This window comes from Protopterus annectens, chromosome 7.part1, assembly GCF_019279795.1.
Source record: "Protopterus annectens isolate FY-2018-M chromosome 7.part1, PAN1.0, whole genome shotgun sequence".
NCBI lineage: Eukaryota > Metazoa > Chordata > Ceratodontiformes > Protopteridae > Protopterus > Protopterus annectens.
Window position 1 is genome coordinate 505,798,376 of NC_056740.1, and position 72,089 is coordinate 505,870,464.

Here is a 72,089-nt window from a genome sequence, read left to right on the forward strand (position 1 = left end):
GACTGTGTGTGGGGGTGGAGTGGCTAAAAGGGGGATGTCAAATGTTGGCTCAGTGTCTGCTCCTGACAATCCCACCTGTGCCTCAACATTAATATCATCATCTTTGGTGTCTGTATGGACATCAACATCAGATTGCATGCAGGAGGGACCCTGACCCACCTCGCCACCTGTGGGGGAAAACAATAAACACACTTTAAAACCTGTACAGCATTGCCTAATGGTACACACACACACACACACACACACACACACACACACACACACACACACACACACACACACACACACACCTGTGCACGCATCTCCATAATACCTAACTGTCAATGGCTTTACAGACAGTCCCACATATCTCTCCATGTTACCCCATTCTGCATCATACTTGTTAACATACACACATCAATACCACCCATTAACATCTCAGTCCTCTAAATGCCCACACAAGTGGCCACAACACAAGGCCTGTTACTACTTTACCTGCCTGACCTGTGTGTAGTGGTTTTACATGGCTTCACTACTGTCATTCAGTATGCATCCTCTGTATGTCCAGACATGATGTGCATGGTCCCTATATGTGTGGGCTAGTATATTGTATCCATATCTCACACTGGTGTGTCATGTGTATGTAATGCTCAGTACATGCTAGATATTCTGCTCCTTCAGCCTATTATGTGACAACTGTAATATTTGGATACACTCCCTGGTGTTGACTAGTACTTCCCCAATGCATCTGTAGAGCTGCATACGTGGGTTGTAGGTGACCTCTCTGCTGACTGCAATATTAAGGATGTACCTGGTGTCTACCTTCCCTCTGGATGCCTGTTCCATGCTACAGACCATATTATACTATTTGCTGTCCTGTGATTACGCACATGACAGGTGTTCCTGGTGTGTAATGTGGCAGTCTATGTCCATGTACTGCATGGTCCCAAAGGGAGGTACAGCCATATGAACACCCCACAATCACACATGTACATACATGGCCACCCACACAAACACACACATGCACACATGCATCCTACATGCATCTACTTCCCTCCACTTCAGCAGAGTGACCCTGCAGGCAAACTAACTAACCACCAGGGCACGCACACACACACATACAGGTGAGGTTGCGCAACGATAGTACACACAGTCCTCCTACTACCCATCTGCCAACATGCAGAACATAAGGTACAAATCAGCATGCAGTTCAGCTTTAGACAATCCATGCTAGCAACAGTATTTGTGTGTGTGTGATGCATGTGCTGTGTCAATAGGTGATGCCCCTTCCCCTGGATACCACTGCACCCATGTACACAGTATTGCTGTGCACTTGTTCTGCACCCTGCCATGTAGTGTGCACCACAACTCACAGGTGTACAACCCATTGTGGAATGTGTAGTACTGTGTCAGTTATGTCAGCTTTACTTCTCACAGCTCCTGTGTTTTTCAGCAAGACATACCTGGGATGATGTGTGTACAGTTGTCACTGGTGAATGCCTGATGCCCGATTTACAGTGTCTACATCAACAGACCATGTATGACCACTCCAATACTCTTACACTGACAATCATCAGAGCATACCATGGCTGTGAGGGTGTACACACCTTTATTGATTTGACACACATATTCTTGATCTGTCATGGGACCACATCACCACATATCTTAGCAGTACACGAGCCTGGTATGTGACATATGCCCTGTAATGTCATATGCAGTGTCTACAGATTGTATTAGGTGTGTGGCTGCTGACCACAATGCATACACACTGTGTGGGCATATGTGTGCACACCCTTATCATGACGGTTTATCGCACCTCTTGTTGTGTGTACTACAGCAGTCACTGCTCCTTGCAGGGGTATACCAGCGTGGGCCATCTGCATTTGCCAGTGTATGTTCAGTCTGCTCTACACACGTCCCCCTATTCTGCATGATTGCAAGGTCTACTCATGTGCACATCCCATGGTGTTCACGCACTGCCTTCACTATTGCTGTGTGGGTAGGGTTATGGCTGCCACACGTCCTGAACCTGACTATGTGCAGATAGAGCCATTCCTAGCATCCTTAGGATCTCTGCTGTAGTGCAGTGATGTGTTATGCTGAAACACCCCTTTCAGCCTTTATGCAGATGCATGACAAGTAAGTCCTACACGTGTGTCACTTTGCAGTGTCCCATACACTGAACACTACATGCTGCAGCCTAGACCTTGGTGATAATGTGGACTACTATAATGCCTTATCCCATAGTGTATCTCTGCAGCAGTTGCCATTGTCCTACAGGTATATACGCTGGTGCTGCACTGTATATGGGTGTTGTTCCAAACATGTCCCTACTGTAGGCCATGTCTACCATCAGTATGTTACTCCCTGTGGACACATTCCACAATGACAGGATGTTAGTTATCATGCAGGTGTCTGACATACCTTTCCAATACCACACCATGGTCACGCCTGCGAGACCGTGCATTTCACAGCAACAATACATGCACATGTACAGCATGCATTCAGGGTAGGTGTGTTAAATGTGTGCATGGAATATACCATCACTATTACATGCCTGGTGTGTTGCCAAGCATCTACATAAAACATACTCACCAGCTACAGGCTGCTGCCTTGGTTGTTTCACAGAGGGACCTACATAAGAGAGTGAGAGATGCAATGTCAGTGGCCACACCTGTGGCAGTGCTACAGGGTGGGTGCAGTATTACAATACATCAACAGTACATTCCCACTTTACTACCACATCTGGTCATCTGTTTATCACTACAATGCAGCAACACAATATATCTATGACATGTCAGATATGCATGATCTACCTGTACCAATGCAGATGTATACACAACAGTGGTCTACTGATGTGCCTTGTGTCCTTACCTGCACACTCCTTGACCGGTGTGTGGGTGATACCCACCTCCATGAAGAAGTCCAGTGGTTGATGGCTGCCTGGATGGGCAGGTGCCACGAGGCTGGCCATGAGCTCCTCCACACTTGTCAAGGGGGGATGGATGACATGCCCCCCCCGTGGTGAGATGATTCCCCTGGCCTGCAGCAGCACACTGATGGGCATTATGAAGCAGGTCAGTACAATGATGCCGGACCTGCTCATAACTGCGGTTGTGCAGTCTAACATCATTGACCCTGTGGACTAGGCCATTCCACAGGGTGGTCCACTCCTGCTGCTCATGTGCAGCCCTGCCAAACAGCACTGGATGATGCTGGATCAAGTGTGATATCAACACATCATTCTTCACTTGGGAATAGGTGGGTAAACATGCATGTGCCATCTTGGCTGAAAGACATAAAAATGGAAACAGGTCTGAGCAACTCATACAGCAAGGTTGCCACAGTTCATAATACACATCTCTGTCACCCCCCCACCATATCATCTTAAACAAACTGTACACACAACTCATTAGGTATAGCTACAGTGTACCTACCAGTGGGAGAGATATTATATTGTGCCACACTTTCTGCTATGTGATTGTAGCCATGTCCCCTGTGTGGACACTATCAGTGCTGGCCTGTTACATATTATTCACCTGCATACCATTGTCAGGAACACCATGGTTCCATATATGCCAGTGGTATGACTGCTCTGGGATTGCTGCACATCTGACATTCTGTGTTATTGGGGATATCTATGCATGCTGTTGGACATGTACCGGGATTGTGTAGACTATTACTACCGATTTATGTTCTATAACAGTGACACAATAACATGTATATGTTCTATTGGCCAGCTGATCCACCTCTCCAAACCCATCTGCCCATGATACCTGGCCACATCACATGTGTATCCCAACCTGGTACCTCCTTATCTACTAGTCCAGCAATACTATCAGGTGGAACCACCCAGGGGATGTTGTCCCCCATTCAGGGCACACATAGATATGTTCCTGTCCCCTGAGGTCAGGTCTAGAGTCTGTTCCATACTGGGCTCTGCAGACACATGTGGGATGTGCTACCTCAGTCCGAGGCACCTAGTATGCATTCACAAGGCTGACATGCTCCTCTGCTCAGCCTCCAGACCAGAAACCTTCAGGACATGGACTGCTGTTATGAGTAGCAGTGGGTGGGAGGCTTTGTCCCATTGTGTCCATATTGGGGCCAATGGGGCATCCACATCACAGACCACACACATCGTCCAGGGTGTTTACCCACCACATGTGTCACATACCACCCCTGTAGACTGTCTTCTATATCTACCAATCCTGACCACCTCCACAACTGTACCTGCCATACTTCCCCATATTCCCATTGCATACTTCACAGATGGGGGGCAATGTGGTACCAACAAGGGACAAACATGTGACATACCTGTCCATGTTGCACACACTGCCAGCTGTAGATATCTGTGTGTATTGTTATGTGTGCTGGTGCCTCACACATAGCACACATCACTGTACTACAGCAGAGATCCTAAGTAATATAGGGGACATGTCTTTACATACAAATATGTTTGTGTGTGTGTTTGCATATATGTAGACATGTGCATATAGGTTTATATCTATATATGTGTAGATATATGTGATGTTATATATATATGCGCACATATATATGTCTACACATGGATATCTGTATATTTGTGCACATAAATGCTGATATACATATATATATCTTTATATATTATATATGTGACATATGTACACATATGCATACCTATAGTGGGGTACATTCAGACATCAGCTCCACAATCTCACAACACCTTCCTGCACAGCTGCACTACTCTGCCTTGCTAAAACACAGACAGGTGCCACATATGGACATGGCCTGACATTAGGGGGGTATATATAAGACCCAATTGCACATAACCCTATTACACACCTATGGCATTCCGGCATGCTACATTACAGATTAACCTGAGTATCCTGCCAGTGGTGGGCCATGGGTCCCATGTGTCCATCATAACGGCATTACTTCCACCACCAGCTATTTGCCACATAATATACATACTTCCCATTACACAACACACACTATGATGGCTTACATATTGTCAGTCAGTGCTGACCTGCACAGTTGATGGCTATGGCCCACTACCCACAGGGACAGACAGTACTGTCCATAGTAGTTGTTCAGTTGAACATCATCACAACAACAGCTGATGGCACATATAGATCATTCCACATCATGGATATATGTTGCAGGCAATGGTTGCCATTTGTATGGGTGGCTCAAACAGTGTTCAGTTGTTAAGGTGTTAACTGTAGGCATAGTGGCTGTTCCATATTGTATGCACCTTCTACATATATATCTTGCATTACATATCTCTGTGTGTGTATGTGTAATCACACACACACACACATATATATATATATATATATATATATATATATATATAGATATATAGATAGATAGATATATATGTATGTATATATGTGTTTGTGTATATGTATCCTGGGGATGTTGATAGCTTTCACATTGTAAATTTCCTATGGGAGCCAGACTGTACTGCATGATATGTTACCAATACCAGCCTGACATCATACAGGTGGGATATAGTACTGTTAACATCTTGTGCCCATGTCATGTCAGGTCCTGGTTATGGGATCTGCAACACTTGGTAGTGTATTGCAGGGCGGACGTGTTTGGCTGTGGGGGGGGTATACCTATTTGTACAAGACATATATTGCTTGGGGCCTCTCAACCCCATTAACGGTGCATGTGGACATATATGTATTAGTTATTTTCTCATTGTTATCTTCAGATGTATGTCCATATATACCTATATAGATATATATATCTGCTTACATATATATAACTATGTCCGTATATACCTACATATGTATATATATATATATATATATATATATATATATATATATATATATATATATATATGCTTACATATATGTAACTTGCTATGTATATTTAGACATATAGATGTAGACATATATATCTATAGATGTAGGCATTTGCATGTATATATGTTCATATATATTTATATATATATATATATATATATATATATATATATGTTGTATCTGTTTAGATATTAATATATTTACACACACACATACATCTAACTGTTGGAATACATTCTCTGTACTGTTGAATAACTGGGCTGGGTGATATGTTTGTGGATACATCAGGGTTATGTATGTTTGATATTGCTTAGTGGCAAATCGCTTTGTCTATGGTGTGCAGGGTCCTGGGTTCAAGACTTGCAGAGGCTGTTTATTTTTTTGCTGGGCAGAACACGGACCGTGTGATACAGAATTATTAAGGCACTTTAAAGCGGTTGTAAGCGGGTTTGCATGGGTTTGTGCAGAGGTAAGCACTGCTAACTTCCGGTTACAGTTTCTTATACTCAGTTAGCGCCTAAATTGCTTAACCTGTGTAGGCATTGCTTACCCCTGCACAATCAGGCTTAAACCCACTTACTGCTGCTTAAATGTGCTTACTCTCACTTACCCCTGCACTAATTTCTTTAAAAGAAAAGAAAAAGGGGTTGATAGGAAAGTGATGAAAAAAGGAGCACAAAGAGAGAAAGACAGTAGGGAAAATAGCCAGAGATGTGCAGGAAGGGTTTAGGGAAGGTCCACAGCTGCCCATTTATTCTACAGCAACAGCTGTGCATATACACTATATTTGGAGGTAGATTTGGACACTCAAACCCCTGGGAGGGGGTGAGGACAACAATAATACATTGTGATGCCAATTAGACCAGATTACATGTGTCCAGTGGATGGACAGCTATGTATGGGGCGAGATTTTTTTGAGGGAACAGATTGCCCCTTTTTTCAGGTGAGAGTGGGATGTTGGGGAGGGGTAGTAGGTATATTTGGGGAGGTAGGTGGGGTAGATTAACAGACAAGACAAACAAGATGCATAGAGGGGCTGTATATGACACATGTGGGGGGTAAATACCTTGATGGTGAGGGTTGTTGGGAAATTGGAAGCCCACAAGCCCCCTAGTGGTAACAGTGGGACTGAGGTCCCCAACCATGGGCAGTCACCACTGCACCTTCTCAGCCCCGAAGATGGCTGTGCTGGGGGCTGAGTCACAGAGCCAGCCTGACTCTCTAATCATGACACGTGGCCCTTGATCTGGCATAGGAGATCACCAAACTGCTGGTTGATCTCTCTACGCACCACGACCCTGACCTGGCGAAGTGTGACAGGTGCCTGCCACGCCCACTCCCTGGGGCCAAGCCCCATCCCCTGAGGCGGTTCCACCCAAAGGTGGTGCAGGACCAATGGAGGTCCCGGGTTGGGCCCCAGACATGCTGGTGCCCAGTGCCACGGCCAGCTGAGATGAAACAGGTGGTTCTGCTGGGACAGGCCTTCCCAAGTGTGCTATAGTGTTTAGATTTCATCATCATATGTGGGTTAGTAATAGTCAACACATTCCTGGGTTAGGTATAACAGTATGCATAGATATTCCATTTAACCCAGACACCAGATACAAAACAGTTGCATATCAAATAGAACACTTGCATATATGGGACCACAGTGGTAATAAGAACAGCATGCAGGTACATTGATGACACCATGCCACCAATGATGGAATAATTCAATATAGCACATGCATGGGAACCATTAAAATATTTATCAAACAATTGGACATTAACAGGACATAGGTGCCATTACATACCAGTTGGGGTGGGTATGTTGATTATTGTTGGCGATATGGTGGAGGGAGAGAAAGATGTCAATTAACAACTAGAATATTCCTGTAGTCCACATTACTTTCCTAGTCAGTGCTGTTATCTGCACCTTACAAGTCTTACTACACTACTCTATAGCCTTAGTTTGGACAGTGATATGGCTGTCATCATCATTACACATGAACCGTTTTTACCTGCAGTATACACCTCTTACCTGGTATACCTGTGGAGGGAATGTTTGTTAACACTAACTAACTATTTCTACACATACTACCAGATTCCAGGTTGATGTTGTGCACATAACTATCCAACTCTTTCTACACAGACTCTGACCATGTGTTGACCACATGCTGGTGTGCTGGGACATATCTAGAATATTTCCCTCTTCCATCTTTTGTGACCTGACACACACATATACATGCTTTCCTACACAGTTATATTATGTAGCACAGTGTGGGTGACAGTGATCAGTGATAGTTTATTATTCAGAGAAACTGCAACACTCACAATTCCCTACAATACCAGAGTGAACAGTACCAGTACAGGTTATAATGGTCTGTATTTCTCAGCACAGTGTTCGTATCCGACGTACCTGTGGGAGCAAACTTTGTTAGCACTACCTGACTGTTGCCACACAACATTCCGGATTACACATTAGTATTATGCACATACATCTCACTCTGTTACTGTACACACTCTGGTCACAGCTTGACAGCATGGGAGTGTAAATAGGACATACTTGACATATTACTCTCCTAACAGTTTCAGGGGGTGCTACAGTGACAGGTGTGTTCTCATAGATGTTTGACAATCACTTGTATTCCCTTTTTGCTGGCTAAACATCTGGGATCATCCCACAGACTTACCAGGGGGACAAGGGGACAGGCAGCAGATATGGGCCCATATACTGGACATTCTGTCCTCATTTGTACAGTTGTGGGGTATGATTCTGTATGCAGCCTAATTCCACTTCCAGGATTCAGACCATGGCTATGTCTGCTACAACTTAAACACTGTCCATCACAGTTGTGTCTGCTATATAGATATTGCTGTATATCTCCTATCTGCTTTCTGTCTTATTAATCCCCTTGTGTTTGCATTCTGACCTTGTATTACAACACTCTTATACAGATTTCCTAGACAGTTATATGTTGTAGGACAGTGTGGGTGACAGTGATGTGTAATACCTCATTATTCAGAGCAACTGCATCAGTTGCAATGCCATACAATACCACTGTGAACAGTACCAGTACTGGGTATCATTCTTGTATTTCTGGGCACAGTGTTAGTATCTGACAGACCTGTGGGAGGAATGTTTATTAGCACTACTTGAATGTTTACACACACAGTACTAGAGTCCACATTACTATTATGCACATACATCTCACTCTGTTACTGTACACACTCTGACCACAGCTTGACAAGTTGGGGTATAAATGGGACATATGTGGCTTCTTAGTCACATAAGCTATTGGGGAGTTGCTAGTGTGCCAGCTTTGTTCTCATAGATGTGTGTCAATCAGTTGTATTTCCTGTTTGCTGCCTATATGTGTGGGATCATCCCACTGATTTCCCAGGGGGACAGGTTTATAGGCAACAGATATGGGCCACTTTAATAGACATTCTGGACATATCTGTACAGTTGTGGGGTATGATTCTGTATGCAGACTACTACCACTGGCAGGATTTGAACCGTGGCTGTCTGTGCTAATAAAACAACAATTCACATCTCAGTTGCATGTGCTATTCGATTTTTGTTGTCTGCATTTTCCCTGTTTACTGTCTATGTGTCTCTCAGTTGTACTAAATGGCCTCTGGGGATTATACCTGTCATATACAGGCATTCCTACACATTCAATGTATGGTGCACGGTGTGGGTAACAGTGCTTAATATAACAGTACTATTACATGATTGCAAATCTACATTACTATACGATACCAGAATATACACATGCAGTCCAGCAGTTAGACCTGTTTTGTCAGGTTATTAGACTTTAATTGACATACAAACAATATGAGACTCTTCCTGCCATATTCTGTAGTGTATGCAGTACTTGCCTTGAACAATACAGGTTTTATACAGGCAATTAATTTACTAATACTTTTATTTTTATTTCCTGTGACAGTAAATGCATGAGTATTACTTACCTGCCTCGCATCGCAACCTCGGCAGGTGACTGATGTGGGCCTCCTGGTTCATGGCCTGCTCCATTGCAGCTGTGGGGGACATAAGAGGAATATTTAGCCATACCTATCCATGATATACCTAAGCTGGCAATTATTATACACATACTGGGATGATACTTACACAAGACTGGAACATCCCCTGCCACTCTAGCCTCTTGGATCCACTCCTCCAAGAGGTCCCCCTTACACTACTTCAGGTCGACATAGTGGTGCCTGACGTGTTCACCAGTTCAGGGTATGCCAGTGGCTCTGGTGAGGTCATGGCGAGATGGTCCCAGGCCTCCTCCTTATATTGGGAGCCCTGGTACTGTCCCTGCAGCAGTCACTGATCATGGTCTTTGACAAGAACTTCTGCCATGACCTTGGACTCCTGGATGCACCAGCACTGCGCCTGAAAGTGCACAACTTCTCCCCTTACTGCCATAGTGCCTGCATGGGGAAGCTACAACCAGTTATGAGATGTATTCCCACCTCTTGGGTTTAAGTAGGGAAGATTTCCTGCACTTTTCCATGATTGGCCAGTTTTGAAAAGGCTAAGCTATGGGCAAACCTGCTTACCTAAGGTTGGCATTGTTTAAAGGGGTATACCACTGGGCACAATGAGTTAGCTAGTGTACACATTGCATACACCTCTTATGCTGGCCTGTGCAATCCTTAGTGTTGCTTACATTAGACTTTGCATTATATTTCCTTTTTGGCATTGATTTCTTATTAATTACATCTTGTATATCTGCATGGTATCCAAGATTAATGTGTATGTACACCCTATGTGGTCCTTGTGTTTTATTGGGGACTTCAACACTCTTTTACAATTACACCTCACTTCTGGTGCTTACTGCTGTACTCCAGTTCACATATTTATGTTATGTAGTGGGTTATGGAGCATATGACTGTATACTGATTCCTTTCACAGGTTCAGTTTGGTTTTAATATGGGGAAGACGTATTTGCTGATGCCTCATTCTTCAATACTTCTGTGATGGCTTGGTGATTAACTAATGTGACTATGGTGTATAGGATCCTGGGATTGAGACCTGCATGGCTGTTTATTTTGTTGATGGGCAGAATAAGGGCCATGGGATATAGTGATTAAGGCATTTTTGAGCATTTGTAAGTGGGTTTGCGTGGGTTTGCATGACAGTAAGCAATGCTAACCTGCCGTTACATCTGCTTACAGAGAGTTAGCTTTAGAACTGCTTAACCAGTGGAGGCATTGCTTACCTCCAGGCAAATGGGCTTAAGACCACTTACTAGTGCTTAAATATGCTTACTACTGCTTATTTGTGCTTAAAACTGCTTACTAGTGCCTTATTCATTATAACACTGACACCTCATATGTGCATTTACTGCAGTACTCCAGTTCATAAAAATATGTTATTTAGTGGGTTATGCAACATAAATATTACTCATAATGTGCTTTGCCATGGAAAATGGAGTCTGCTGCAGTGGGACTCAAACCAGGAATACCTGCTCATAAGGTGAATACTCTGCCCACTACACTATTGCTATGCTGCTTCATTTGCATATATCTTCCTTGTTATCCTCTTCAGCCATGTAAGCTGCATTAACCGTAGCTAAGCGATGGGCACACCCGCACACCTACAGTTAGCTTTCATTGGATTTTTTTTTAAATAAAAGTTTTGTTCATTTTATTTATGTATACTGTTGCTGTTGTATACAAGGGGGACTGTTGGTGGGGATATGTGGACACCTATGAGCAGTCTCTCTCATTTCTTAGCCCTTTCTGCTGTTCTTCATTGCGGGGGTGTATATATTCTGAGAGCTCTGCTCTCAGACATGCCCCCTGCACTCTTACACACTCCGTGTAAGCCTAGGAGCTCAGGCAGCATGCCTTATTATTATGCATAGCGTGCTACAGTCCTGCTTCTAGACGGCCACCTCCGTGCAGGACTAAGCTAGTCCTGCACAGAGAAATAGTAAATCTGGGGGTATGTTTGTTCATCATTTGCTCATAATGGTCCTGTAAAAGACAATATCTCCTTAATGCATTTGGATTTCTACACTCCATCAATGCCTTAACTTCATTTTGCAGAGCTATGGAATGTAGATAGAGTGTTTATTCATGTTCCCTTTTTCTGGATAATCTCTTTATTGGATAAGCAGATTTACTGAAATGATCTTGATAGCTTTTCTAAACATTCTGATTTCTTAGAAATGATCTCTAATTTAAAAGCCTAGCTCTTCTGTTCAGCATTGTTTACTCCAGTTATCTTAGAAAAATTATAGTCAGAGTCATCTATCTAAAAAAATGCTTCACTTTACATAGTTGTAACATTAGACTGCAAAACATCCATTTTTTTCTGCTGTCGGAGATATTCTGATACAAAGCACTTTCATTCTGCTGTACCACAGCATTTTTCTGACCAGTGAGTTGTGTCAAACCATTTTCTTTTGTGAACCTAAACCATGTTGCTGTGATTTCCTTCCATGACAACAGCACATACATTGTTTGACTTATGTGTTTTGCTTATACTTTTTCAGTAGATGCAATACACAATCAGTTTATTCACCCTGTTTGCACACATTTTTGTATCAGTGAACATCCTTTTACTTGTCAGAGGGTTTGATTTGTTTTAAGTGCAGCACCTTACATATATTTTAGTTTCACAAAATGCCACAAGAATTTTGGTAAAGTGATTTTACTAAACTGACCCCAATTTTGTTGGAAGATGGCAATATAACACCAACAAAAAAATGTTATTTTCCAAGATACGTACACTTCAATTGCCCCAAATCTTTGTACGGATACAGGGTAAGTTTGCTTTGTATCTATACCAGTTCCTTAGTATTAATGGTTCATTAATCAGAAAGATTTGCTTATTATATATGCTTCTTATACAGTTTGGCATAAATTTAATTTTGTGCAATTTTCACTTACTTTTTGTTCAGAGCATCCACTAAGATAAATGCTGCATAAAGTCCCACCATTTGTAAGTACTTTGTACACAATGCACATATTCTCATTCTTTTGTTATTACTTCCAAACAACCTTGGCTTACACAATCACAGAGGATTTTGTTAAATACATTTGCTATGAAAATAGTGTATTTCAGAAGCAGTATAGTTCTCATAAGAAAATCTTTAGCAGACAGCATTTTTTCACTTGCTTTAATCTTGAAAGACTTCATACTTGCAAAAAATGCCTGGTTTATGTAAGCAGTACTGCTGTTCACCATTGCAACACCTTACATTAAACAATTTGCTAAGACTACTCAATTCGTTATAAAGTTACATGTTTTACACTCAAAAATTCTTGTCCAATATACAGAGGATGACATTTGTTTACATTCCCCTTTTACCTACACACATTCATTGACATGCCGTGAAACTTCTCTAATAGATCTTTCGGTACTTACGTATTATCGAAACCAGATTTAAAGGACTCATGTCTGGCACACTTTTTGTCATACGAGTGCTTTTCATACTGAAAAGGAGTGCTCAAACTCCAGACTACTTTCGAAGCACAGTGGTTAAACAGCAGGAATAGGAATAACCTCCAAATTCCTCTTCATGTTTAGACTCAACTGCGGTCCCTGTTTAGCAACTTCAACAGTCACACTCACGGCTTTCAAACATTCTGAAATGCGTGCAATACTTTCTATTAAGGCTTCATTACTGGTTGACACTGACATTGATTTGCAAAGTCCTTGTAGTCTTAGTGATCTGCCTACGTTTTAAAATATTTATAGCAATTCCACATCCAATAATTTGAAGCTCTGTGTTGTCATGTAACTTGGTGTCATTTAACAAGAATGTGTACTTAAGAAAGTCAGTGTGGGACTTGACTATGCACCAAATCAGTTAGATCCAAAGTGGTTTCAGCAGAAAACAAATATTTGGTTGTAACTGGAGGGGGGGGGCATAAACAACAAACAAAGGAGAGGTATCAGAGAAAGGTAACATAATTTGGAAGTTTTACCAGCTTAACCTCTGCCACAGTCTGCATTTGAAAACAGCAGAAATGAGATTGCAGGGTCCTGGGAGAATGCATCTTTTGCAGAACCATGGAAATCCCAGAGATGCAGCTTCTCCAGACTAAATCAACCTGTGTGTGACCCACAAGTAAAAGCACACACTTCTGTGACATACACACACTTCAGTACACAGTCTGACCACATTTCTTGCCCCGACAAACGAGCATAAAGCTCCACTGTGGAACCGAACAATCTGGTTGCGATAATATGTAATTACCGATCTTTCTTATTAATATGCCCATCACAATCTCACTAGGATGTTATCTCAGCATGATTTTGAAATATTTCGGAGGCACCATAGCCCCGAACCTCTTCAATCTTCATCAGTACTTGACACATTGCTTAAGTTGCAGTTTAGAATACACAGTGCAGTCACAATTTTCTAAACCTCAAAATTTCCTGACTTATTTTCTTATAAAGTCAGTACAGGTATTATCCTGAAACAAGTTATCCACTTTATTTCTGAGCACAGATTGTGTTGCCACAAAACTTTACCAAAACATATGCCTCAGTTAGTTTCACTTTTCATAAGCACACCACTTTTCATACTTGCATATACTATTAACATTTTCTGCCTTTGGAGAATTTCCAACATAATAAGTAATTTGAAACAATAACACTTCAGAGTTCATTGAATTCTTCTTTATTTGCATTGCAGTGAGGTACTTTTTTTGCAAGTTGAGAATTTAGAACACTTTTTTATACTCACTACTTGCATATTCTCACCTTTATCAATTTGTTCAGTAAACCCATTGAACACATACTTCATGCTGTAAGAATATTTTCTCTAATATATTTATTTTGGCAGCTTAGTAAATTTACTATCTGTCTGTCTATCTATCTGTCTGTCTAACTATTTGTCTGTATATCTATCAATCTATATGTTTGTTTTTATTTGTTATCCCATGTAGATCACTGATCTAAATGGACAATGTATGCACATATGCATAATCTTTGGCTGTTGCCTTTCCACAGAATCCAAAAATTCTCATTGATAATAATAAATATTATTATTGACTATGGCACAGATGGAGCTGCATGTAGATGGCCAAGGATTAGCAATATCAAGACAATAAGAGAGGCATATAACACCTAACTGTAGTGGAAAATATTTTTTTTTTTACATTGCATTCTGGGTCAGGTACATTCTTGGCAACTTAATATAAATGACAAGCATAAAGTTCTTCACTTCACACAGACAATGTGAGTGCTTGATAACAATTCCTAGTCAATCAGGTTGATTGTCCAACACCATGTATTCAGCAAAATGTCATCTGTAAAGCAGTTCTTAAAATCACCAGCTCAACACAAAGTATCTGTGGGTTCTACAAGGGCCTTATGGACTCAGAGTGGTACATGGTCAGAAGTCCAACAGGCAAAATTTCTTTATTGGCCTTTGAGGTGATTTCTATAAACATGAAATTCCCATCTGCTATGTTTATCACGTAGTGAAGATTTTTATCTAAAATACAAAAAGTGAGAGATTTTTCATGTTATAGTAAATAACACCAATTCCTTGCCATTATCTTTTAGATATCAGATATCCATGGTTCTGTGGTCTGGTTCAACAGGGTACATAGGTGAAGTCCACCAGGTCTACTGGATTATAAAACTAACAAGAGTGATTCTTGTAAATGTAGAATAGAATGCAAGAGTATTTAACTCACTACAGTTAAGTGACGATGCCAGATGTTTCTGTAGTTACATCCTACTGATGCCTCTAGATGTCAAATATTGCTTAGTCATATTTGCATTAATAATTCCAAAAACCATGCTACATGCAAAGTATTAAAAGAGTTAGTTAATCTTAAAGGTTACATAATGGCAAGCAAACTGTATTGATATTTGACCTATGTCTAGTTAAGCAAAGAGATATTAGTTGTTGTTCATATAATATTTGTTTAGATTGCATAAATGTCATGTTTTTTTTAAAATATCTCAACAACCAAGTCGCGCAGGCAGAACTGCTTAGCCTTATATAAAAGCTCACAGCTAGAAAAACAATACGTAGCATACAATGTGTGTAACTTGAGAGGTTGCAGGGATATTGTAAACTGTTTACAAAATATTACAAACTAAATTGTTTCCGTGTTTACTGTGACTTATAAAATCCAGTTTAAGACCTAGAACCTAAAAAATGCTACCACTATAAAAATAGTTTGTGCTGAAGAGTTTGCTATTTGAACTTATTTAGTAACCCTATGGTTCCAGGGATAGGAATATTTGTTTGAAATGTGAGGATATAATTTCATTTTATCAAAGAGCTTAGGCTCTGCCCATTGGAAGTTACAGTGGAAAGTTCCAGAACACCATTGGAGGGATTGAGTTAACAGTAATTTCGATATTTGCTTGCTTTAGTTGATGCATGTATGGAATCTGATATTTCTACTTCTGATACTGTAATAAGAAGTAATCCGCATAATCTTGAATAATTTGTTCTTGTCAGTGGGGAATTGATATCAGTCCAACACTGAGCACAGCAGGTATCCTTGTCTAAATAGTTCATAAATTAGAGGATAAAAGTGTCTGAGCTTATTGCCTGTAGCAGATTGTTAGGTTATAATGCAGTAAACAGTGTCACTTTTCCACGTGGAATCTGTTACACTTGTTTTTGTATTCAAAGAGATTTTTGAGACAATAAATGGTAAAAGGGCACAAATAAATCTCAAATTTGATTGCAATTTTAATGTAGTGATTTACTCCTTAGGACATCCATGCAGTGCAGTTTATATTGGTCAAACATGAAGGATTTTTATAAAAGAGATCACAGGAATATGTTACAGACATAAAATATATGAAAAAAGGTAGTCCTGATGTGTTTTTTCCCCACCTGAAGGCATGATAGTAATAGCAATATTTCACAGTCTACTATTTTGGAACAAATTGTGTTGGGTGGAAAGTAAAGGCCTGAATATAAAGAACTGTTTATTATATAAAGAAACTTGAAATGTAATAATCATCAACTAAAGGGATTAAACAATGAATGTTCATGGAAAAGTACTTTCTATTAATTATTTGTCTAACTTCTTGATTGTTTCTGTTTTGTCACTGGATTTTTTTTTATTTGGATGCCTTCTTAATTTTTTTTTTATATATGTATGCAAACTTTGGTCAGGATCACATTTTCTTTGAAGGCATTAACCCAGGTGCTAAGATGATGTTATTGTTACAGTTTTTTTTTTTTGTTTTGTTTTTTTACTCAAGCTATTGACCATATTTTTCAGTATATTTAATTAGCTGTAGTTATTAGAATGGAGTACGTCCTTTTAGATTTAACTGAAAAGATTTTAGACAAGTTGATAGCAGCATTCCATCCACACATTTGCTACAGCCAACTAACATGCACATATATAATAAGGGTGCATTTACCATATTGTGGAGACAGTTTGAGATATTCACAACATACTGCCAAGGCATTTTATTTTGGACATAACACAATGCTGCCACAATGCATAATAGAATCCTTAAAAACTGTCCTTTCTTGTTTGTCCTGTATACCAGATTTTTACACATCATCATCATCATCATCTTTCGGCTGTTCCCATTAGGGGTCGCCACAGCAGGTCATCTGTTTCCATTTCTTCCTGTCCTCTGCATCTTGCTCTGTCACACCAACCACCTGCATGTCCTCTCTCATCACATCCATAAACCTTATCTTAGGCCTTCTTCTTTTCCTTTTACCTGGTAACTTCATTCTTAGCATCTTTTTCCCTATATACTCAGCATCCCCTCTCAGTACATGTCCAAACCAATGTAATCTTTCCTCTCTGGCTTTGTCTCCAAACCTTCCAACCTGGGCTGACTCTCTAATATACTTATTCCTAATCCTGTCCACCCTCGTCACACCCAGTGCAAATCTTAACATATTTAACTCTACCGCATCCAGCTCTAACACCTGCCTTTTTGTCAATGCCACTGTCTCCAACCCATATAACATAGCTGGTCTCACTACCCTCTTGTAGACCTTCCCTTTCACTTTTACTGGTACTCGTCTGTCACAAATCACTCCTGACACTCTTCTCCACCCACTCCATCCTGACTGTACTCTCTTCTTCACCTCTGTTCCACACTCACCATTACTCTGAACTATTGATTCCAAGTATTTAAACTCATTCACCTTCGCCACCTCTACTCCTTACATCCTCACTATTCCTCTATCCTCCCTCTCATTCATACACATATATTCTGTCTTAGTCCTGCTGACCTTCATTCCTCTTCTCTCTAGAGCATATCTGCATCTCTCCAGGGTCTCCTCCACCTGTTCCTTACTCTCACTACAGATCACAATGTCATCTGCAAACATCATAGTCCACAGGGACTCCTGCCTGATCTCGTCTGTCAACCTGTCCATCACCATTGCAAATAAGAAAGGGTTCAGAGCTGATTCTTGATGTAACCCCACCTCCACCTTAAACGCATCCGTCACTCCCACCGCAGACCTCACCACTGTCACGCTACCCTCGTACATATCCTGTACCACTCTTACATACTTCTCTGACACTCCCAACTTCCTCACACAATACCACAACTCCTCTAGGAACCCTGTCATATGCTTTCTCTAAGTCTACAAAAACACAATGCAACTCTTTCTGACGTTCTCTGTACTTCTCCATCAACACTGTCAGAGCAAATATCGCATCTGTGGTGCTCTTTCCCGGCATGAAGCCATACTGCTGATCACTAATCATCATGTCCCTTCTTAACCTAGCTTCCACTACTCTTTCCCATAACTTCATGCTGTGACTGATCAGTTTAATCCCTCTGTAGTTACTACAGCTCTGCACGTTACCTTTATTCTTAAAAATCGGTACCAAAACACTTTTTCTCCATTTCTCAGGCATACTCTCACTTTCCAAGATTTCATTAAACAATCTGGTTAGAAACTCCACTGCCATTTTACCTAAACACCTCCATGCTTCCACAGGTATGTCACCTGGACTAACAGCCTTTCCAGTCTTCATCCTCTTCATAGCTATCCTTACTTCCTCCTTGCTAATCCATTGTACTTCATGATTCACTATCCTTACATCATCCAACCTTCTCTCCCTCTCATTCTCTTCATCCATCAACCCCTCAAAGTACTCTCCATCTGCTCAACACACTCTCCTCGCATGTGAGTATGTTTCCCTCATTATCCTTTATCACCCTTACCTGCTGCACATCTTTCCTAGCTCAGTCCCTCTGTCTAGCCAATTGGTACAGGTCCTTTTCTCCCTCCTTAGTGTCCAACCTTTCATACAACTCTTCATATGCCTTATCCTTAGCCTTCACCACCTCTCTCTTTGCCATGCACCTCATCTCCTTATACTCCTGTCTACTTTCTTCATCTCTCTGACAATCCCACTTCTTCTTTGCCAACCTCTTTCTCTGTATACTGTCCTGTACTTCCTCATTCCACCACCATGTCTCCTTGTCATCCTTCCTCTGTCCAGGTGTCATACCAAGCACCTTTCTAGCCATCTCCCTTTCTAGCTCTGCTGTAGTTACCCAGCTATTTGGTAACTCTTCACTGCCACCCAGTGCCTGTCTTAACTCATCCCTGAACTCCACCTCACAATTTTCAATTTCCACCATTTGATCCTTGGTGCTGCCCTCACACTCCTCCTCCTCTTCTTGATCACCAACGTCATCTTACAAACCACCATCCTATGCTGCCTAACTACACTTTCCCCGGTCACCAATTTACAGTCTCCAGTCTCCTTCAAACTGGCCCTCCTACATACATGTACTACCTAATTTATGTGTGGCAGTATATTGCTTCATGCCCCCGGCCCAGGAGAATTTAGTAGAGGGTAGCTGGTGTATCAGTTCAAAATGGGTATATATGGTGTGCTGCTGCCCTGTGATTGTATTATATGACAGTGGATTACAAAGATGTCCTGTATAACTAAACAATAATCCACAACTGGGTGTGGGTATCACAGGATTTACCCATGGTTGGCATGGTTCCAGATAGATCAGACAAAGCCAACCACGGGTTAATCCTGTAAACTGCTTATTGTTCTTACAAAACAATTTTATAACGGAACTGTTGTGTTATTCCACCTTTTGCAGTCAAAACTGATGTACTGCACATGTCTAAGGAATGTATGTCTACATGTTTGCACAATATATCAGCGTAGTACTGAAAATGGAACAGAGAAGGGGATGATTCTTCCACATTTTATCCCTCTGTCTCTGTGGTTTTTCTTTTGTTATTTCTTAATTGGAAAAATAAAATTCTAATATCCGGCATTACTGAATGATGCAAATCATGAGTGATTTAAACATTTTATATAAGACAGGGCAGAAATAAGAGCAGAATAAGGGACTTTTGCAAATCTTCAGACATTTGACATGTATTTCTATCATACTGCTGATAAGCATACTTGTCGACTATGTAGAGTTTTACAGAATATCCCTGTTTTTCTCATAATTTGCCCTGTACCTCAAAATATATGGTGGGATGGAGTTAAGCAGCATATCCTGATAGAAAGTCTAATTCTCAGAAATGTTTTAGTGGCCGGAGTTCTTTCTATTGATGATTGATTTACAATGGGCACATTGATTAGGTTGTCCAGTCAGGGTACATTTTTTATTGTCTAATTATTTATAGCAAGATTCAAAGCAGATAGAGGCTTCATACCTCTCAAGTGTACCTCATTACGAGGAACGTACCTCATTTGGGGTCTTAAAAAGTTCATGTTCCTCGAAGTTCCTCAAAGTTCCACATTGAAAGACTGTGTCACACGTTCAGTCTTAGGAATTTTTTTAATGAAATCCATTGTAAATAGAAATGATTTATATTAATTCATTAAAAGATCTTCTTTATAAGTAAAATCAGGATATTTTAACCATCCTATGACCTTCCTAGTTGAAGTTGTTAGTAAGCCATTAGTATGTGTTCCACATTTTGGCCATTTGTTTCACATTATGAGGGCTAATGTTCCTCATTTTGTTGATGGAAGGTTGAGAGCTATGGAGGCACTTGCCAATGCACACCTACTTTTATTGAAACACTGAAACAGTTTGTAATTGGAGCAGTAACCTGTCCACTTTCAGAAAAAGCTTTTCAGGAATCACACTTGCGTGTTTGATATCATGCCAGAAGCTTGGACACTACCAGATTTGCATGCATAACGCACATCACCCAATTCCATGCATGTCTGAAAGTGGAGAAAATTAAGGCAATGTGCTGTCCATGTGCTTTATCCTGATGTTGACAATTTCATTCCCTCAGACTTCATTTGTCACTTTGCGATTCTGAGCATGTCACTAACTAGAGAGTGATCCTGGGATGAGTCTGAAAAAGGTCAGCATGGATTAGTGCTTTACCCCGTTCAAAACAAATAAGTAAAACTTTTAGAACAGCCATGGTTCTCAGACATCCCACAAACTTGGAGCTACTTTCCTTGAACATATTGTTTTGTAATCTCCCTCTTAAGAATCTTATATTTGCACCTCTCACCCTGCCCAGTAGAATTTAAGTTTTCTCTTATCATGATCTGCTTTATATGCATTCATCCAATATTACATCTGATGCTGTTCTCCCATCCATATCTGTTTTGTTTCCATTATCTCATTATTTCATTTTTTTATTTATTTCTCTATGTTTTCTGTTAATATTCTCAGGTAGTTGACGCTTTTCTTCCTGTATATGTTGTGCCACAACTCTTACATTTTCTTTTTAGCTTTTGTTCTTATATAATATTTCCTATTCACCATCTTGTTGTGTCTTTCGGCTTTTCCCGGTTAGGGGGTCGCCACAGCAGAACTCCGGTCCGCTAATGATTGGCAGTAGATTTTTATGTGCCAAGTTACCAGCCCTGACGCACAACCTTCAATGAAGGTACGCCCATTCACGCATATCTCCATGCAGAAGACGCTTTAGCTGAGAATTGAACCGGGCAGCATCTTACTGTGAGGCGACAATGCTACCGCAGCACCACCACCGCAGTATTTTCTATTCACCATCTAATATGTGCATTCTTCCTGTCTGTAATATAACTTTTCTGCCTCCCTTGTTTACAGCAGTTACAGCGGTGCTAAAAACAGATTACATCATCCTCCACCAAAGACCTATTCTATGTCACACCCCCTCCCATTGGACAACTATCTGAACTCTGAGGCATTTCTGTCTTTCTGTCTATTATGAAGTCCCAAGTTGACTTAAACAGGATTTTTGACTTGTCCATTATAGTATTCTCAATGAATTTTCCCCTTGCTGTTTTTATTGGTTTGGTTTCTTCATTATTAATGTTGGAAGTGATTGAACAGAACTGGGTGGAGGAAACGTGGTATGTATGACTTACAAGATAGAAATACCCGCTAGAAACAGAATTAACCTAGCTGCCTGCTGTTTATCTGTAAGTGCTAATTCAAGGAAATGTGTTAACATTGCAAAGCACTAGAAGCATCCTTTGTGGACATAAATATTATTTAATTTTCTTCCTCAGGTCATGTACCCTGATAAATCTGGACAGTGGCTTTAAGCATGCCTCAAAAATAAGATTCCTAGTGATTCTGCCTAACTGTAAAACTAACACACCAGTGGCAGTCACTCTAAGGTCACTTAAAGATAATTTGCTTTCTGCACCCCCCCACCCCCCCCAACAAAAATGTGCTGTTTCTAGTACATAACACATCACCTTTTGTTGACTTCAGACACATCACTCCACTTCACTATTTCATTTTGTTTCAGCTCTATTATTTAAGTCTCAGGAGTCTTGAGCCTCCTTCAGGAAAGGCCTCAGAAACAGGAGACATTGCACCACAAAGACATAATAATGGGATGGGCTACTAGGCTATAGCTACACTTGAGTCACCTGTTATTGCTTGCTAGTATCTCTGATCGGCAGTGTAACAGCGGTTTGTAGTAAGGAACTGTACACCAATCACCCTTCTTTCCCTATTTCTGAAAATAGATCTCATCATGGCTTTAGGTGCTTGTGTTGCTTTGCAGACTTCTTTGCAATACTCATTAAAGAAACTAGATAAAGCAGTACATCTCCTTAATTTAAAGCTTATCCTGTATATTTGTTCACATTCTTTACTGCCCATTCCACCTAATCCTGCTAGATAACTTCTTAAGATGTGTAATTGCCACCTCAGTTTCTTATGATACAGCACAGATCTGTATCCAGATTACTAAATGTCTTCATACTGTCTTACTGTGGACTGATTTTGCTTAAAATGAACAGGACTGCAATATTTAGAAATCAGCAGATAATTATGAAAAAAATCTGCAAACAATAAAAGATTACATTCAAGTCTTCTGGTGTTTTCCTCTTTATTTTATTAAAAGGGGACGGGGTTAACAACTTTAATCAAAATCACATCAAAAGCCATAATGAAAAAAAGTATTGCACTATTTCTTATCTATTCATGCCCATGAAGTACTTTAATTTTTATTTTTGTGGAGACCAATCCCTTTTCAAACAATTCAATCAAGGAGTTTTACACCTGTACACAAGGAGTTATTATAATCATCTCTGAGGTCACTGCACTTTAAGACAAGGGCAATATCCTTGGTTATTCTACACTCCAGAGAGTATGGTCTGTACAAACATCTTTATTTTCAGTTTCTTTTTATCACAGTTTATTGAAACTGCATTGACTTGCATTGTGTGAGTTGATGTTTCACTCTAGAGTGATGTTCACTTTACCACACTGTTGTACAACTATGCAGTCGGTGTATACAAGTAAAGAAAAAAGACCTTAGGTGTCGTCCACAGCTTCAAGCTTCAGACTGTTAAAACACAATTTATTAATCGCTTAAAAAGTAAAGCTGACAGGATGTAAACTTCACTAGAATATGATGAACTGAAAATAGTTAAGTATCCAAGCAGTTGTCATCCGCAGCTTCAAACTTCAGGCTGTTGAAACTCAATTTATTGAAAGCTTAAAAAGAGAAGCTGACAAAATGCAAACTTCACTGAAGTACTGAAATAATTAGCCTAGTAATTAACATCCACAACTTCAGGCTTCAAGTTGTTAAATCAAAGTTAATAGATGCTTTGTAAGCAAAGCTGACAAAAACATATACTTCACTGGAGCGTAAAAAGCTGAAAAGATGAAATTGTCCACACGATAAGCGCTTTCGGCAGATGCCTTCTTCAGATCGTATAAAAGTGTGGTTAGCTCTTCCTGTTTATAAAGGAAACACAATCAAGAGCTGGTAGCCGATTGTCTTTGATGTTCTTAAAGGCACAGGACAAAAATAAATGTTCAAAGTGGAGATTTGTCTTCTATAATGTAATTCAATGTTAAAGATGCTAGAATCATGTATTAATGTTTGGTAGGTTTCTTCTAGATTTTAAAACACGTCTGAGAAGTACTATTGTATTAAGACCTGGAGGTTGATTGACTCTAAAATTATTGATCCAAGAGATCTCTCTTAATTCTGCCCTGTTATGGACATCTCCTTCCCTGATGTTTTGGGTGACCACTTCCACAGCTTTAAACAAGAAATTATGCGTAGGATGGACCAATACGTGTGCTGCTAAGGCATTATGTGGAACTTTCTGATCAATGTCTCTGACATGTCGTAGAATACGATCTTTTAGTCGTTGGTCAGTTTTACCAAGATAAAAAGCTTGGCACTTGCAACAGGTAGCCAAATAGATAATGTGGCTAGTAGTACAATCAGCATAAACATCAAAATGAAAGTTACGTCCAGATACTGGGTGGAGAAAAGTATTACTAGTATCTAAGTAAGGACAAGCTTTGCATCTGCAGCATTTAAAAGTGCCCTTACGGTCTGATAGTGGATCACCACGTTTAAAGCCATCTTTATGGCATAGTAATCTCTTGATATTCTTATAGAGAAACCTAGGTCTCTCTCCAAAAATGTTCCTTATTTTATCATCCGCTGTCAGAATCGGCCAGAATTTCCTGATCACTTCACAGACCTGTCGATTGTCTGAACTGTAAGTAAGCATACATCTAAGTTGTTGAGGTGTTGTGTCATTAGACTGTCTTCGTGAAGCTTGTTCAGACCTCTCTGAGTAATAAGGTTGACCTCTTAGCTTTCTATAGGCTTGCACCTGGGAAACTGGTGGAAAATTATTTTCCTGGTGGGCCCTATCCTTCAAATATCTACGTAGATTGGATTGCTCTTCCAAGAATTCCTCCTCATCAGTACAAAGTTTTGAGACTCTTAAGATTTGGTTGTCAAAGATGTTATTGAAAATATGTCTTGGATGCATGCTCTGCCTGTGTAAGAAATGATTTTGCCAGGTCTCTTTCCTATGCACCCCAGTAGAGAGACCTTGAATTGGATGTAAAATATCTTGACATCCAAGAAATCTATGACTGAGGATGAGTGTTTCATTTTGAACTCAAGGAAGTCAGTGCTGTTGTTAATAAAGCTGACAAAAAGATCCAATTGGTCAATGCCTCCTTTCCATAAACACAAAACATCATCCACAAATCACCCATAGTAGACAACTTCATTCTTCCAGATATTTCCATCACTGAAGATTGTTTTTAATTCCCACTCAGCAAAGACCAAGTTTGAATAACTGTTGGCACATGGAGTTCCCATGGCCACACCCCAGGTTTGCAAATAAAAGGTATCTCCATACATAAAGATGTTATTCTCAAGGACTAATTCCAGCAGAGAACAAAGAGGTTCCGTTGTTAAATTATGTCTAATCAGAAAATCATGTAAGGCCCTCAGGCCATACTCATGGGGGATCACAGTAAAGAGACTGGTTATGTCCATAGTTACAAGTAGAAGGTTATCAAAACCATCCAGAGACTTAACAGTGGAAAACAAGTCTTTCAAGAAGCTGCCTGTATCCTTTAAGACAGTGGTAGCATAAGGCAAAGCTTTTTTGAGTTCATTTTCAACATACATGCATATGGATTCAGTGATCCATCCTCTCCCAGAGACAATGGGACATAAGGGAGGGTCCAAAAGATCTTTATGTATCTTAGGTAATCCACCAATGCTGGGAAACATAGGATGAGATGTTTCAAAAAATTCATATAAATCTTGACTGATCCTTCTTTCCATCAATAGATCATAGGTGCTCCCTCTGATACGTTCAATTTTCTGATTTACTTCTTTCTTACTCAATTTGCGATAAGTCATGTTGTCATCCAACATCAGTGAAACTTTATTACGATACCAGTCTGCATCCATCACTACTATGCAGCCACCTTTATCTGCTGGTTTGATCACCAAGCTATCTGTCCTTCTCAACTGTTGGAGAGCCTCTTTTTCTTTCCTGTTTAAATTATAGAAACAATTCTTAGCTTTATCTGTTGTACCTCTCACCTTGTTTATCTCATCCTCACACAATTTCATAAAAAGTTCTACTTGAGTAGGATGAAGTGGAGTAAATAAACACACTTTCTTATAGGTCTGCTGTTCTTTTGTAGAATCTTCTCCAAAAATACATTTCAGGGACACGTTCCTGCAGAACAACCTAACATCCGTCATGAATTCATTCACATCAGAAGAAACAGCTGGAATAAAATTCAGCCCCTTATTTCCAAGAAACAAGAAGAATTGGAACGTTGTGATTTGCAGGACCAGCATTTATGCCAGATTGAACAGTTACAAGTGAACCTAAACACACATGACAATAACCTTAAATTACAAAAAATGGGTAAACTGAATCTGGATCATAGGGATTTTACTAACGGTCATATCTTTGAATAGCCTAGAGAGGATAATACCAGTCGAGGACGTCCCCATTTTTCAACTACCAAACAAAGGAAAGCCATACAAGGTTTGGCTGTAAAAGAGACTGCTAACACTATGCATCCTTCTCGAATAACTACTACCTCATCAACTTCTCTTCTCTCTTCGACTTCATCTACAGGAGAGGAGGTTCCTACTGTCAGCACTGATATTGTCACCAGGAATCTGGGAGGTACTGGTGCTAATGATACCAATGATGGTAGTAATTCCAACACCACCATTAATTGTGCTACTAGACCTAAAGAAGCGACGATGCACCTACCAGTAAATTGGCCGTTGCCGGTTTTTGTGAGGGAGAATTCGTACAGGCCACAGAGGACACAGAGTTAAGAACACAAACTGAAGAAGTTTGTGGACTAAATGCTGGGGGTAATGACTTAGTAGTTAACTTATCCAAAATCACACTGGATCCTGATGTTATCAGCCTGTTAAATAAGGGGCTGAGTTTTATTCCAGCTGTTTCTTCTGATGTGAATGAATTCATGACGGATGTTAGGTTGTTCTGCAGGAACATGTCCCTGAAATGTATTTTTGGAAAAGGTTCTACGAAAGAACAGCAGACCTATAAGAAATTGAGTTTATTTACTCCAGTTATTCCCCCTCAAATAGAACTTTTTATGAAATTGTGTGAGGATGAGATAAACAAGGTGAGAGGTACAACAGATAAAGTTAAGAATTGTTTCTAAAATTTAAACAGGAAATAAAAAGAGGCTCTCCAACAGTTGAGAAGGACAGATAGCTTGGTGATCAAACCAGCAGATAAAGGTGGCTGCATAGTAGTGATGGATGCAGACTGGTATCGTAATAAAGTTTCACTGATGTTGGATGACAACATGACTTATCGCAAATTGAGTAAGAAAGAAGTAAATCAGATAATTGAACGTATCAGAGGGAGCACCTATGATCTATTGATGGAAAGAAGGATCAGTCAAGATTTATATGAATTTTTTGAAACACCTCATCCTATATTTCCCAGCATTGGTGGATTACCTAAGATACATAAAGATCTTTTGGACCCTCCCTTATGTCCCATTGTCTCTGGGAGAGGATGGATCACTGAATCCATATGCATGTATGTTGAAAATGAACTCAAAAAAGCTTTGCCTTATGCTACCACTGTCTTAAAGGATACAGGCAGCTTCTTGAAAGACTTGTTCTCCACTGTTAAGTCTCTGGATGGTTTTGATAACCTTCTACTTGTAACTATGGACATAACCAGTCTCTTTACTGTGATCCCCCATGAGTATGGCCTGAGGGCCTTACATGATTTTCTGATTAGACATAATTTAACAACGGAACCTCTTTGTTCTCTGCTGGAATTAGTCCTTGAGAATAACATCTTTATGTATGGAGATACCTTTTATTTGCAAACCTGGGGTGTGGCCATGGGAACTCCATGTGCCAACAGTTATTCAAACTTGGTCTTGGCTGAGTGGGAATTTAAAACAATCTTCAGTGATGGAAATATCTGGAAGAATGAACTTGTCTACTATGGGTGATTTGTGGATGATGTTTTTTGTTTATGGAAAGGAGGCATTGACCAATTGGATCTTTTTGTCAGCTTTATTAACAACAGCACTGACTTCCTTGAGTTCAAAATGAAACACTCATCCTCGGTCATAGATTTCTTGGATGTCAAGATATGTTTACATCCAATTCAAGGTCTCTCTACTGGGGTGCATAGGAAAGAGACCTGGCAAAATCATTTCTTACACAGGCAGAGCATGCATCCAAGACATATTTTTGATAACATCTTTGACAACCAAATCTTAAGAGTCTCAAGACTTTGTACTGATGAGGAGGAATTCTTGGAAGAGCAATCCAATCTACGTAGATATTTGAAGGATAGGGCCTACCAGGAAAATAGTTTTCCACCAATTTCACGGGTGCAAGCCTATAGAAAACAAAGAGGTCAACCTTATTACTCAGAGAGGTCTGAACAAGCTTCACGAAGACAGTCTAATGACACAACCCCTCAACAACTTAGATGTATGCTTACTTACAGTTCAGACTATCGACAGGTCTGTGAAGTGATCAGGAAATTCTGTCCGATTCTGACAGCGGATGATAAAATAAGGAACATCGTTGGAGAGAGACCTAGGTTTCCCTATAGGAATAAAAAGAATATCAAGAGATTATTATGCCATAAAGATGGCTTTAAACATGGTGGTCCACTATCAGACCACAAAGGTACTTTTAAATGCTGCAGATGCAAAGCTTGTCCTTACTTAGATACTAGTAATACTTTCCTCCACCCAGTATCTGGACGTAACTTTCATTTCGATGTTTATGCTGATTGTACTACTAGCCACATTATCTATTTGGCTACCTGTCGCAAGTGCCAAGCTTTTTATCTTGGTAAAACTGACCAATGACTAAAGGTTCGTATTCTACGACATGTCAGAGACATTGATCAGAAAGTTCCACATAATGCCTTAGCAGCACACGTATTGGTCCATCCTATGCATAATTTCTTATTTAAAGCTGTGGAAGTGGTCACCCAAAACATCAGGGAAGGAGATGTCCATAACAGGACAGAATTAAGAGAGATCTCTTGGATCAATAATTTTTGAGCCAATCGACCCCCAGGTCTCAATACAATAGTACCTCTCAGACCTTTTTTAAAATCTAGAAGAAACCTACCAAACATTAATACATGATTCTAGCATCTTTAACATTGAATTACATTATAGAAGACAAATCTCCACTTTGAACATTTATTTTTGTCCTGTGCCTTTAAGAACATCAAAGACAATTAGCTACCAGCTCTTGATTGTGTTTGCTTTATAAACAGGAAGAGCTAACCCCACTTTTATATGATCTGAAGAAGGCATCTGCCGAAAGCGCTTATAGTGTGGACAATTTCATCTTTTCAGCTTTTTACACTCCAGTGAAGTATATGTTTTTGTCAGCTTTGCTTACAAAGCATCTATTAATTGTGCTTTAACAACTTGAAGCCTGAAGTTGTGGATGTTAATTACTAGGCTAATTATTTCAGTACTTCAGTGAAGTTTGCATTTTGTCAGCTTCTCTTTTTAAGCTTTCAATAAATTGAGTTTCAACAGCCTGAAGTTTGAAGCTGTGGATGACAACTGCTTGGATCCTTAACTATTTTCTGTTCATCATATTCTAGTGAAGTTTACATCCTGTCACCTTCACTTTTTAAGCGATGAATAAATTGTGTTTTAACAGTCTGCAGCCTGAAGCTGTGGACACACCTAAGGTATTTTTTCTTTGTTTATTTGCCTACCCTCGGTGTCTTTAATAGTGGTGAGGAGAATTTATTTCCTGTGGTGTATACAAGTAAGGGGATTTGGGAGGTGCCAGGAGCTGCACCCCTACATAAAAATTATCTTTTTTTCTCTGTTCTTAACATTTTCAAAGGCTCCCTACTGAAATGTCAGCACTCAAAATGCTGAGTGCTGACAAGCCAAAGAAAAAAAAAGATCGAAAACACAGCAGAAGAAGAATAAACCCTGAAAATCTCTCTTCTCCTTTAAACTTCTTTATGCAAAACTCTACCACCCCATGTAGGGTACAAGCTCCCACATCCCATGAACTCATATATACCAACTCCGAGATCGCCACATATCGGACAAAAGGGAATATTCAGAGAAATGGCATCTCAAACTTAGTATATGTAAGTCCATTCTTTCAGCCACTCATTCACTGTATTTCAGGACTTGTTACCATTTTGGAATTATTTCTTGATAAAGAAAATTCAATAATGGCTCTTTTACGGTGGCTTGACCAAATATAGGTAAAGCTAATATCCTGCTCATAGTAATATTCTTCAGTAATCAATCTGTTTGACTAAGGGTACATTAATACTCAGTCAGCCACTGCATAATTATCTGACACAATGTATAAGGAAATTTTTGAAACCTAGTTTTTGGTTTGGCACCATCTTCTTAATTCAAAGGAGGTAGCAATTGAACCATCCAGTATACCCTCTTGCACTGACAGATTTATCTATTAAAAGTCACATTTTAATGCCAAATAAAGTTACACAGTGTACATCTTTCCTGAAATCAAGAGCAAACCATAAATAAACCAGAGCTTATAAATTATTAATTTCAGGGTACTCAAAGTAAAAACTAGACACATCAATAGCTTAGCTCAAACAAAAAAGTTCATTCCCTAGACAACTCAGGTGTAATTCCTGGGAATGTCCCAGTGGAACAAGGATCCTGAAAACAGATCCTGTTTTGCCCATGGTGCTGGGGTGAAATCCAGAGAAATGCAAGCCTTTTACCATCACATTGTTTTGTAGTTCAGGGTGTTTTAAGTTTTTCTGCACTTTTGCCATCACATTGTTCTGTAGTTCAGGGTGTTTTAAGTTTTTATGCACTTTTACCATCACATTGTTTTGTAGTTCAGGGTGTTTTAAGTTTGTATGCACTTTTACCATCACATTGTTTTGTAGTTCAGGGTGTTTTAAGTTTGTATGCACTTTTACCATCACATTGTTCTGTAGTTCAGGGTGTTTTAAGTTTTTATGCACTTTTACCTTCACATTGTTCTGTAGTTCAGGGTGTTTTAAGTTTTTATGCACTTTTACCATCACATTGTTCTGTAGTTCAGGGTGTTTTAAGTTTTTTTGCATGTCTTTCTTCTTTGATATCCATATGTAAGCAGAAGCATGCAGTTTTCTGAGTGCTGAATGCCATTTGTGGTATGGCCCTATTATAGTATGTACTTTATTCCTTTTTGAACTAAAGTTAGTCCCTCACTTTTGGTAGGGGATGCTCTTGCAGCCAGGGAAAACAACTCTGCCCCTAAGCATGGGTCTCCCAGGATTCTGTGCTGAGACCGCTCCTGTTTGACATCTATTTTACTAAAGTAAAAACAAATATCAAACAGCTCTGGCTGATTAAGTTTGCATATGATGCAAGGAAGGAGCAGTCACTGAATCCCCAAATGACTTCGCTATCCTGCAGGAAGATTTGACTCAAATATATAACTGCTGCTAAAATCATGGACTAAAACTAAATGACAACAATGCACTACTGTATCCTTTGGGAAGTCCTCTATCCCAGGGTACTACCACATTAACAATACACCCTTTGGAGCTGACCCAGTTGTTCGGAATTTGGGAACTGATGTGGACAGTGACCTAAATTTGACCAACAAGTGTCTGCTGCTGTAAAAAAGTTCTTCTATATTGCACAGCTTGTAAATAAAGGGATTCGATCTAGGGATGTCATTTACTGAGACCTCATTAGGCTATTCATTGCATATAATAATCCCTTTAGCATGAATCTGTCCAGACACAGGCAACAACTGAAACACCCACAGAGATACATTACTAAAAGGATAGAAGGCCTAATCAATACGTCTTACATGGATCAACTCAAAGTCTTGTCACTATACTTGATATCTTGCAGACTGCTAAGAGGCGACACTTGTCTGCATAGTAGGCATTCTCTGACCCAGTACTGATAGATTTACTGCATATCAGCAAGCCAAATGGCATCAGAAATAGTTGGTCCAAGATATAAACCTCTTCTGCAACATCAACAGAATGGTTTGAAGGGGCAGGTATATCTTGCAGAGGTTACTGCTGCCCTGGAACAGATTCCCCATCCACATAAAACAAAGTTCATTCCTGTCCATGTTCAAGTGCAACTTGGATCAATGAATGGAAAACAGAAAATTTACCCCAGGCCTGCCCCCTGTACAACTAATGGACAAAGACAGCTGCTAAATGCTTTATTTCATGCATGTGTCCCCTCAAATAATGTATAGTATGATTCCGGTTATTCTCATTAAGGGTAATTTATAATTATTGATCATGGGATGGGTAAGGCCAATCAAAAACCAAATGGGATAGGTTAATTCAAGCACAAAAAGTGAAGTTGGCTATATTAACATGGTCCTCAAGGGCAACTAGCCTATTAGTTACTTATGAATTCTGAGAAAATAATCCAAGTCTATACTGCTCTTCTTTCCCACATTCTTACCGCGCGTGTACAGGTCACTATTCAATGTGTACAGGTCACTATTCAATGTGTACAGGTCACTATTCAAACTTGAGGTTACTGGCAAAGTATTCAGTGTAAAAACCTCTGAGACAGAGGGCCCTCAGAACTAGAATTCCTGGTATTGTATAAGTGGAATGCTTGATAAGGATTCATGGGATTTACAGGCATACAAAGAGGTATAGAAAAAGTCCAGCGGTACATCAAATTCGTCTGATCATTGCAGTGAGATTTTATGCAGTCGTCGCTCCTTGTTCTCATACACCTTTCTCCTCCTCCAGCCTTTCTTGTCTCCCCACATGCCTTTACAGTTCAACACACCCATGACATTTTCTACTATATTAAGACTGTCATCACCCATTTAATAAACATACTAAATAAATCAGACTGGAATCTTTCGGCTTCCACTTTTCAGTTATGCTTTTTTTTCTCTCCTCCTTTCCTTTTACTGCTAACCTATGTAAATGTTGCCAATATAATTTTAATATTATATTTGTCTTCCTTCTAGCGCATAAAATAACACTTTCCTCCATGTTTTTTCTTAATCCTACTCTCATTTCCGCCTGCATCCACTTTCACACAACTCTAGCCCTCATCGGCACACTTTCAACAACTCAGTGCTGTTCACTTCTTATGGTCTCCTAGTCTATATACAGTATTCCATGTGCTGTCTTAACAATGGACTATACAAGAGAAGAATTACCTTTATTTCACTGAATGACCTTCTACCAGCATATTGATCAATATCATGTCTTTTGTAAAAAACAGAAAGTGGAAAGTGCAGTTAATAAAACCAAGAACCAAAACCAAATACAAAACTGGGAAATCCAAGTCCACCATGATATTAGCAAGGTCAAATGTCTATCACTGGAATAATGAATCTGAAGCAAATTCCCCAGAACAAACTTTAATAGAAATTAAATAAAACATAATAAAAACAAGTGTTCTTCTCTCTTCTTACTCCTTTTCAGAGTTCATCAGAACTATTCCTTCAGACATACAAACCAAGTTTACATAGCCAATGTAAATTAATTAAATAATTATTTCTTAAAGACATAGTACCAGATTTTAAAATAAAAAAAACATATAGGACAATATGTAAAAATATATATGCAATTACAAATGCAGTTAAAAATCATAGATACTTAAAACTACATTATAAAAATGCATTATAAAAAGACAGAGATGTTTGTACTCTAGCTGCCCTAAGTTTCAATACAGGGCTAATGGAAATGCAATCATTCAAACTACGTGTCAGATTTGCCCCTAGTAATAATTTCCACAATAATAAACAGCCTGCTTGCACTATATTACATGGATGGATTTATGGGTGACAAACATTGTCAGATCTCTTCATCTGAGGCACCCACTCAAAAAAAGCGTATAATTTTCTGTCATATTTTATCACATCTTGCCTTTCTGCTCACCATGTTGATTTTTCAGGTCTTAACTGCTGAAGACCTGATCTGCTGATTGTTATCTGATTTATATGTTTTCATGTCAGCATGTCCCATAAGCTGTTACTGGCAGAGTTCCTTGATGTGGCACTAACCTGTTGCTGTCAGCATTTAGATTTATCCTGCTTGCTACCTCTGCAGGCTTTATTGGTTACATTCATGCTAATTAAAATCATATTCTTTACTGACTTATCAGACAGCATCAAGTGGCAACTAACTTCTCTTTCTTATGTATTACTCCCTTTTCTGTCCCCTGCAGTAATTTATGTCCTACTCTGCTGTTCATCTTCCCTACAACCATGACTAACCTTATGCATAGACCAACTAGACAGCTATCTAGGGTTGATTTTCCACTCTTGTTTATCTATTTATTTCTAAAGCAGTGAAACACAGAGCTTCTTTGTTTAAAAATTAATAATAATAATAATAATAATAATAAATAAATGTCCAAAGGCACGCCTCCTAGAGGAAAATGAGCCTATGCTGTATTAGGAGTTCTAGGGTGAGATACTGTTGTTGACTTGACCAATAAAAGTCATTTTACAACATCACATTTTACATCTTCAACGCTGTGAGTCAGAGCAGAAAGCTCAGAGCATTCACATGTAAAGTGAACCATGTGTAATGTAGGTATGCTAGTGGGAAGGCAGAAGCTGAAGTTTCAGCGGTAAGGAGAGTTATTATTTTTTTTATGATACTGGCAGTGGTTGACTAAATATTTTGTGGAGCATTAGTACAATACCAAAAATAATGAGACATAGGAAGGAGGAACAAAAGTGAAAAACTGAAGGCACATTTAACCATTTATTTACTTTAAAAATTTAATAGAACAACAGGTTTTATGTATCAACATGCACTTTGTGAACAATAAAAAGTAGACAACTCTCTGCACATTACTGAATGTAATCTTCTCTTATTTTCCAGAAAGTGAAAAATTTGGCATACTTTGTGTGAAGCAAGTGGGCATAATTTGTGTGAAGCAACTTGGCATACTTTATTGTGTGGCAATTGTTAAAGGTTGAGGTTGTTTGAATGAAAATGACTGACCCTCTTGTCATTTGTTCAGTTTAAACTGTCACTTTTTGGCTTTGCAGGATTAATGACAGATTACTTAACTGAACTGCGGTGGTGGTGCTACGGTAGCGTTGTCGCCTCACAGTTAGACGTTGCCCGTTCGATTCTCAGTTAGAGCGTCTTCTGTGTGGTGACATGCATGAATGGGCATTCCTTCGTTGAAGGTTGTGCGTTAGGCCTGGCAAGCCAGCACGTCAAAATCTACTGCCAATCATTAGCGGACCGGAGTTCCGCTGTGGCAACCCCTAACCGGGAAAAGCCAAAAGAAACAAACTTAACTAATCATCTCATATGCACAGATAGAGTAGGTAAAGATGCTGCATTCTGTCTGTTGTGGAAAATGACTATCTGCCTACCCATTATTCTAGGTTTGCAGGACTAATGAGAGTTGTGTGAAGCAAGTGGAATATGTTAATATGTGGCAACTGTGTGGACCAAAGGTATAAGGCATTCCATGGTTTTTCTCTTTTATCATAATCAGATGTCTGAAATGTACTCAAGAATGACTACAACTGCTTGTCTGGATGAAAGCTACTGACCCTCCTGTCATTTGCTTAGTTTAAACAGTCACCTCTATCAAAAGGTGGGCATAAAATGCATCACAGAACATACAGTTTACCAGAACGTCTTGGGGCCTGGCAGCACCCACACCCCAAAACTCTATTAGTAGAGGTTGACACAAGTTAAGTATATGCCTCTGTCCTGTACACCATCTAGTCTAAAACTATCTCTACTCAGATGTGTGCCCAGAAGGTCAGTGTAGCTTGTGCTAGGAGGCACGACAATATGATTATTTATTTAATCCCTCACAAATATCAGAGGTGTGCATAGGCCACTATATCTTGTGTCAAGCAGGGAACACTGTGGTTATTATTTTTTTAACTTTAAATCTAAAAAAGGACCTGGACTCATAAAAAGAAAAAAAATACCTAAATAATGGGTCACTGGACACACACAACCAAATTTAGTTCAATGAAAACATACATATAAAATCCACCAGCATTAGCACTTTTGTCATACAGAAAAGACTTAATCAGGCTGGTGGAAAATACAAATTCCTCGCTTAAATATTAGCAGAAAAAATCTCATGTAAAAATGTACCAATCAAAACATGCCTTAATTTCTTCTTCTTGAAAACAACCATAAAATTAATATGGTCATTAGGGCTTGGAAATACAGTAGCATTAAAGCACTTTAACTGTAAATATGTTACCTTGTTACTGTGCCCTCTGTATCTTGTGAGGCTTTTTATATTGGGCGTACAAAAAAGTCATTTTGAAAAGGATTTTTGAGCATAATTATGCGATTAGTAGTAAGGATAGTAAGACAGGGACAAGTATGACTCTGCTGTTGGCCATGTTGTTGTGAATGACTTGAGATGTACCTCCCTGGACTATATGAAGAGAGAGATGATTGAGCTCTCAGAGTATGTGTCCCCCAAGCAGCATCTTATCTTCACCAAGAATGATACCACAATACCAACAAAAAATAATTGACTTCAACAATTGGCTTAGTTTCTGGTGTCATTCCGAAGGGATCCAGTATCTGTCTGCCTGGGATGACATGGTTAACAGGCCTCGATGCTTTGCCAGAGATGGCCTCCACCTGTCACCCCTGTGATTACAAATCCTGGTCAAGGCTCTTGCCTCCCCCATTGTGCCTTTTTTAGGCAATGTCCCAGAGACAAACCTTACAACATGAAAGATCTGTCAAAAAGCAAATTGAAGGCCATGTTGCTTAACACTAGGAGCCTTCACCTGAAAATGTACTCACTGGAGGCTCTCCTTGCATTGGAAGATGCCAACATCTGTGCAGACATGGAAACTTGGTTCAGGGCTGGGGAGAGTACCCCTGCCTTACCAGGCTATATCTCATTCCACAAATTCTGACCCTCAAATGATGTGAGAAGCCATGGAGTGTATTATTGTGGATCTCATAAACAAGGACATAGGCAATCTTCAAGTGCTTGACCCCCCCCCCCAGTTCAGATTCATCAAGGGCAGATCATGCCTGTTGAACCTGGTTGACTTCTAGGGCCCTAGATGAGGAAAAGTCACTGCATGTAGCTTACCTTGAATTGGCCAAGGCCTTTGACACAATCCCCCACTTGGGCATCACCGAAAAGCTAACACAACTTGGCATAAATCCCCATCTCATCAGGTGGGTGGACAACTGGCTCACCGATAGGACCCACTAGGTCAAAATAGGTGCCTCCACCTCCAACAGCAGAGCCGTGGCTGGTGGTGTTCCCCAGGGATCTGTCCTGGGACACCTACTGTTTGGCATCTACTTCTCAGAGGTCCAGGCAAAGACAAAAGGCCTATGGCTGATGAAGTTTGCACACGACTGTAAGTTGGGTATTGTCATTGTCTCCCCAAATGATATTAACATACTACACAAGGGTCTCACAGTAACAAATGACTGGTGCCAAAGTCATGGCCTTAAGTTAAATGCAAAATAATGTATTATCATACCATTTGGCAAAAATATGGCCCCTACTAATAAACACATCAATGGCAACCTCCTAAGCACACAACCTGTGGTGAGAGACCTGGGTACTCAGGTTGACAACAATCTCACATTCGACGATCATGTAGCGGCAGTGGTTAGAAAGGCCTTTTACTTGGTTGATCTCATAAGTAAAGGGATTGCATCCAGAAAAAAGGAGGTTATTACTTTGCTATACTCCTCTCTCATTAGGCCAATAATTGAGTATAATGCCCAGTTTGGTATGCACCTCTCCATACACCTGCAGCAACTGGAAAGGCCACAGAAATACCTCACAATGATAATCCATGACCTCCAATACCTATCCTATGTAGACAGGCTCAAATTCTATCACTCTACTCAGTATTATACAGATTGCTCAGAGGTGATCTGTGTCTTGCCTACAAGGCAATTTTAGACCCTGCCCTACTACAGATGCTCCATATCTGTAAGTTTAACTCCTTGTGCATTACCTGCTCAAAAAGCCTAAATCTACTATGCAACATCAACAAAACCTGCTGGAGAGACAGGTTTGTCTCTTAGAGGCTGCCCCATCTCTTGAATAGACTTCCCATACACGTCAAACAGAGTACCTGAATGACCCACTTCAAGTACAACCTTGATGAGTGGATGAGAAACCACAATTTTGCCCCAAGAGTTCCACCTTTGTCCCTCATTGATGGGGTGACAGGTCCTGACTGAGGTTTCTTCTTTTGGGGATAAACTCTTGGTTAAGCTTGTAAGGGCCTCCGGGCCGTTAGCCTAGTAACCTCTTATGATCATATGAACCTATGAATTCTTTGTTTGAACATTCAGACAAATGTCAGAATTTTAAGAGGTTTATATTTTATGTTTTAGATAATATTGAACTAACTGTGGGTCATTTGACCTGAAAGACACATTAAACTCAAGAGAATATCATTGGTATGTTTTATTGAATGCTAACTTCAGAGGTGTCCATGGACACAGAGTCACTATATCTTGTACAGGAGGAGTGCACTGTCTAGGAGTAACAAGTTAGAAATATTACTCTGGTCACAATTTGTTTTCAATTCCCTGATTATCAAGCATGAGGTGCATCTGTTTTTGGGAAGATGGTAAGGAAGCGTGCTGTTTAACTATGCCTAAGTGTAACAGGTTTAATTATTATTTTTCTGCTCGCTCACAATCAAACGTCAGATGCATACACAGGTGGCTATCTTTTGAGGTATGGTAAGAAAGCATGCTGTTAATATATATCTAATAGCAATAGGCTGAAAAGGAGGAAATATGGTATGATACTTTCTATTTGTTTTTTCAATTTTGTCCCAGACTGACAGTATAGCATACACAGTTTCCACCTTTTTGGGGGAGGCTTGAGGAGGCATGCTATAAATACATGTGACAGCAGAAACTTGAAATATATGAACGGCTAATTGTGCCTTAATTTTCATCCCAATCTAACACAATAGGCGGCTACACAAATTGACTCTTTTTTGTGGTCGAGGCATGGAGGCAAGTATTACTTCAAGATGTGATTTATGTATCCTTGCAAGCATTTGTCTTCTTAGTTTACTGTGAATTGATATTTTGTTAACTGTGATTATTAAACCATGGAAATGTCTATTTTTCCTTTATTCGTGATTTTTGTTCAGGCCATCATTCAATCAGAAGGTTAGAAATAACTCTAAAATGCATCTCAGAGCATCTGTAATCCTGTGGTTTCTGGGGACCTTGAGGCCCCCAAGACCTCTGGTTTAATTTAATTATTTCTTCCACAGTTGTTGCAGTGTGGTCTTGGTCAGTTAGGGTTTGTTGAAAGGATGTAGGAAAAAGAAAGTCGATGAGTAATATTGAATTTCTTTCATTAATCATGATTTTTGTTTAAGCCATCATGAGATGAAAAAGGTTATTTTAAAAAAACTCTAAACTGCACTCCAGAACATTTAGAACCCCTGTGCATTCTGGGGATTGAGCACCCTCCCAACCCACAGCTTAATGTTATTACATCCTCCACATTTATTACAGTCTTGTTTTGGTTAGTATGTGTTGAAATGATGCAGGAAATGCACAGATGAAAAGTAAGACTGAATTTATTTCCTTAATTATGGTTCAAGTCATTGTGAGATAAAAAAAAAGTTACTTAGAAAAAAAATCCTCTAAAATGCACCACACAGGATATAGAAGCTCCATAGCTTGCATCCCCCAGACCCATTGTTTAATGCTTTTATTTCCTTCACAGTTATCAGATTGCATCTTGCCTAGTTAGAATATACTGAATGACTGAATGCAGGAAATAAAAAAAAAAAAAAAACTGGAGAGTAAGACAAACTATGTAAAGGAAGATAAAATCTGGATGATAAGGATAGGTCACAATGGAAGGGACCAAGGGGGCATTGGGTGATGTGTGTTAGGGGGCAGTGGGTGGTACAAGGGATATTGCGGCACTCTTCACCAAGGACACAAGTTAACCTAAGTCCAGCAAGGCCTATACCCTCCCTTGTGAAACTGTGTCCATCTAGATGACATTTAAGTATAATATGGCCAGTGTTACCCTTTGTCTACTTCATCTGTCAATAATTTGTGAAATCCATTAGATTTGACTTAACAAGACTTTCAATTTGCAAAGGCAGACTGCTGTCCATCTGCTAGGTCATTCACATTCAGGAGATTAGAAACCATGCAAAATGGTACTCTTTGAATAATTCCTCCATGAATAGAAGTCAGATGACCTTACCATATCTTACCGTAACTTACCTTACCTTACCTTACCAGTAATTATGTGGCTCTAAACTGACCACCTTACATTGTACAGCAGCACCTGAGTAGCCAGCCTCTAGTGCTGTTGTACTACAGCTGAGTCCATGGAAAGGTTGTACAATATCTCAGAAGGCTAACTAAGTGAATTTGAAGATAAGTACATAGGCTGACAGCTTGTCATACCACAGCTGAGTCCATGGAAAGGCTGTATGACCACTCAGAAGGCTACCTAGGCACATTTGAAGCTAAGTACATAGGCTGACAACTCCCATAGCTCAACTAACCTGTCATCCAGCTGAGCTTATTTTCCATTTGTCATCTATTAGCCATCCATCTGCCAAACTCTGTCAGATTTCATCTACTCTCTCTTGCTGGCACTTTTATCGTTTTGTTTCCTTGTGAAAACCAAGACAACATGATATGTTTGATACCACTATTTTCTCCTTACCTTCAATGTACTTGTTGCTAATAGACATATTTCTGGACAAGCCATGCCATAGTCTGAGATATATTTAACAATGTTATTGTCTGGTATCCCTTAAAAATTATATTGGGTCTTCTTCCCATATATACTCAAATTCCTTCTCATCTTCCTTCAGAAAACATTCTTTTTGAGCATGGCACACAATATCCAACTTCTTTTTTCTCTGAACAAATTGTTTTATTTCCCTTTCAGCCAAGGTGGCTTCCACACAATACACCAGATTTACTTGTGCTTAGCATTCCCAGTCTTCTATACTCCACCTTGAATAACTCTCACAGTTCCTCAGCCATTGCTGTAATCTCCCAGTCTCCTAATTTACTATGAACATTTACATTCATCAGAAGAAAATCAATGTTTTTAAATGTTAATGTTCGGCACTTATAGTTTATCCTCATTTTCCTGTGGTGTTATTGCTATTATCCACTGCATTTTTGAATGCTACTTTCTGATGCCTTCCTGCATACTTCTATGATATGCAAAACCATATTATTAAATGTTCAGGAACCTTTTCTGATGCCTCCCTTCCTGATGAGCTCCAGGTATACCTTATTACCCTTACAGTTACTGAATTAATTCCCTCATGCAAAGTTCTTTCTCTAAAGATACCCTAATCAATTTTCTTTTCTTTCACACCATAAAGTCAAAATTAACATTTTCAGTGATATTCTGAGTTATTGTAACAGTTAAAATATTTTCACATATTTCCTAATTGTGGTTATAAATGCTCATCATGTTTTGTTCCCTGCATAGCATGGTCCTTACGTAAATACTACCATCTTGGATTCTTGTTGTACTCCTTCCTCTGACAAGACAAACACCTTAGTTTTTTCCTTCCATTTTCCTTGCACCTTCTATAACCTGTAACAACTTCTTCTGCCATTTTTGAATAGTGCAATTGTTACCTCATTTAAATGTTATTTCTTATACAATCTAAATTAAAATAGTACTGTGTCTTGCATTCTGTCTAATGTGAAGCTTGCTTGTATTACACTTGCAAAGTCAGTATTGCTCTCCAGTTTCTAAAACTGATCGTATTTATTTTGAAAAGAATGACAGTTTAGCCTGTCTTCACTGCTTCCTCTGTTAGAAGTCTCCTCACTGTCAACTTTCCATTTAATTTCTTATCTCCTATTCTCACCCCTCTAACTCTGCATTCCCCAGCCCCATTTTTAGCTTAAAACTCAGTTTGTTTCTACAGTGGCTCACTGGTCTTACCATTCACACTTGCTACCCATCCAGCATGGTGACTCAGTGGTTAATGCATCCACCCCAGTGCCAGGGATCCAGTCCTCATCTCTGCTTACTGTCTGACTAGAATCTGCATGCTGTCCATATATATATCTGTGTGAACTTTCTCTGTGGTACTTATTTTTGTTCTCCATAGAAATACTTGGTGGTTGAGTGGCTATCCAAAACTGTAATTATATAATACTGCATTGGCCCCTGTTCTAGTATCCAAATGAAATGGGTACACAAAGGATCACTTCATTTATGCAGTTAACAAAGGACACATGACTAAAATGCTGACAGTCCTGGTGTGAATCTCCTGTATCTTCCATCTCTATTCATAGACCCCAAGTAATCCAGACCAATGCATTTTGCATCTCCTTCTCAGCCGTATATTAAACTCCTGGATTCTTTCCTCACTTACTCTTATAGTAGTAGTAATAATAATAATAATACCCATTTGTCAACCAGACACAGTCCATTATCAGGGCCACCCAGGAGCATTGCCTGGTTAAGTGACTTGCTCAAGGTCATACACTAGGCAAATAATGGGTGGGACTATCATACCCAGCACATAGAAACTATAGCTCACAGCCTTAACCTTCTGACTAACTGCCAGATTCAGTCATGGAGAACTATCACTTTCAAGAATGCTACTGAGCAAACCATCTTCTCATACAGACCTGCTAGATGTTTTTGCTCTTTGTTTCTATATCTCTGATTCTTTCTCTTGCAGACAATTTTCTTCCAGTTGTGCTAACTCATGAGTGTTTGCTGTAGTTTTTTCTGGCTGCTTATGTACAGGTGTAATCAGCATATATCAGAGATAGATGTGACACTCAGTGGCATAGCTAGAGTTTGTGCCATCCAGGGTGGTCCTTGTGTTTGCTGCCCTTATCTCATGAAAAAAAACAACACAATATACATCAAACATTAATAGAGAATCCCTGGGATTCATGAAAGCTCCATGCAAGAATAAGTTTATTTTTGCATGGATCGGATATTGCCCGTGCAACACAGCGGCACGCCTTGCATATTCATGAAGGCGCGCTGCTATATTACCTACACAGACATGATCCATGAACAAGTGTGGGGGGCATGTCCAAGCATTGATCACACAGTAATTATGCCCCCCTGCACTCAGGAAGTGCCATATAGCACTTTGAAAAAAAAAAGTGTCCGCGAACACTGTTAGCATATCCCCAACTGAATGTCCAGATTTGTGCCTCATATGTCAGGTGTGTTCCCCCTACTGTCCTGGGAAAGAGCTGAAGCTCAAAGTCATTAAATAATGACAAACATTTGAGTCTAAGACTCCCACATCCTTCAAGTAAGTCATGCTAATGCAAAACCTATTATTCATCAACTTCCTAAGTTTGCCCCCATCATGTTAGGCTTTGCCCAGATTGTATGCTGTAAGAGGTGGAGAGGTATGACTGTTAGCTATGTGCACATCCCTAAACTAAGAAAAATAAAACAAATATTTTTTTCCCATCCCCACTAAAGTTTAAGTGTAGCTGAGTGAGTGTGCTCGTCACGTAGCTGTGTATAGCATAGCTTAAACATCCAAAGGAGCTAAATAGAAATATACAGCAAAATTAGTCAAACTGAAATAGTCTAGTAGTGAGAACTTTCACTTATGGTTCGAGCGCCAATGCTGTCCATTCATTTTTATCTGTGAAAACAGCACTAAAAGTATACTTATTTATAAATATGTAGTGAGTAATATATATTTGTTAACCAGGGCATGTAACAGGTCCAAATGCAAGGTGTCAGTGTAGTACTGATGTGAAACCTCCATATAAACACAAGTGTCCCATACAGTATAGCCACAAAAGAATATAATGTAATGAAAGCACATAGGGGGATGTTATGGAAGGGAAACATACATATCATAAGATTTCATTAAGAAGGAATCAACACCACAATCCTGACAGTCCATAAAATGAAAGCTGAACAACACTAAATTGTGCTCAGCTATACTTAGCTGGTGTAAGCATTGCTTAAATGTGAATGCTTAGCAATAATTAGTGTAGCTAAGTGGGTTTGCACACTGGTAAGCAGTGCTTAGCATCTACCCCTTTAAGCAATGCTCAGCATATTCAAAATCATTGAATCATTGCAAAGAGTAGGGAAATCAGCCCTATTTAAACCTTTCAGATGGAAATACAGCCCATAACCAGTTGTAGCTGATCACTGCAAGCACTATGGTGATGTTGGTGAGGGTGTGCACCTTTGGGTGCAGCGTTGGGGCATTCAGGAATCCAGGTTCATGGCTGGACTCCTTTTAAAAGGCTATGAAGGGACATTGTTGCAGGACCAGTAGCAGGGCTCCCGATACAAAGAAGAGACCTGGGACTGTCTTGCACATGACCTCACCAGTGCTACTGGTATCCCTCAGACTGGAGAGCATGTTTGGCACCATTACACTGACCTGAAGCGTAAGAATAGAGATCTCTTGGACCAGTGGATCCAAGACACACAGGCACCGAATGTCCCTGAAGTGTGTACATATAAGTATCAATTAGTGTTCTGCAAAGTCCAGTCTGATTATGTAATCAATAGGTATGCATAAATGTTTATTTATCTCCTGTACAGCTGCAGATGAGAGGGCTGCAAATATTAATGCACATGCCAGCAGGCTGCTAAGGCTGCACCGGGAGGCTGGTGAGTAAATATCTAGCTTCCATTATTCAGGGTAAATAAATAGGAAGTAGTAGATTGTCAACAACTAGTAGGTAAACTGTGTACTGTGTGCAATGAATAAAGGATTGTAATCAATAAAGGTCTCTGTAACATTTAATAAAAATAAAAACCCCAGACTGTAGTGTTTCCTTTGCCATGTTGTGATAGGGAAATAAATGCGTACAAGTTCTGCATAGTTATGTGTTTTTGGTAGAAAATAACTGTTTCATGCAACTATTACTGAAAACCTAACACATATCTGTTGTCTGAAAAGTGCACTACAGTACTCTTTACCTAGAGTATTTTATCTAACTACAAGGTCAGATTGTGCAAACCAGAGAGAACTAGGGAGAAAAAAGTTAAGCATGAGTCAGTAGTTCCTCAGTAGCTCATTGTGAGGAAACAAAGCTGTGGTTTACCTTTTTGCATAAACAGCCATGGTTCAAATCCTGGCAGTGGTAGTATGCTGAATGCATATTGTCAAACAAGCATATGTGAATATTTGTATAAACAGCCAGGTAGTATTAACATAAATTACCTCCACAGGTCTGCAAGGTAAGGAAATGTTTGTAATAGTTTTAAGAAGGCTTTACCAACACAATCTGAGTTCAACATATCCACTGTCCAACCCAAAGGCTGCAAATGACAGCAAGATAAGTACATACACCAAGCACTTTGTTCCGATACATGTCTGTCAAGTGTCATGATGTCACGGCTAATGGTCGCTGCTGATAATAACTAGAAAGACAGATAGAAACCTCGGTGGAGTATGTCAGTACCACACCCCCAAGCATGAGTGCCAGGCACTCCTCTCAGTGTCATATATGTAACCTGTGAAGATGTGAATATGTGTAGAAACAGTCAGGTAGTGTTAACACATATTTCTTCAACAGGTCTGCCAGGTAAGGAAATGTGTCTATTAGCTGTAAGAAGGCCTAACCAATTCACTGTGTACAACAATCCCATTGTCCATCCCCAGGCCATAGGTAGATGTACAGTGAGGTCAGCCATGGAGAGTAATGAGTAGAGTAATGATCTGTACAGTTGTTGAAAACTGAAGCCTAGACAGTTGTTAATTGACCTCTCTCTCTCTCTCTCTCTCCCCCACCCTATCTGCACCAATATTTCAAACATATTAAATGGGTATGTTCATCTCCAAACTTACTGTTGGGACATGTGTCCTATTGTTATGCAAATATTGAACTGTTTGAATTTTAATGTTCCCTATTCAAATACTATCATTGGTGGCCTGTTGCTATCAATGTAACTTGCATGCTGTTATAATGCCTACTGTGGTTCCATATAGACATGCGTTCTGTTTGCTATGCAACTTTTTCAATCCTGTTTTATGGGGTCAAAACACCCATGCATGCTGTTATAACTTATCCTGAATTGTGTTGTTCTTGACTAAACACCATATTTTTTTAGACATAGCATGTCTGGGAAGGCTGATCCCAGCAGATCCACCTATCCCTTCTCATCTGGCCATGACACTGGGCCCCAGCATGTCTGGGATTTAACCCATGCCTTCCTCTTCCATTGGTCCTGCATCACCTTTGGGTGGAACCACCTCAGGGGATGGGGCTTGTCCCCCTGGGAGCGGGTGCTGAGAGGAGACCATCACCTGTGGTCAGGTCCAGGGATTGGTGGGCAGAGTCCTCCGTTCAGAGTACAGTGATGAGCTGCACTAGCTTGAGGGCTGCCTGGTGCATTGTGAGAGTCAGCCTGCCCCACCTGCACAGTCCCCAGCACAGCCACCATCGGGGGCCATGAAGAAGGCAGTGGTGAGTCCCATTGTAACTGTATGGGAGATCATGTGCATATGATTCCCAACCCCCCTCCCCATCCAAGGTGTTTACCCCAACATGTGTCGTATACCACCCCTGTCAGCTGTCTTGTCTGTCTTCCTATCCAACTTACTTCCCCAAATGTACCCACTATTCTTCCCCAAAATCCCACTCTCACCTTATTAAAAAAAGGACAATTTGTTCCCCCAAAAAATGTTACCCCATACATAGCTGACCATTTCACATGTGTCCACTGGACACAGGTAATCTTGCCTAATTGGCTTAACTACACATTACTGTTGTCTTCACCCCTGTCTCATGGGTTTGCATGTCCAAATTCACCTCCAAATTCTGTAAAAATTCACAGCTGTTGCTGTATCAGAAATGGACAGCTATGGACCTTCCCTACACCCATCCTGCACATCGCTAGCTATCTGTCATATTGTTTTTCCCACTGGCTGCCCCCTTTTTTCACCACTTTCCTATCACCCCATTTTTCATTTCTTTTAAAGAAATTAGTGAGGGGGTAAGTGGGAAAAAGCTGCAATAAGCAGCAGTAAGTGAGTTTGCGCGATGCCAAGTGATGCCTACACAGATTAAGCACTTTCCTGTTTAACCGTGTGTTGACATCACTTACCATCGCACAAACCCACTCAAACCCAATTACAACTGCTTAAAAGTGCCTTAATCACTCTGTATCCATCAGCCACTGTACTGCCCAGCAACAAAATAAATAGCCCTGCAAAGTCTTGAGCCCAGGACCCTGTACACCATATTCAGAGCAGTGTACCACTATACCATCTGAGCTGTAGTAATGAATGTTGTTTTTTCAAATATATCATTCGGTACAGGTATAGAATAGAAGGGAACAAACACGGTGGAATCAGTCATGTTTAGTATATATAACTATACACATATAGTTGTGTATGGTGATACATAAATATGAATACATATATATATATATATATATATATATATATATATATTTATATACATAACATCACTGTAGGAAACTACACTGAGTTGCTATGTATGTCACTAAGCACTGTGTAAACTACAGGCAGACTGAAGCAACACCAACCCAAGTTTGCTATGTTGGAATACACATACAATTGCAAATATGTCAGGCAATACAGGGATGTAACACCACTGACAGCCACCAGTGTGAAAGTGCATACCCATAACCAATCTCACCACATTCAAATTGACATACTGGTACACCCCATGAACAGTAGAGTATATGGACTGTGTGAACAAAATCATCAGCATGTTTGCCACTCACACACTAACCCTACATATACTGGCCCAATTCACAGTGTAGACTGATGCCTGCTTGTGGTATGGAACATGTGTCAGTCTGCCCCTACAAACATATACAGCTAATAGAGCACCAGAAACTGGAGCAGCATGCAAAGTCAGATAGAAAAGGACCCATAACACTTGCATCTACACCCCCTACACAGGCCAGATAACACAATTACATAATCCTGACAGTCTGTCAACAATTGCCAAAAATGCACACTCTTCTCAACTGTATAGAGTCCCACAGAATGTCTAGGCTTAGCTGTCCTATATAAAGCCTCTTAAAGATGTTTGGCAGTCTGACACATCACTGGGATGATATCAGGAATGAAGTCACTATATAATAATATATGATACCTCTCCACCTCTTACAGCATGACATCTGGACAAAGCCTGACATACTTGGGGTCAGAGGCCCAAACACAGGGGCATTATTGACATATTGCTGTTATAAACTGAAAAAGTTGCTGGTGTAACAGGGTTGATGTAACATGTCTGTTTTGAGAGATATGAAGTCAGAAACACACATGGATATTACCATTTACTGACTGCAATCCTCAGAGTATGCTACTGAATTTCCACGGCCATAAAATGTGTGAATAACACACCAAATATAAGAGTCCAAACTCTGGACAGTCTGCGGATAGCCCTACAGTTGAAAGTTATGTCAACCGCATAACACTATCAGACTTAAATGTATGCAGAGCAGTCATGTCCACACACACCTTGTCAAACTAGCATTACTTCAACTGTACAACCACAATACTTACATTCTGTCCCTATGTCTGGGACATTCTCCCCCAGTTTGTTGGGCTGTCTCCACAGTGTTTGTTGCAAGAGGTATTTCCAGCTACCCTCTATGATGCTGTTTGTCACACACCTCCATGAAGTCCCCTTCACAGGCAAGGAAAAGGGGCAATGCCCACATTAAGTACTCAGTTATAGAACTGTTTCCATGCTATTGTGTATGGGAATGATACCACAGCTGTTCTACATGTGATTAGCAAGTGAAGGACTCCAAATGGTGCATAGGCCATCAGCTGCTTATGAACACTACCTACAAAAGGCAAGCTGCTGCCTATACAAAACAGATGTATATCCTACATCTGTCTGAGAGAGAAAGAGAGAGAGAGAGAGAGAGAGACAGAGCGAGAGAGACAAACAAACAAACAAACAATCAGGCAGATGGAAAGACAGACACACACACTGAAACAGATGGATTTTACCAGTTGAACCAAAATAAAAAAAACACAGGTACGTCAAACAATTAAGCATGTAATGGAATGTACTAGGGGGTATGTAAACATGGAAAATAGGAAGTTCAAACAATATCATGTCTCAACAACACATGCTGTACTGATATATTGCTGAGCAGAACCTATGGCCATAGCATCTGTGTCTGTCTGCAGTGACACAGAACACAGCTCAGGGCCCTGAGTCACCCCAGGAAAGGATGGCCTACATATGACCACTGCTGCAGTGTGTTTTGCACAATACTGACTGTGACACTGCTAGACCACACCCAGTGCAAAATCTTACCATCATTAACTCTGCTACGTCCAGCTCTGACTTGTGCCTCTTTTTTCATTGCCAATGTCTCCAACCCATATAACATAGCTGGTCTCACTACACTCTTGTAGACCCTCCCTATCACTCTTAATGGTACTCGTCTGTCACACATCACACCTGACACTCTTCTCCACATCCCATATCCTGTCTGTACTCTCATCTTTACCTCTCACCTGCACTCACCACTATTCTGAACTGTTGTTCCCAAGTATTTACACCTATCCACCTTTGAAAACTGCACTCCCTTCATCCTAACCATTCCTCTATCCTCCCAGCCATTCACACACATATATTCCATCTTAGTCCGGCTGACCACCATTCCTCTCCTCTCTAGACCATACCTCCACCTCTCCAGTGTCTCCTCAACCTCTTCGCTACTCTTACTACAGACCAATGTCATCTGCAAACAGCACAGTCTAGGGGGACTCCTGTCTGATTATGTCTGTCAACCTGTCCATTGCCACTGCAAATAAGAAAAGGCTCATAGCTGATCCCTGATGTACTCACACCTCCACCTTAAACACACCTGTCACTCCCAATGCAGAACTCACCATTGTCATACTAGCCTTGTACATATCTTGTAGCATTCTTACAGATTCCTCTGCCACTCCTGACCACCTCATACAATTCCACAACTCCTCTCTAGGCATCTAGTCATATGCTGTTTCTAAGTCCACAAAGATACAATGCAGCTACTTTCGACCTTCTCTGTATGTCCCCATCAACTCTCTCAAAGTAAACGCTGCATCTGTAATGCTCTTTCCTGGCATGAAACCATGCTGCTGATCAATAATCCTCACCTCCCTTCTTAACCTAGCTTCCACCACCCTTTACCATTACCTCATGCTGTGACTGATCAATGTTATCCCCTCTGCAGTTACTACAGCTCTGCATACCACCCTTATTCTCATAAAGTACCAAAACACATTTTATCCACTCCTCATGCATCCTCTCACTTTCCAAGATTACAGTAAACAATTTGATTAAAAAGACCACTGCCATTTGTCCTAAACACTGCCATGTTTCCACAGGTATGCCATCTGTACAAGTAGCCTTTCCATTCTTAAACCTCTTCATAGCTATCCTTACTTCTCCCTTGATAATCTGTTGCATGTCCTGAGTCACCATACCAACATCCTCCAACCTTCTCTCTCTCTCTCTCTCTCTTTCTCTCTCTCATTCTCTTCATTCAATAGCCCATCAAAGTACTGTTTCCACTTGCTCGACACACTATCCTCACTTGTGAGTACACTTCCACCATTATCATTTATCAGCCTTAGTTGCTGCACATTCTTCTTAGCTACATGCCTCTGTCATGCCAATTGGTACAGGTCCTATTCTCCATCCTTGGTGTCCAACCTTACATACAGCCCTTCATATGACCCATCCTCAGCCTTTGCCACCACTCTCTTTACCATGCACCCCATCTCCGTATACACCTGTCTACTTTCTTCATCTGTCTGACAATCCCACTTCTCCTTGTCCAACCTCTTTCTCTGTATACTCCCCTGTACTTCTTCATGCCACCACCAGGTCTCCTTGTCCTCCTTCCTCTGTGCAGATGTCACACCAAGACCCATTCTACTCATCTCCCTTACTAGCTTGGATGTAGTTATCCAAAAAATTACAAATTCTTCACTGCCACCCACTGCCTCTCTGAACTCTTCCCTGACATCAACCTCACAATCACCCTTTCTCAGTATCCACCATTTGATCCATGCTGCTGATCTTACACTCCTCTCCCTCTTCTTGGTCACCAACGTCATCCCACAGACCAATCTCCCATGCTGCCTAACTACACTTTCCTCTGTCATCACTTTGCAGTTGCCATTCCCCTTCAAACAGGCCCACCTGCATAGGAGATAATCCACCTGTGTGCATCTTCCTCCACTCTTGTATGTCACCCTATGTCCCTTAGTTTTGTAAAACTACATATTCACCACACTCATTTCCAACCTCTGTTGCAAACTCCACCACCATCTTATCTTCTGCATTCCTTTGCTTAACACCATACCTACCCATCACTTCTGCATCCCCTCTGTCCCCTTCACCAACATGCCCATTGAAATCTGCTCCAATCACCACTCTCTCACCTTTGGGTACACTCATTACCACTTTATCCAACCACACCAAAGTATGTCTGTCTCAGCCATCACACACGCAATTAGCGGAGCATATGCACTAACAACTGTCATCATTATATCATCAATTCCCAGCCTCCTAAACATCACTCTACCTGACACTCTTATCACCTCCACAAACACTCTTGGCATAAAGTTCCTTCAGGTTAAACCTTACACCAGTTCCCCTCCCATACACACCATGGTAGAACTATTTGTACCCAAATCCGATACACACAGCTGTATACTCCTTTCATCTGGTCTCTGGCACACACAATATATCCACCTTTCCACTGTCCAGCATATCAGCTAGCTCTGTCCCCATACTAGTCATACTCACAAGATTAACAGTTCCTACCCTCACTACCACACACCTAGCCTTTCTCCTCTCTGCCTGTCGTATGAGTGTCAGACATCCTCCAGGGGATGTCTCTGAATGCAAAGGCTACTGCACTATCAAATGACATACATGTGTTACAGCAATATGAAGAAAGTGTCACTAATTGTGGCCCATAGCACACCATGTATGTAGGGTGTCCTACAGATGTCCTGCTCTAACAGGTTGACATGACTGACTGAGCAGCAAGACTGTAATTACAGTATGTCATACTGACATAGAACAGAAATGTATAGCAGGTATTACCTGTGCGTATGTATGTATGGGTAGGTGTTCCTGGCTGCCTTATGACAACTGACATGGGATGCAAAACATCAGGTGAATAAGCTATTCATGTTGTACATGTGTGCAACCTTAGTTTATGTGTATCCAACAGAGTTACACCTCTACAGCTACTGGTGGTGTCATTGCCCCGACACAGACACGGGTAGTATAATAAGCATGCGTATCACATTGAAATTGTAGAGGTGGCCAACTGTATTCTGACCCTGTGTCCATGCCTACCACAAACAGATATATGACCACCCACATAGCTGTATGGCCTCAGCAATATCTTACTTGTAAAAGCTGTCTCCACCAAAGTAGAGTAAACCCCTTTGCTGGATAGCAGCAATGCACAAAGCAAATAATGTGATGCTATATTGGTTGTACAGGGGAAAGTAGTAGCAGGCACCAACTGGGCAGCATGTCAACCTTTGTCTGAATGAGCATATTAGGTGACAGGTGGATTACTGTAAGGCTAACTATGAGTACAAATTGGACACATCCACTAAGGGCAATCACAAGACCATCTTCACATATGTCTGCAATCTCAGAGGCACCAACCCAACCCACCCTGTAATGGTGGTCAATTACAGCACATACACACACACCATAACTACACCCAACCTGCTGCAGACAGGGTTAGGGCAAATGTCACCCACCCCGGATCACCATCAGTATAGGTAGAAATGTACAGCATACTCACCCCTCCACTCATCATCATGGATCAGGTACAAACTGCCTAATCAAAGTTAACAAAAGTAAGTCCCCTTGGGGCCTGATAACATTCCTGTCTGCATCCTACATGAACCCAAGCATATGCTTCCAGCTCCATTACACACTGTATGCAAGCAAAGCCTGAGCGCCATTGACATGTCATCTGCAAAGAACATGGCCACTGTCATCCCTCTACATAAACGTGAATGATGAATGGTGGTTTATGCAATGTTCTGACCCTCATTGGGGGGAACATGACACATCAGGACCAGGAGTGCAATGCATGTTCATACAGTGCTGTCAGGTACAGGGGTATGATGTGTTTGTAAGTGGTGGCTAATGATAGTCCATATTCATGTGCTGGCTCTGTAGAGAACTCTGGGCAATGTCTGAGGTCCTGTGATGTGTTTCTCTGTTTATGTCTTCCAAGTGCCATGCAATGGTAACTGCCTTACACTGATGTGAAGACAGCAGCCATCACAGAAGCTGTAATTATGCCATCCTTTCTGGCCATAGCCAGCAAAATCTGCAGGAGCGGACTGCCCTGTGGGATGAGATTGTCCACAGAGTGAATGTCTTGGGCCACCATGGATGCACACATGATCAGATCAGGCATAGAGCAACTGACCTGATAGTCATGCCCGGCAAAGAGCTGCTGCTGTAGCGAGGGACCATACTAATACCGGTGGGGGGGCCAGCCACACAGGCCCCACTTACAGCAACAGAGGAGCTCTTTCTAATCTTGGGGTAGCCCCCACAAGAACTCAAACATGGGAAACAGCAGTCGTGGAGGTGGGTGGCACCCAGGCAACAGACAAGGAGCTTCCAGGTAAGGCCAAAGTGCGCATCAATGTAATAAGGTAGCATTTAAACTGTCTTCTACAGAGTCTCTAGATGCATATGTCAGTGCAAAATGGATTAATGGGTGGCTTGTAGTAATGCACACAAGTGCACATCTATGCTGAAGGACAGCAAATTGTGTAATATCATAGTGCGTACTATACCTGTGCAGAAATGTAGCATTCATCTTGTACCAATGCCTAATGTGAATCTGTTGACAATACCTCTCTCTCACAACTACATAGGTCTCTCTGGTCTGCACAAAGGACAGCAGCCTGGACCCAGTAAGTATGGGGTTTTCCTGTTGTGGCTCACCAGTACCCCAGGCATGCTAAAGTTAATGCATGTGACCATGCACACAACTGTTACACTCAACCATTTGGTGATATATATACATGTTCTCCTGTGGTGGTGTTTACTGCATTGTATCGTGGTGGTCATCACTATTTGCAGGAGATGTCACATATCTGCAGCATAACTCACAACCTGTCATTGCAGGACATCTGGACAAAGACTGACAAAATAGGGGGACAAAGGCCCAAAACTAGGGTCATATTGTATAAATTAGTTGTATACAGTGCATATAAATGGTGTACACACCTGTTAGAATGTCAGGTATTTGTGATATACAAACATGAGAGCACAATAGACAAGTTCAAAATACTGCCAACCTTTTATGTGACTGATAACCTGTACAATTCAATTGTAAAGCAAATAAATCTGTTAGGGGAACAATAATGACACATAGTGTCATGCAGAAGAGTGTTTACAGATACCACTATGGTTGATGTGAACAGTGGACCTCATACAGTAGACTTAGGAATGTGTACTGTGAGAACCATGGCATAAAATATGAAACCATGTCCATCCAATGGATGTCATTTGCACACAAACACACACACAAGATATTCTTCTCTCATACACATTTGCAAGGACTGAGATTAAAACCCTTACCTATCTATTTATTGTTACTACATTGTTATGCATTTATTGCACGTGCCATGGAGGTTATGGGGTGACACTTGTCCGAAGGCACATCTAAGGTGAGGGACATCACCAGAACTTGCACATTATGACAATGGGTGATGTCCTGGGTGAGAGAGGCCACAAAATATTGTAACGTACAGACTTACCCACAATAATACACACACACAGATTTGCCAGGACTCATATTAGAACCCCTAGCTATGTGGTTATTGGCATTATAGTGTTATGCAGTTAATGCACACACCACAGAGCTTATAGGTTGGGGAGTGACCCAGGGTACCTATATAGTGAATAACATCTACAGCACTTGTAAGGTATGGCAATTGTTGTTGTACTGGGTGAGATGGGCCACCAACTACTTTCACACTCACAAACAATTTTATACACACTAATGCATGCACACACATTTGACAGTACTGAGATCCATGGCAAATGGCCATGGAGGCTTTACAAGGCTAGCCCATGGGAATACACTGGCATCATGCCAGCTGACTATACTCCCCAGTGTGTCTATAAGTATAGTCACTGGAGTGATCCCCAGGGTGGGTATTCTATTCCCCATCCACTCCTCCTGATTTCCTCTTGAAGGGGGCCTTTGATGTGCTCGGCTTGACATGTATGTGGCATCTATTCCATAGTGTGGCCAGTCTCTGAGTTGTAAACCTGTCCCTCCAGCATGTCCTGTTGATTGTGAGGATGGGGTTGAAGTATCTGGGGCATGTTGTGTGGACAGATTGTTTTTTTCGGATCTAGTATTCCTGACAGGGTTGGGTCAGACATGGTTGTGTATGTCAGGCAGAGATCACACCTAAGTATCCAATATGAGACAGAGATTCATTGCAGTTGTTGGAGTCTGTCCATATGGGACAAGTGTGTAGTACCTATGATCATCTTTGTGAGGTCCATTTGCAGCCTCTCCTGTTGTTGCTTGTGTCCATTGGGGTACATGGCAAGTTGGCATAGTACACATTGATTGGCCTATGAGGGGAGTATACAGGGAAACACTGTCCTTTTATTTCCTGGATTCAACACCCTTAGTCAGGAGAAGTGACACATGGAAGGACTTTTGGAAGGCAGCAGCACTGTGGTGGTTACCATAGATCTCACTGTCAACCTGTGTTCCCAATTCCGTTATACCAGCATCAGTGTTCAGTGGACTACCATCAATGTATTACTTTATGGGAACCATAAACCATAATCCTAGGTGATATAAACATTGATTGGAACTGCTACTGTAGCAGCCTCTCTACTACCCACATTAACCTATATGGGTATTCACAAACCATTACCTCCCCCACCAGGATAAATAAATCTAACAAGAAAGTAAGCTTATTAGACTGGATTCTCATAAACCATCATCTCACATTTATGATTCTGAAACCCTCCCTGATGATATAAGTGACCACTTACTTACCTACATCATCAGGCATAAAACCAATAGTCCCATTCCAACATCTGTCAGAAACATCAGATCTAAAAAGAACTATAACCCTGAACTACTCCAAATGGAACTAAGAGCTTGCAACTGGTCTCCCTTATGACACCTCCATTTAGAAGAAGCCGTTAATTACTTTAACACTAAATTCCTTGCTATTCTTAACCCCCATGCTCTAACCAGATTAATTAGAATTAAAACCAACTCTGCACCATGGCTGTCAAAAGAAACCAAACACAAAATACATCTTAGAAATAAATTTTGGGCAAAATGGAGAATGACTAAAAACCCTGTAGACCAACAAACATTTAGACAGTTAAGAAATGATACCAAGCAAGCTATAATTTCTGATAAAAGAAACTACTACCTACAATCTCAACAAGCTAACCAAAACAACCCACAAAAATTTTGGACTAGCATTAAACAACTACTCCATTCAGGTCAATCCACTACTCCAAACCCTCAAAATACTGACCACAAAAATCCCATGAATACAGCCAATGCTTTCAATACCTTTTTTTACTAATGCTATCCAAACACTTGCTAGTCAGCTATCACCTAATAACTTCACTCTACCTTCCTATAAATCAACCTCACCCCCTCCTTTTCATATTCAATCTGTCCCAACAACATATAGTCTAACCCTACTACAGAAACTAAAACCATGCTCTCCCTCAGCAGACCAACTACCTGCTGAATTTCTACAACAATCAGCCAAAGCTATCACTTATCCCATTTCCATTCTGATCAATAGAACTATTACCGAATGTTATATCCCTAGCTTATGGAAAATCTCCCATATTATCCCCCTCCATAAAGGTGGACACTCCACTGAACTCTATAAATAACACCCCATTGCCCTTCCCTCTCCTTTGGCAAAGATCATGGAGAAATGCATTCATAGACAATTACTTGACCACTTAACCTAAAATAATTTACTTTCCAACTGTCCACATGGATTCAGACCTTCAGATAGCACTACCACCGCCCTTCTTTCCTTCACTGATTGTATCAATAAAAATCGCAACCTAAACAATCTTTCTTCGGCACTATTTATTAACCTGTCTAAAGCATTTGACATGGTAAATCACCAGATTCTCATCAAAATACTTAAATCCCTGTCACTAGATACATCTTCCATAAAGTGGTTCCAGTCCTACCTAGATAAAACACAACAGGCTGTACTATGGCACAAGTCTCTATCCACCCTCCTGCCCATTAACCTTGGTGTCCCTCAAGGGTCCATCCTAGGACCTCTACTTTTCTCCATATTTATTAATGACCTTCATCTAGCCATCCCCCAAGTCACATGCATACAATATGCTGATGACTCCACACTGATATGCTCAGCCACTTCCTCTTCTGAACTTCACTCTCTTACCCAGAAAGTATTTAACACAGTTGAACAATGGTTCACACAGTGGCGCCTTCTCCTAAACCTCCAAAGAACTAAACTCCTCCTCTTCTCTCCTATTCACAAGTCCTCTCCTTTTGATTTCTCAGTTATCTCCACCAATAAAACTATTATATCACCAGACCCAACCACCAAACTACTGGGTATCACCATTGACAACAATATGAACTTTGATATCCTTATCAACAATACTATAAAAACTGTCAACAAAAAACATGGCTCTCTCTATATGATTAAAACCTTCCTTTTACCTACAGCGAAAACCACTATAGCTCACACTCATCTAATCTCTACACTTCTTTATGCCTCACCCATTTTTACTAAGCTATCTAAAAATAACCTCAGCAAATTGGAATTGTCCTACAATAACATTGTCAGATTTGCTACAGGCAACCCATTTAGAACCCACCATTGCATTAATATAAAGCAGCTGGGATGGCTTGAACTACAAAACCTGATTAAATTCCACCGACTATCCATAGCCCATAACACTCTTTATAAACCTTCCAATACTCCTATTCTATCCACCCTCATCACCCCCTATAAAAATCTGAAGTCCTTAAGGTCATCTCACAAACTTCTAGTACATACCTCTAAACCAAACAACAAGGCTGGTGACTCTCTCTTCTCTAATACTGTTAGAAAAGCCTGGAATCTTCTCCCCAGTGGAGTTTCCTCACTTCCCTCACTATCACTCTTCAAAAACAAATTGAAACTGTTCCTCAGAACACACTGGTTATGCCCCTGTACTAAACCTGACTAGTCATGTGTCTCTTCATACTTTGCTCTACCTACCCTTTCAACTCATAAACTTGTTATTCCTTCCTTAATGACCACAATTACTATCTCCCTCTAGAACTTTATATATTGTACCAGTATGCTATATTATGCCTGCATTCTGTACTGCTAGGCTGTTGTCCTCACTGAATTGTCTGTGTTAACCTGTAATATGCATTGTAAATATGATTCTTGTTTACTGCTGCTTATTAGTTATGTGTTGTTTTCATTGTTCTGTCTTGGAGCTTATCTCCCCGGGCCTCTACTGAAAATGAACATGTATCCAGTTAGACTAGCCCAGTCAACAAATGTAAAATAAATAAAATAAATAAATGTTGTACCCAAAGGGGATGTCGTGCTTATGTCCAGGGTTTTGACAACAGTTATAGGTCTCATAGAGGCCTTTGTGAAAGATGTCAACCTCACATGGGGGTAATAATAGCACCCACCTTGTAGTCATCTGGAAACATTGTCAGCCAGAGTGCCTTTGTATTGGGCTGGTCCTCAGAGGTGTGGATCCCAAACATGAGGGGGACCCAGGTTCGCAACCTGTGGGACTCCACTCATGACTGTTCAGCAGTCTGACATGGAGTCTGCTGCTTTCAAACTGTGGGTTCTACCTATGAGCAAGTTTGCAGGCAACCTACTGATGTAGGGGTTGCTGCCTACCTGAGTGTGTTTGTGTATGATTCCTGAGTGGGGAGTGATATCCAAGGATTAGATGAGTTGCCTATCTTGTTATCTATTCCATACTGTCATATAGTTATTGCACATGGCACTATGCGTATAGGGCTGCAGAGTGTCTACAAATCCCTCTACAGTAGATGGCAACTGTGGGCCTTGTAATGTGGACACTGGGACATGTACTGGGTGGGCAACAACAAAAAGTAGCAAAACCTCCCCCCCATTGATATGATTCTCACACAAACACAACAAACCTCCCCATGCACACACATTTGTTAGGACTGAGATAAGAACCCCTACCTATCTAATTATTGCTACTACAGTGTTATGTATTTATCGCACATGCCACAGTGCTTATAGGGTGAAGGCTGTCCAAAGGTACTTCTAAGGTGAGGAACATCACCAACCCTTGTACAGTATGGCAATGGGTGATGTACTGGGTGAGAGAGGCCACAAAATACTTTAAACTACACATATGCACACACATATTTGCCACAACTGGGATTAGAATTCCTACCTAGCTAGTTATTTGTACTATAGTGTTACGCAGTTATTGCACATGCCACAGAGCTTATGAGGCTGAGCCCTGATGAAAGGGACTACTAAGGTGACTGATATCTGCAGGACTGCTAAAGTAGGGAAAGGGGAAGTGTACTGGGTTTGAATGGACCCCAAATCTTTAACTTATAAGCACACACAAGCACACTTTTACATTTTCCAGGAGTGAGATTAGAACTCCTATTTCACTAGCTATTTGCACTATAGTGTTATGCAGTTACTGCATACACCATAGAGGTTAGAGATTTGAGGCTTTACGAAAGGGACTTCTACAGTGACTGTTATCTGCAGGACCACTAAAGTAGGGAAAGAGGAAGTGTACTGGGTTTAATTGACCCAAAATCGTAAACTTATAAACACACACACACACTTTTACATTTGTCTGGATGGAGATTAGAACTCCTAACTAACTAGTTATTTGTACTATAATATCACACACGTATCACATGCACAACAGAGCTCATAGGGTTGAATCCTGATGATCAGACACACACACAATTAAATTTTCCAGAACTGAGATTAGAATTCCTGCCTAACTACTTATTTGTACTACAGTGTTATACAGTTATCACAGAGCTTATAGGGCTAAAGCTTGACAAAAGGTACTTCTATGGTGACAGACATCTTCAGGACCGCTAAAGTAGGGCAATGGGAAATGCACTGGGTGGGGACGGCCTGTTAATTCCTAGATCGTACTGACAATTCTCTAAGTGTATGAGCATGCCCAGTGTGATCTTCTATAGTTAATGTGGGACTCCATTCCAGGGATTGTTGTACTCCATTCCAGTTTGTTTTGTGCTACAGCCATACCTGTCAACCTGTTGGTGCAAGATATCTGGAGTTAGGAGAAAAAACACAAATAATGCCACTGTGTAAATGTTATAAGTGGAAAACAGCAAATCAATCCGAAAGAGAAAAGAAAATCCACTTCACCTCCACGACTCAAATCATGTAAAACCAAGACGTATTACTTATGTAAAACCAAGACGTATTTATTAGGTTAGCGCTTTCATGCCTCAATAGACACTTCTTCAGACATAAAACATATAAAAATAAGTCATTATATATACACCACATTACTTTCAAATCAACCTATTACAAACAACTAACAATAAAATCATTTAAACAACCTCCTTCCCTTCAAAAAAGGTTTTATAGGGACAGGGCCGTTCAAACCTGGAAATGTATCACTATTTAACCTAATGGTCCAGTTTGTCTCCCTTTGTTCAAGGGTATTATTGAAATCACTTAGTCTCCCATTACTAACAAGCTGTTCCAGTATTTTAAATTTAAAATTATGTGAGTCATTATTATTCATAACGTGTTTTGCAAGTGCATTAGTGGGGTCACTTTTCCTAACAGCTAATAAATGTTCCCTAACCCTTTCTTTTAACTGTCTTTTTGTTTTACCCACATAAAAACACGTACATGACTGACAAGTAGCCAAATAAACAACACTGGTACTCTTGCAGTCTGCCATACAATGTATAAAGTACTTATAATGGGTCACCGGGTGCTCAGAAACATGGGATGTGTCTATACATATATAAAAATTACATTGACCACACCCAGATGTGAAACCTTCTCTAGATCCAATAGAAAGTCTATTCACATCATAACATAATAGACGTTTCAAATTACTTTTGCTCTTAAAAACAAATCTGGGAGTAGAACCCACCACCTGCCCTATCCTATCATCTAACAATAATACCGGCCAATGCTTCTAAATAATTTCACAAACATAACCATGATCACTAGTATAATGCATCAAAAAATTGACAGAGTCAACCTCTCTGTTGCCATGTCTAACAAACTGCCTTCTTTCTCCATTTAATAAAGGTAGGGCTGTGGTACTTCGCAATTGCATAACCTCCTTTATCATATTATTAACTTCATGAATGGAGTAACCCTTCTCCATAAACTCATCAGATAACTTCATTAAATCACATTCAAACACACTCTGCACACTATTTAGTCTAGATGTACGCACCCCTTTCCTTTCATAATATTCCTAAAGATTCTACTCGAATGCATACTATCTCTACTTAAAATATTATTAACACAACATCCTTTTCTATAAAGCTTAGTAGCTATGGAGCCATCATTATCTCTGTAAATACACACATCCAAAAAACTAATGACATCCACAGAAAATTTATAAGTAAATCTCAAGAATGCCATTGTAGTGGGAAAAAAATTAACAAAATCAGGAATCAGATAAAGAGAACCCTGCCACAAAATAAAAAGATCATCAACAAATCTTTTAAAGATAACAATATGTTTCCTGTAAAGATGTTCATTCAACACATACTTCTTTTCCCAACAACTCATCACAAGATTCACACAGGGAGTGCCCATGGCAACTCCCTGTTTTCGCCAAAAATATTTTCCATCAAAGCAAAATACATTGTGCTCTAAAATAACACTTAATAATGAGCAGAGCTGTGCTCTCTTCATCTCATTAATACTAAACTTGTTTAGCAAAACATCATTTAACATCCTCAAACCTTCATCATTAGGAATCTTAGTGAACAATGTTTGACCATCCAGCATTAAAAAACATAACATCTCCCCATTTTCATAAAACTTTAAGAATTCAGATAAATCTGTTAAGAAACCACTGGTATCTTTCAGGATACAGACAGACTTATCCACTAACACCCTAAGCTCTTTCTCAACAAAAATGGACATGGACTCAGTAGCCCATAGGGCTCCGGATACCATAGGTCTCATCGGAGGTCTAACCTTGGATTTGTGTATCTTTGGTAGTCCATTTAGCTTGGGTATGAGTGGATGAGGGATCCTGAAATAGTTATCTAAATCCAAAGTTATTAAACATGCAGCTAAATAACCTTTAAGGACACCTTCAATCTTATTAATAACACCATGCACAACGTCTAAGTCAATAACAGAATAAACGCTCGTATCGAGCAACATGTCATGCATTAATTCTAGATAAAACTGATGGTCCAGTATGACTAACAGCCCTCCTTTAACAGCTGGTCTAAATACAAGTGTTTCATCAGTTTGTAGAGACCTCAAAGCCAGCCATTCATTCCTATTCAAATTCTTACAAACTTTGTTCTTGTCTGCAGTCGATTTATCCAAAAATAATTCCTAACATCCTTCTCACATAAACGAGTAAATGTGTCAACAGCAGAATCTAAAACAGTAACAAATCAACATCAGTCCTCGGTCGACTTCTGCCACATCTTTTTGATAGTCTGAGCAGCCATTTTTTCATTCCACGATAATTGGAGCAAATGTTTCTACCCCCTGTTCTGTTGATACTTGTCTTTGGCAGGTTTCATCTCCTTTATAGGAAAAGGAAGAGACTGAAACACCAAAGGGATAACATGTGTAGTGTTGGCTTTAGGTCTTACTGATATGACCCTTTCATCACTTTGTTGTATTAAACCTTCGACAACTGGTGAATGCACACTACTAGTGTTCTCCACTACCGAAGTTGCAACTACAGGAGAATCGAGCACTTCCACTGTAGCCATATCTGCCACACGTACTGACGATTCAGCTCTGGGTTCCACATTCCCTGCTCAGACTATCAAAAAGATGTGGCAGAAGTTGACTGAGGACTGATTTTTAACATTTCTAGTAAGACCTTTACAGATGTTGAACTGAGAGTGCTTAATAAGGGTATAGCTTTTATACCCGCCACACAAATGACTTTGACTGATGCTATTTTGGACTTGAAAATGTTTGCTCGTAATGTCATGCTACGTAAAGTATTTGCTGGTGATACAGGAATGACTGATGTGTATAAGAAACCGAGTTGTTTTGTTCCTGTTCTTTATTCTGCTGTTTACACATTTACTCATTTATGTGAGAAGGATGTTAAGAATTATTTTTTGGATAAATCGACTGCAGACAAGAACAATGTTTTTAAGAATTTGAATAGAGATGAACAGCTGGCTTTGAGGTCTCTACAAACTGATGAAACACTTGCATTTAGACCAGCTTATAAAGGAGGGTTGTTAGTCATACTGGACCATCAGTTTTATCTAAAATTAATGTATGACATGTTTTTCGATATGAGCGTTTATTCTGTTATTGACTTAGACATTGTGCATGGTGTTATTAATAAGATTGAAAGTGTCCTTAAAGGTTATTTAGCTGTGTGTTTAATAACTTTGGATTTATATAATTATTTCAGGATCCCTAATCCACTCATACCCAAGCTAAATGGACTACCAAAGATACACCAATCCAAGGTTAGACCTCCGATGAGACCTATAGTATCTGGAGGCAGATGGGCTACTGAGTCCATGTCCATTTTTGTTGAGAAAGAGCTTAGGGTGTTAGTGGATAAGTCTGTCTGTATCCTGAAAGATACCAGTGGTTTCTTAACAGATTTATCTGAATTCTTAAAGTTTTATTAAAATGGGGAGAGGTTATGTTTTTAACGCTGATTGTTCAAACATTGTTCACTAAGATTCCTAATGATGAAGGTATGAGGATGTTAAATGATGCTTTGCTAAACAAGTTTAGTATTAATGAGATGAAGAGAGCACTGCTCTGCTCGTTATTAAGTGTTATTTTAGAGCTCATTGTATTTTGCTTTGATGGAAAATATTTCTGGCAAAAACAGGGAGTTTCCATGGGCACTCCCTGTGCGAATAGTTATGTGAATCTTGTGATGAGTTGTTGGGAAAATAAGTATGTGTTGAACGATCATCCTTACAGGAAACATATTGTTTTCTTTAAACGATCTGTTGATGATCTTTTTATTTTATGGCAGGGGTTGATTGATCTGATTCCTGATTTTGTTAATTATTTACATACTACAACAACATTCTTGAGATTTACTTATAGATTTTCTATGGATACTATTGATTTTTTGGATGTGTGTATTTACAGAGATGATGATGGCTCCACAGCTACTAAGCTTTATAGAAAAGAATGTCGTGTTAATAACATTTTAAGTAGAGATAGTATGCACTCGAGTAGAATCTTTAGGAATATTATGAAAGGACAAGGGATGCGTACATCTAGACTAGATAGTGTACAGAGTGTGTTTGAATGTGATTTAATGAAGTTATCTGATGAGTTTAAGGAGAGAGGTTACTCCATTAAGTAGGTTAATAATATGACAAAGTAGGTTATGCAATTACAACGTACCGCAGCCCTACCTTTATTAAATGGAGAAAGAAGGCAGTTTGTTAGACATGGCAACAGAGAGGTTGACTCTCTCAATTTTTTGATGCATTATACTAGTGATCATGGTTATTTTTGTGAAATTATTAAGAAACATTGGCCGGTATTATTGTTAGATGATAAGATAGGGCAGGTGGTGGGTTCTACTCCCAGATTTGTTTTTAAGAACAAAAGTAATTTGAAACGTCTGTTATGTTATGATGTGAATAGACTTTCTTCAGGCTCTAGAGAAGGTTTCACGTCTGGGTGTGGTCAATGTAATTTTTGTATAAGTATAGACACATCCCATGTTTTTGAGCACCCGGTGACCCATTATAAGTACTTTATACATTGTATGGCAGACTGCAAGAGTACTTTTTTTGTTTATTTGGCTACTTGTCAGTCATATACTTTTTTATGTGGGTAAAACAAAAAGACAGTTAAAAGAAAGGGTTAGGGAACATTTATTGGCTATTAGGAAAAGTGACCCCACTAATGCACTTGCAACACATGTTATGAATACCAACAACTCACATACTTTTAAATTTAAAGTACTGGAACAGCTTGTTAGTAATGGGAGACTAGGTGACTTAAATAATACCCTTGAACAAAGGGAGACTGGATCATTAGGTTAAATAGTGATACATTTCCAGGTTTGAATGGCCCTGTCCCTTTAAAACCTTTTTTGAAGGGAAGGAGGTTGTTTAAATGATTTTATTGTTAGTTGTTTTTGATAGGTTGATTAGAAAGTAATGTGATGTATATATAATGACTTCTTTTTATATGTTTTATGGTTTGAAGAAGTGTCTGTTGAGGCAAGAAAGTGCTAACCTAATAAATACTTCTTGGTTTTACATAAGAAATACATCTTGGTTTTATATGATTTGAGTCGTGGGGGTGAAGTGGATTTTCTTTTCTGTTTCGGCTATCTGGAGATAGCATATCAAAATGGGGTGACAATGGGCCATACAGTAATTGTGACTATTTCTCTCAGCAATGTATGGGTTACTATTGTTACAGGGCTTGTTTTAGCAGACATTTGACATATATGACTTTTCACAATATCATGTATTGTTTCAGTACCTCGTGACATACCTCCTCAGATGATTATAGTGGTTTACCAGAGGAATACAGGATGGATGATGCACACCAATATTATGGGCTAAATGCTATACATTCTTGCACAATCCAGCCTGTGGAGAGGTGTGTCTACAACCAATTGTGTGCTGGAGCTGTGGAAATGGTCCAGCACCTTGGTGATATATTACAATGGTGGAATCCCTGTGCATTTCTGTTCTGCCATGGTCTGATTACCAGTCCACTGTTGGGTAATATAAGTCAGGCAGGATCAGGGTGACAGGCAGACTCCAGATAGATTTGTAGTGGATAAGATATGTGGGGGGTATCCTGGGTCAGAAATGTTGGCCTATAGCTACCAATACTTTGACTTTGCATAGGGGTCTTCTCAAAGGTTGACTGCACTTGGAGGGTCTTGTGTGTCAGACTGTTTGACCAGCCTGGAGGTGTGTGTGTGTTTGTGTGTGTGTGTGTGTGTGTGTGTGTGTGTGTGTGTGTGTGTGTGTGTGTGTGTGTGTGTGTGTGTGTGTGTGTGTGTGTGTGTGTGTGTGTGTGTGTGCGTGTGTGTGCGTGTGTGTGCGCGTGTGTGTGTGTGTGTGTGTGTGTGTGTGTGTGTGTGTGTGTGTGTGTGTGTGTGTGTGTGTGAGTGTGTTTGTGTCTCACATATACGTGTGGCCCACATCATTTTGCTTGGCTGGCCACATTTTGGGGTCAGGATGTTGCATAGGATGAGTGATCAGGGATGGGTTTGCTACTCCCCATGGCTGTGGGTCAGGCTTCTGTGGGTGCAGACATGTCACCATCTTCCAGGGTTATGACTGCCTGCAATGAGTGCATTCCCATGTTTAGACTCCTAGCCTGTCTGTCAACTGTACAGAGTATCACAAAATGTCCAGATGCATGACTCATATATCTGATTGGTTACCCAAATGAGTGTGGTTTTCAAGGAAAAGTGTTTTGCAGGTCACTCAGGGTTGATGTCAAATATTACTGACAGTTGACATTGCAGTTTCAGAATTCATACCATTCAGACAGTCCATCCTAATACAATCATTCCATTAACTTTGTAACATTATTAGAACAGTATTTCAAAGGTGCCCTTCTCTTTGAACCTTTATCACCCCATTATTCATGGCTTTGTCCAGATTTATGGCTCTCTGGCACTGGCATGTTTGCTCCTAGCAGTTAGCAGCATGGCCTTTCTTTGCATTTTGTAAACTGTGTTATGTTGGTGTTATGGACCCCATGACACTCCCAAACAGGGCACTGTGGGTGAGGCATGGGCATTTGCCAGAGGCCTGTAGGCCAGATGTGACAGATACAAGCCATCTGTAGCAAGACACTGCAGTCTGATAATCATATGTCCAAGGCTGCCAGCAGTGGATACCCCTGGGATGGCACCAGTAAATTGACTGTGGGGCTTACTGACAATTGCTTTCTGTTCATGATGAGCCATCACTCTAGTTGACAGCTTAATGCTGCTTAAGGCTAGGGACATGTTACTGCATTTCTATGGGACTATGGGTGGGGGGATGGCACATCTGTACACAACAGAAATTTGCAGACACTGTGCTGATATTTGCTTAACATTTTGGTCCCATTTAACACAGTGGTGTGCCCTATGTTTGAGACTATGAGCATAACAGTATCAACCACAGGTCAGATTGTTCTGACATAAATCTTTCTAGTTTCAGACTTCTTCCCTTTCCGAGCCATACTGCCACTGCCAGACCTGCTGTGATATCACTGTGTAAGCCTGTAGGTGGGGATTTCATGGATGTCTCCATGTGGGGGCCTTTGCCAGACATTTCTGTATGGTTTTCTACAGTTGATCTGCTGGGTGAGGCTGGGGGTGGGTATGTGACCCCAACTTTGACATCCATGCATGTGACCTATGACCCGCCAGTTATTTGGCTCACCACATATACTGCAGTGGTATTTGTCAGCTAGGGGGGTACTGCATAATGTGGGTAAGCCAGTACTGGGAACACACTTCCTGCTGTCCCACAGAGCTGTCAGTTGTCCGCTGCTATCCCAGTAAACCACCCCATTCCCATGCATGCTTGCATCAATACCATAGATATGCTATCAGAACATTCTACTCCATTCATTCATTGTTAAGAAGACTGACTTACCTTGTGCCTGAGGCAGTTGTGATGATGGTGCTTGAGGGCTGGCTATGTTGGATGCACGCAGTACACTGTCCATACATGGTAAGGTATAGGTGGTATGATGCTTGGCATCCATTTTACTGTGTGTGCGAGTCAGAGAGAGAGATCAGTCCCTCAGGTCCTACAGTGTCAGTGTATGTGCTATGTGTTGCCTCTTTGCCAAGGCCAGGGCATACTGGGCATGCCCCCATCTGCCTACAGAGGCAGGCTCAGGATGTTCCTACTCCGAGTCCCTCTGTGCCTGTGGGACCTTGGCAATGGTGGGGGGGCTGTGTGGCCCTTCTCCGTTTTGTTCCTGCTGCAGCTGTTTCTGCAGGATCATGCTGTGTAGCATGGCACATACTATGAACATGTGTGGACATGTGACTGGAGAATACTGCAAGACTCCACTGGATATGTCAAGGCAGCGGAACTGTGACTTGAGCATCCCAAACACATGATCTATAATGATCCTGGTTTGTGCATTGCCTCATTACGTCATTCTTGTTTGGGTGTGTGTGCATTTCTGGTGGGTGTCATCAGCTATGGCTCCAGTGAGTAGCCAGTATTCCCCACCAGATGGCCATATGGGATGTCCCCACTGGCAAATGCCTGGTACAGCTGTGACGAATTCCAGATGTGGGAGTCGTGATAGCTTCCATGGCTTCCAGCACAGACATTCATGATAATGCCCTGGGCATCGCACATGACGTGGCAATTGATAAAGTGGAACCCCTTGTGGTTGAGGAAGACCATACCCTGGTCACCAGTTGGTGATTTGATGTGGAAGTGCGTGCAGTCTATGGCACCCAGTACCTCTGCGTATTCTGCTACATGGTGGAAGAGACGCATATTGCTGGTCCTCTCCTCACAGGTGTGGAGAAAGTTAATGTGTTCAGCAGCATGTGGTCGTATGGCATCCAGAAATTGGTGGGGTATCCTGGACACAGATGCCTGTGAGACCCCCATGATATCCTCAGCTTGTCTTTGGAAAGTACATGTAGCTAGTATTCTTAAGGTGACATATACCTTGGTATCCACTGGGATGGGTTCCCCTCTGTTGGTTCTGGGTCTGAGGTGAGGCCAGCACAGCTCAACAAGTTGCTGAAGTATGTATCTGCCCACCCTGTAGCGCTCTACTATCTCCAGATCATGTAGACCCTGGCAGGTTACCCTTGGCCTGAACACTCTTTTCCTCCTTCTCAGTCTGAGTTGGTTGTCAACATTATCCTGCTCAGCGCCCTCGCCCTGTTGCACATACTGATAAATCAATGCAAAAACAGCCCCTAACACTTTTTGCTAGTTTTGTCAGTTAAAATTACCACGTATATGTATACCTATGGTGCAGAGTTTGTGGGAAAAAACAGACTGGAAGGTGTTTGCATAGTTTACAGCAGTGTGCTGCAGATGCTGCCTGTGTGATTGGCTAACTCTGAGACATTCAACCTGCCAACTATTTTACTTGTATTTGATTGGCTGTATTTTGCTATTTCCCTTCTTTTTCTTTTCCCCCTTCCCATCTCCTCCCCTTTTAAGCCCCGAGGTGCAACATGCAAACCCGCTGCCTAAATGTAAACAGTGCTGCTATTTCTGTTTTTTTTTTTAAGTCCCAGTGCGCACCACACACATCCATTTAACAAGGTAAGCACATTTTAGCAGAAATGGCTCTCACTGGATGTGAACACACTCTTCATTTCATGGTGTAAGACATTACAGCCTAAGACACATACCCTTTCTTAGCTATGTTTAGTTAAGCACAAACCCAGGCAATGGAGCTCCAATGTGCTTACAGCAAGCATGACACACCCACTTCCATGTTAACTCCTCCTCCTGCCTACACTCTCCTGTTCTAGCACCTACACAGTTAGATGCAGTGTGTGGACTTAGAATATTTTGTGATTCAGTAAAGTTCCCCTCGTGCATACCCCTCTGCCTTAGTCCATAGTCACTGCACTACCCCAGAGCATTTTCCCTTAACAAACACTGTTCCCTGGTAATGTTTTTATTCTGCATGCCATTGACTATAATGGCAAAATGCAGATTTCCCCTAAAATTGAGTTTTTGCATTTTTTTTCAGCACTATTGTGTTTGCTGGCCTATGCTTAAACGGCCGAGATTGGCCAACAAAAATCACTTTGATTTTTTGTATTAAATTAAACACATTCCCATGCCATACAAATGGCCTTATATTTGGCCATTGGCATGTCTAAAGTTTACAATATATGCCTTTATTTGAGCTGTCATGCCTCCATTTTGCTATTTGCAGAAATATGTTTGTTTAGTAACCGAACACATTTCTGCAACTAGCACTGTTCCTGCACGGATGCCTGCCTGCTTCCTGAATCACTAATTGACCTCATATGCATGTTTTTCATCAGCAAATGAGGCAATTAGCAGTTTGCATGACTTTCCATGCAGGAACAGTGTCAGCAAGCTCGTGCACATCAGATCAGCTGTTTGCTGAATCACTGTGGCCATATTTTGTGCAGGAGCGGCTACACTGTTCCTGCATGGAATAAAAAGTTTAATGAATCCCAGGAAATAACATGCACTTTTCCATCTCTCACCACCCACGAGCTACCAAATTAGTTCTCAAGACTACCATATTTCACCATGACTAGGCCAAAAGAGTGACCCCTAAGATGTGCCGCCTGGGCTGGACAACCCCTCTCACCTCCCTACCCCAGCTACACTACTGGTAGCACCATTTCAGTTAGCTTCAAGTTTTTTCTCTTGTTTTTTAACTTAACCTTTCAGGTAGCACAAGCTATGTACATATATTCTTCTAGCTCCATCCCAATATTCCTTGTCATACCTCAATGACTACTTTTCTACCAGCCAGGTGTCAAGAAGATGATAGACTACCCCGGGATTCAGCAAGCAGCCGTGCAGGAATAAGTTATTCCTGCATGGCAGGGACAGTTCCCGTTCAGCACAGCAGCATGCCATGCATATGTATGAAGACACACTGCCGTGCTCTAAAACAGACATGGTTCTGTGTACGAGCCCAGAGGTGTGTGTGTGAGAGCAGAGCTCTCACAATATACATGCCACCTGACATCCAGAATTGCCTTTCAGCAATTTAAAATGAGCGAGAATACTCGTAACACCCCCCAGCCTATCAGGATAATAAATCTGGTCAAAGCCATAAGGGACAATCATCCCTAATAAGACAAATGTTGTCAGAATAACACATGTAGCATAAGCACATAGTGCACACCTCCCAATCCATCAGAATAAGGAATGTGGACAAAGCCAAAAGGGACAATCATCCAACAAAGCAGAAAGTTGATAGAATAACAGGTTCAACATTAGCAGGAATATTCTGAAGGGTACAAATAAAATAACACAAATATTTTTTTTTTTTATATAAATGCAATAATGTTTAAGCATAACTGCACAGGTGTGCCTGTTGCTTAGCTATGCTTAGTCCAGATTAGACAGCACAAGAAGTTAAACTGCAAGAGACATTCAGCATAAGCAGTATTTTCAGTTTAATAAAGTTGTGAAGCTCAATATAAACACAAGTGCCCCATACAGTATAGTCACGCATAAATAAATGTAATGAAAGCACATTGGGGGATGTCAGGGACAGTAAACAAATTTATAATATGTAATTCCTATCTCTTTCAATCTCCCTGCCTTAAAACCCACATTTGCCTGATTTTGCACTTGTTTTTGACTCAGCACAGCTCCTCTTGGTATCCTGCAGAATACTACAAGCAGCAGAGAGATGAAAGAGAGACTTTAAACAGATTAAGTATTTTTTTTCTCTGCCTTTCCACCTGCGACTGTATTTTCTCACTGAAAAGCAAGTTTCTAGCTATTCTAAGATCTCAAAAGCTTTGTTTTTGCATTTTTACTGTTCTTGCACCTAAGTCATTTTTGTGTTGTTTAACTGTTGTAGGCTACACACTCAAGTGCGCTAGCCTGTTTGAAGCATTTACAGTGTTTCTTGTTAAGTTACTGTTGTTCTGTTTAAAAAAAAAAAAACAAAAAACAAAAAAAATCCTTGTTTCCCGCCTTTTCTGAACTAGAGTAGTCCAGATTTCAGGTTTTGCTGAATTCTAGGCAGTGGTATAAGTTCCTGTGTTGCCCATATCCTTACTTGGATAGGAGGAAGCTTGTCTGTTCACCAGTGAGGGTGGGGAGCTTTGAGCAGCCTATCTGTCCCTGGAGGAGTGGTCTCAGCCCAGCAACTAGTAGCTTATTGGTTGTTTTGGGCTAATTCCTATCTCTTTCAAGCTCCCTGCCTTAAAACCTGCATTTGC